This window comes from Dermacentor silvarum, unplaced genomic scaffold (genome assembly GCF_013339745.2).
Source record: "Dermacentor silvarum isolate Dsil-2018 unplaced genomic scaffold, BIME_Dsil_1.4 Seq6, whole genome shotgun sequence".
NCBI classification, from domain to species: Eukaryota; Metazoa; Arthropoda; class Arachnida; order Ixodida; family Ixodidae; genus Dermacentor; species Dermacentor silvarum.
Window position 1 is genome coordinate 1,685 of NW_023606496.1, and position 69,479 is coordinate 71,163.

At 47.9% G+C, this 69,479-nt stretch overlaps 1 protein-coding gene across 2 annotated transcripts; it reads left to right on the forward strand.

Moving 5' to 3' along the window:
• The first annotated feature begins 6,829 nt into the window (after positions 1-6,829).
• LOC119435295 (nidogen) lies at positions 6,830-54,884 on the forward strand. 2 transcript variants are annotated; one of them, XM_037702203.2, is made up of 13 exons: positions 6,833-7,453; positions 26,298-26,788; positions 29,427-29,650; positions 34,989-35,231; positions 36,419-36,619; positions 37,064-37,282; positions 41,048-41,305; positions 43,883-44,102; positions 44,967-45,280; positions 49,390-50,314; positions 51,347-51,631; positions 51,736-51,851; positions 52,673-54,884. In XM_037702203.2, the coding sequence occupies exons 1-13, from the start codon at positions 7,253-7,255 to the stop codon at positions 52,792-52,794; spliced, it is 3,819 nt and encodes a 1,272-aa protein (XP_037558131.1). In that variant the 5' UTR covers positions 6,833-7,252; the 3' UTR covers positions 52,795-54,884. The 2 variants fall into 2 exon arrangements, with proteins under 2 accessions (XP_037558132.1, XP_037558131.1); XM_037702204.2 differs by lacking the exon at positions 41,048-41,305 and having other exon boundaries at positions 6,830-7,453.
• Positions 54,885-69,479: the final 14,595 nt, after the last annotated feature.

Genomic DNA, 69,479 nt, shown 5'->3' on the forward strand with positions numbered 1-69,479 from the left:
AATGTGCTCACCAAGCTATACGCAACAGGCTCGCAGGGGATCGCGTGCAAAAAACTTGTGTACGTGCACTTGAAGCTCAATGTCCGGAAGGCTTCTGCCGTTGCACAGCGAAGCGTTGACGCGTCAAGCGGAAATGAATCGGACACAGATTGATACAAATGTCGGTCTTGACGCTTTGATGTGAAATCAATGCATTGACGTGAAATCGTGCCTGCATTTTGAACCCGGAAGTTCTGCTATTGTGATGCAATAATGTAACAATTATATTCTTTTTAGTTTTAAATAACTAAATTTGTGGGGTTTTTCATAGCTCTGTGCACAACCGTATTTTTTTCATTGTTTCGTAGTTTTCTGAAAAAAAGAACATGACAGAAGCCAATTTTTTCATACCTCTCAAAATTTCATGAAACTTTAGATCTCTGTTCACGACGCAGTACTTCGCTTCACCGATGGAGGTGCCATCCCCGTCAACAAGAGTCCAAGTTTTCCTTAGCTATTGCCTAAGAGACGCGAAGGTGAAAGCATTGTAAAGCCTACAGTAATTCACCTTAATCTACCTTAATCGACCTTAATCCACTCTAATCCACCATAATCAACTTTAATGCACCTTAACTGTACTAAAGACCACCCTAATCTACCTTAATGCACCATAATCCGCCTTAATCCTACATCCACCTTAATACACCTTAATCGCCCTTACTTTACATTAATCCACCCTAATCTACCTTAATCCTCCTTCATCCACTTAATGCACTTTAATCGACCTTAATCCACCTTAAGCCATCCTATTCCACCATAATCCACCTTAATCTACCTTAATGCACAATAATCCACCTTAATCCATCTTAATCCACCCTAGTGTACATTAAACCACCCTAATCTGCCTTAATCCTTCATCCACCTTAATACGCCTTAATCCACCTTAACCGACCCTAATTTACATTAATCCGTAATTGACCTTAATCTACCTTAATCCTCCTTCATCCACCTTAATCGACCTTAACCCACCTCAATCCACCCTAATGCTCCTTAGAACACCTTAATGCACTTTAATCGACCTTAATCCACCTTAAGCCATCATATTCCACCATAATCCACCTTAATGCACCATAATCTACCCTAATCTACCTTAATTTTTTATTTATTTATTTGTAAATGCTGCAACCCTCACTTCGGGCTTTAGCAGAGTGGATTTACATTTTGTTGGGTTTTTACAAATTGGCAAACACTAAAACAAATACAGGAAACGGAAATATACACTTTGGCAATGCAACACATTGCTCCACAGGAAACAAGCATAAGAGCATATCATATACTCAGTACTGCATTAAAGATAAGTCACTAGTCGAGGTGTGCGGCAAAAAGGTTTAAGGATGGTTGTGAAAGAACTGCATTAGTAAGGTTATTCCAATCGGTAATTGTCCTAGAAAAAAAATGTCGTTTCGCCCTAAGGGCGAAGCAATAATGCTAGCAACACAGCAATGTCAACGAGTAAGTGAGCGGCTTAGCAACAACACGCAGAACTTTGTCGACGCCATCGGGTTTTGCGCGTTAAATGGTTTTTACCTCTGAATAAATAGGCACTTGTGCCGCAGCTCTCGCCTCCCTTGCCTCTGCGCCTGATACATATCGCTGTAGCGAGACGGCGCAAACAAAGTGCGCCTTTTCACTCGCGACAACGATTTCTAAATGACTTATACGGCGACGGCGAACCTTTAGTGTCCACTATCGCAATAAAACTACTTAAAGAAAGGGGCAAATGGTTTAACCAAGGCGTTTGTCTCAAAAGTTTATTTCTTTGTGTTACTGTTGGGAGGTTGGCTTTTGCTAATATGTGATCGAAGTAAGGCCAAAACTGTTATAAATAAATCTAACTGCCAGCTTTTGTATTTTTTTTCTATTTCATTAACATGTTTTTTAGTGTACGGGTACCAAATTATAGATGCGTTATCTAAAGTAGGTTTTACAATTGCCTTAAACACCATCAGACGACCAGCAGGAGTGGAAAGCCTAAGAGATAGAAGATTTTGTAATTAGATGAGCTAATTACAGTATTAATGTGTTTCGTCCAGTTAAGGTCGTGTGAGATCCAAAGACCAATATACTTGTAGTGCTACACTTCCTGCAGAAAAACATCACAAGCTGGATATGCAAAATCAAGATGGTTACGTTTATGGAAAATTTTCATGAAAACAGTATTTTTGAAATTAACCGACATTTGCCATTTGTCACACCAACGAATGGCCCCTTGAAATGCCTCGTTCAAATTAGTTTGATTTACCTGGCTTTCCACTTCTGAGTAGAGGATGCAGTCATCAGCATATAACTTACTCTTTACTGGCATGTCACGTGATATATCATTTATAAATAAGAGAAACACGAGAGGCCCGAGCACAGAGCTCTGAGGGACACCAGAGTCAACAGACACTGTGCTAGAGAAGTGATCATTGAAGGAAACATACTGTTTCCGATTTGAGAGATAAGTAGAAATCCAATTTATAAGCTGAGTGTTTTTAAACATTAAACTTAATTTGAAAAGTAGTTAATTGGGAGGGACTTTATGAAAGGCTTTAGCAAAATCCATAAAAATTGCATAGACTTGTTTTCCGGAATTTATTGCTAGTTCGAAATCATGTACTGTAGTTACTAATTGGGTGCAAGTAGAAAACCCTTTCCTCAATGCATGTTGAGAGCATGGATTCATGTTCCATGTGCTATAATCCACCTTAATCCTCCTTAATCCATCTTGATCCACCCTAATCCACCTTAGTCTGTATAATCTACCCTAATCAGTCTTAATCCACCTTAATGACCTTAATCCTCCTTAATGTACCTTAATCGACCTTAATCCACCTTAACTCACCCTCATCCTCCTTAATCCACCTTAGGATACCTTAATCCACCTTCATCAGCCTTAATACAATCACTAATCAATCAGAATTAACTTTGCTAATCGTCACGCCTTAAAACTTATTTTACTCGTTGGCGCCGAACGTCACATGCGTTACATCCTGTAAAGGAAGTTCATCGCCGACCCCGGCATAAAACACTTTCGTGTTTTATGAGAGACACTTGCGTGTTTTATGGCGTGCCTCATAATCATATTGTGGTTTCGGAATGCAAAACCTCATGATTGCTGTATCATCATGATCTTTTATTTTGGCTTTCAACTTGCACGTTGCGAAAATGCACATTGGCAATGAAGAATAAAATGAAGCAGGGCCCCGCTCGTTGATAGTTTTCTGAGCATCTTCAAGTTTTGTTCGAAACACCTGTACGCAAAACGATATGATCGTTTGTCTAATGCGCTTAGTTCGCGCTTTTACATTAGTACATTTACGAGCTAGACGAAGAGTGCGTTCGAGGTAGCCAAGTTCGTTTCGCGATTTATTACACATTATGTCGATACACTTGCTCCAAGACATATTATGAATGAAGAGGAATTCAAGGTACTTGTATTGAAATTATTTTATCAGTAATTAATTATTGAAAGAGTACGTGAAATTGGAAGGAGTTAAATGTCTAGTAAATGACATAAGAAATGGGTTTGCCAAAATTAATTCTCATCAGTTATAGGCTTCTAAAGAGAGAGAGGGAGAAACAAGAAAAGTTTAACCAGACGGACGTCCGGTTTGCTACCCTGCGCTAGGGGAGAGACGATGATGAATTGAAAGAGGAAAAGAGAATAAGGCAAAGGAGAGAGTTAGTTTACTCACATATATCGTAGTAGACGCAGAGTGTCAGGTCCGTTGATTTTAGAAAAGCCGGAAGACTACGCGTAGCTTTCTGGGTTGATGAGGCCGAGCACCACTGTAAAGGGCCGACCGCCGAAGTGGTTGAGCGCAGGCACTCCGAAGATGCTCTGTGGTCAGTTTTAATTAGCGGTACAAGTAAACTGATTGCAAAATCTGAAAATTAAGTCTCACCTGGGACAGCACATTTTGACTAACTGGAGCTGAGGCAGGACAGATGAATTCTACAAGGATAAGGCGAAGATCGTCGAGGCTTCGGTGTTTGAGAATTGGGGGGGGGGGGGGGGGATATTCATTCAAAACCCACGTGTTGGAAGCTACGTGAAGCAGAGGTTCCTCAGTTAATGAAGAAGGGTGAGAAGCTAAATGCGATGCGTACAAGCGTCTATTGTCATCCTGTGGGCAACGTGTAATGCAATGCTTCTGCACCGAACAAGACACAACTTTAATGTCACTCGATTGTTTATGTTTATGCACTACACCGCTCACAAGCTATGCCGGAATACAAGCAGCAGTTCACGCGAATGCACAATGTGACACGACGATACAATGACGTCACGATGGACGAAGGCAATGTTTCATGTTTATCGAGGCAAGAAGGTGAGGAGAAATTTAAGCAGAGAAAAGTAAGGGGCGAAAGGCAACGGTAAGGTTTACTATTATTTGCCTGTTTTATTACTGGTTGTATGTGGCTTAATGAAAACTGGCGCGCGCGCACGCACTCTCGCATGTGCTATATGCGACATGACGTACACACGCCGATCGTCTCGTACAGCTATAGGCATTTGCACGATGAATAAGTATGCGTGTGATTGTGGCCTAATGGTTAGGCTGGTTTGGTCGAACAATATATCGGACAATATATATTAACAGCGGAGCTGCTTATGCCGAGCGTAATCTGTCTGTCGTAGACAGAAAAAACTCCGCGGAGCGATGACGTCACCTCGCGTTGCCTAGTAGCCGCGGGCGCAGGTGCGCGCTCGGTTCGCCCGACACAGACACAGCTCCGCCGAGCTCCCGCCAGCTGCGCGCTACTGCGCATTCGCCGTGACGTCATCCCGGCGCATCTGCGCTCGCCACTTCTAGTGTATTTCGAGGAAAACAATATACTGAGCAAGATTCAAACAAGCACGAAGTGAGGGACACGGGCAAGCGCTAACTTTCAACTACTCTAGAGTGTACTAGAACTATACACTCTACCACTTCCCCTACGACTTCGCCACCAGCTGCGCGCTACTGCGCGTGCGCCGCGAGTCAAACGTGACATCACGGCCAACTGTGCATGCGCTCCTTCGTTGCGTATATATGAGAGCCGGTGCGCAGCGGCGGCGCGCCATACGTAGACATGGGGAGGCCAAGGAAGGTTCGCACTGCCGAGGAACAAGCCGCTTACCAAGAATCGCGGCGCGCTGCTAAGCGATACTGCCAGCGTCGACGCCGATTGGACCCAGCACGGTTACCCGAAGAACCGCTGCAAAACGACGACGACGAGTTCTATTACTAGCTTGTACATATTAAAGTGTGGCTGTGGATTCGACACGACTGTGTAATTATTGTAGCGGTGTGACTTGGCGTTTGCCTTGCATCACTACGTAAAACGTGGCATTAATTCGTATAAATTAGCATCACTTCGTAAAACTTACCATCACTTGGCATTACTTAGTATAACTTAGCATCACGTCGTATAGCCAGGACCACCTAGGAACCGATCAGCTCCGCTGTGTCTTTAGCCTTGCGCCACTAGTGCAAGCTACCCCGATTTTTTTTAAATCTAATTTTCTGTGTGAGAGCTGTTCGGCAACACAGAGCAGCAGCCATGGTCTGCAAAGTCCGGGAAGATTCGCAAAGAGTGCTTCGTTTAAATTGAGGGCATTTGCCTCATCTCTGCTTGCCGAGGATGTCCGGTAAATGAACGAAGAAGCACCGCCTCCACCAGATGTCGCGGTGTAGTAACACTTTATTGGGCAAACTTGTGCCCTGAAAGCACAAGAGCAGGCCACTTAAAAGACAAGTGATAGCGGCGAGCACAGTCGGCGGCGGCTGTCAAATCTAATCTCGCGGCTCGAGTCGGTCCCGTATACTTTAGATGCCTCACTGTGCATTCCATTGCAATCGCAACTACTTACGTAGAATCGAGAATGCATGTACAACAGTACTGTTCGCGTCCCACCTATAATCGATTGAGCGCACCTTCTCACCATCGAATTCGCCGGCACCGTTCACAAAGTTTCGGATACACAGAAAACGCGTTGTGCGCAGGGGTAATGACCCTACAGTTCGCTAAAGCCGATACGGGCGTAAAGTAAAATAGTACACGCGTGCATGGAAGTCGAGGGACTGTTGTTAATGACTATTTGATAAATTATAAGCGGTAATTTAGTTATCTTTTTTCAGTAGACGTTACGATGGGAGGAAAAAGAACTATACGGATTAATAGCCCCCATTTAAGTCACGAATTATGATGGACCGTCGATAAATGTGCTAATGTGCTAAAGTTACGTAATTATATTCCCAGACTCTGCCGTTGAAAGGAAAGTCATTGTGGTGGAATGATCGTATCGTCGTACTTTTGTCGTATAGGTGACTCAGGATTTTAAGAACGCTCGTAAACCACTGTCAATCCGTTTTTATTGATGATGAGCTGATAAAAGAAGAGGCGCAATCATCTGTTGATTGATCGCATACGCCTAAGCACATGCGGGAGCACTGCTAAAGGAAGGGTTCACAGTCTCTTTTTGTCTGGCGGCTGAAGGGCGGGGCAATTCGAAGGAGCTTCTATTTTTTGCCACTTCCTGTCTCGCCTCTCTAAATTCGCGCCGACACAGGAGCGTGAAGACGCGCGAGAGTCAGCAGCTCCACTGCGCTCTGGGGTACGGTACAGCAGCGGTCGCCGGCGAACCGTTGTGAGCTTCAAAAAAGACCAACTTCAAAAGCAAGCCCTACGTCTGCGATGGCGCACCGCGCTACCAGCAAAAATAACTGCGCCTCCGACGAGCCGCCAGCACTTACGCGCACCTTCCGAGAACGAAAGTGGCGCCTTTACACCATCGACACCATCATCGTGCGGGGTCACGTGTTCGCGTCGCGTTTTGTGATTGGAAGCGATTAGCGCGTTCCGCGCTGGTAGATTAGCATCCTGCCTTGATTCTTCCATATTCCGCTTGTAACAGTATATGCCATCGGGAGTACCTCAAGAAAATGTGGGTGGGGTTAAGACGAGCAAGTGCTCACCACACGCGAGAAGTTCTTGGAAAGGGAACACAAACACGTCGGGGGAGAAACGGAAGCCGACTACGATGCCATCTGCTGGTCGTCTGCTGCTGCCGCCGGAGTCGTCTGTTCGCGGGCGTGCTGGCGTCGTCTGCTTGTTTCCGTTGGTCCGTATCTCCGACGGTGCTCCCTCCTCCCCCCTTCGAGACTTCTAATCGGCCGGCCCGCGGTTCCAAGCCGCCGAGATAGCGGGTGTCCCAGCGCCGTTTCTCAGTCCTCGTCTTGCCACCATGGCGTACGGAAGGTGGCCGACGTGCACGGTGCTGTTCCTCCTGTTCGTAGGTTCAGTCAACTCGCTCTCCGAGTCCGACCTGTTCCCGTACGGGGTCAACCAGGACCAAAGCCTTCCGCGAGAGAATGACATCAGCTCAGCCGAGGTCCAACTAAGCACTCCCATCACCTTTTACGGCACCGAATACTCCACGCTCTACGTGAGTATTCTGTGCTCGATAATTTTTTATTACCGGCAGCTTTCTCTCTCTCTATTTCTCTATGTTACATTAAACTTACATTGTCATCGCGCTTCTCCACTCTCACCATTAGGAAAGGCCCGCTTTCATCGGCAAGTTTGCAGACATCCCAATTACGCTAAAAACACACACGTGGCGTGGTGTATGCAACAGCGTCGTACATCTCAAAATGGCTTTCAGGGTCCAAAATGGTTTTAAGCATAAAACGCGGAGTAAACGAATGTTCGAAATACCCGCCATGGCGGCTGTATGGCGTTTCGCTACTAAGTCCGAGGACGGCGGGATCGAATCCCGGCCGCGGTGATCGCATTTCGATGGGGTGAAATGCAAGAACTCCCGTGTACCGTGCATTAATTGGGTGCGCGTTAAAGAACCCCAGGTGGTCAGAAAATTAATCCGGAGTCCCTCACTATGGCGTGCCTCATAATCAAATCGTGGTTTTGGCATGTAAAAAAAAAAAAACCCAGAATTAATTTCAATGTTCCCATTTGCGCCCATTTACATGATATAGCATCGTAACATATCACTTCTTGTCGTTTCAATGAGTTAAAATAAGGGAAAAAAAAAAGAAATATATACCGCACACACACGGCACTGACCAAACAGATAGTCAGCACCACCTTTAGAATTTATTTTATGCCGTGTCCTTGACTGATGTTTCTTGCCAAAAATAGTGTCCCAAGGAATCCAGCTCTTCCGCATCATTTCTGTTTTATGCGCTACCGTGCTTGTTTCTAAGAAAAAAGAAAGAAGAAAAGACAACTATACGTCATTATGATCCCACATGATCCCGCAAAGTATAAAAAGAATAATGTTATAAAGTGCTCCGCACGTGATTACTTTTCTTGCTGCTCCCGCTGCAGCCTTTTGCGGAACCAACTACTTGGAAACGAAGACTTAGAATTGTGCATAGGCAAAAGGTGGTCTCCGCGTTCTGTAAATACACTTTATTTTTCTGTTGATGATTTTACATATAAAAGTATACAAAAGGTGGGTCCCATAGCACATGACTGCCGGGGGATCTGCTATATATGCATAAACACATTTGATAAGCTTTTAAGTATAACAGCAAAAGCAAAATTAAAAATTCGTACAACACACAATTTTTAATACAGAAAAAAATTTGAGGCATGCGCCCAAGTTATCATTTGCAACCTGTTACGAATGTGTAATAATAATAATAATAATAATAATAATAATAATAATAATAATAATAATAATAATAATAATAATAATAATAATAATAATAATAATAATAATAAATCCGGCACCGCGATAGCTGTGGGGACATGACTTATGTAGAGACAATCTATGCAGATATACAAACAAAACGAAGACAAAATAAAATGGCGATACTCGGTGTACAGACTTTTGCAAGATTGAGGTTTATTGAAAGGCTTTTTACCAGTTGTTTTTGTTTTTAGAGTATACATATTTTTTAATGCCTGTGGTAGCTAGCACAATTGTAATCCTTGAACTGGATTGCTCGGCACGCGGTTCTTATTTGCTTCAAGGTTATGAATTAGATAAGCCTGATTAGTTGACCAAAAATAGTGGCGGCGTATTCAAGTTGAGGGCGGGAAAGTGTTGGATATGCAAGCTTGCGCCACTGCAAGCTGCGCGAAGTTAACCACATATAACCACCACACCATATACATCTGTGTCCTGTCAAAACACTGTGTTGTCACGGCGTCCTACCGCATAGAAAGTTGTTCTCAACGAACGAAATGCGAAGCTGCACGAATAGTTCTTCCATGGCCTTATAGAAAGTACTCGTACAATTGACCGCTAACTGCGCAAAACAACAATTTGGCTAGTTTGTGTTCAACCACTATTTTATTTGTGCTGAATTTTGTATTCGTGCCTAAGAAACAATGGAACCTTTTCTTGAGCGAATACGATTTTTCTTTATTGCAGCGCCCGTGCTTGGAGGGCTGAGCACCAGTCGAAAAGTTTGCGCATTTCTTCGCGCACAATTTGCACTATTTTGTCAGATGGTGCGTTGACATGGGCGTATCGGCCGAAAGACCGATGTGCTATTGATGCATTGACGTAATTTAATACGTCACTGATTACAATCGGCAGAGATAAGCTTTAATCATATTATCTGTTCTAAACATACTTAAATGATTGGGATTCCTCAGCTGCTGGTATTACCATATTTAGTGGCTAGTGGTTGTGAAGAAGACATTAAGCACTGGCTCTTTGCCACACACACTATTTCACGATGTTGTTTCGTTCCCCATTATTCAATAACTCCGGCAGTACGTTACACGCGTGTAAAACCATCGAATTCTTGGCCATCTGTACTATAGTACTGTTGTGCATGCCGTTTCGGTTTAGAAACCAGGTCGTCTCTCTTTCGAAAGTATCTAAGCTATAATCATATCACCATTGCCATGACGTCACCAAAACATATTTGTACGAACAATAAAATTTTACTCTCGCAGCTCCCGCATAGGCACAATACGCCAGAATTGTCTCTATAGTACTTTTTTGTGTGCGTGGGAAACTCTGGTTTAATGGAACCCGCCGTTGTAGCCCAATGCCTCTGGCGTTGCTCTGCTGACCTTGAGGTCGCGGGATCGAATCCCGGACGCTGTGGCCTCATTTCGATGGGAGCAAAATGCAAAATTGCTCGTGTATTTAGACTTAGGGGCACGTTAAAGAACCCCGAGTGGTCAAAATTAATCTGGAGTACCCCCACTAGACGCGTGCATCACAACTAGATCGTGGTTTTGGCAATATAAAACCCGATGACTTAATTTAATTTATGGTTTAAAATTAACCTGTTTGTGAAAAGGGAGACCCCATACTCCAAGAGCAGGTTCGTCTGCACTTCGTCGAGATAAGATACATCGCCGGCGAGCTAGCTAACGACTCCGCGGTATCGGCGATAAATTCCGGAAATCTTTGCCTCGAAGGGGCCAGTTATCCTCCGGCCATCTCTCTCGGCTATCTTCGGAAGTGCATGGTCTGGAGAGGAGGAGTCTCCCGCAAACTTTTAGCCCCAGAAAAATGGACGATGGTCGACGGAAAAAGCGAACCACGGTCCTTCAAGAGGGGGTCACACCTCAAACTAAGACGCTCGCAAAAATGAGGAACGCCAACGCTCCCGGCATGCGAATTTCGATTCCACGAAAAGACCGTTACTTTCTGGCGAATAAAAGTTCAGGTGTACTCGTTCAGCGCGTTGTCCGCAGCAGGAAATGTCCCCAAGCCCCACAGAGTTCTTTACAAAACCTAAGAGAACTATGGGCTTAGCGAACGTTCATCACGAGAAGGGTGGTTCGTACATGAATTAGTCTAACCTTCGTGCTATTAGCTTCAAACGTTCTCGTGAAACGTTCTCGTTTCTAAACTTGCAAGAATTCGTAGTTTTTTTTAACCTGACAAGGCAATCAGTCTCTTCGCACATGAGTAATCATCGCGAATTAATTGTTGCATTCATGACGCAATATTCTGTTAACTACCAACTTGCGAAGTCACAAAGGTTTTAAGCCAGAAATACGATGTTTAGGCAAAGAAATGAATGTGCTGCTCATGAGGTCTGTTTTGGACATCGTCCAATTTTGTCATATACCCGAATCCTGTAATGGCGGCATTTTGAGCCAATCAGAGAGCTCTTAGCAGCTCTGCATGGACCAATCTAATTGTGCAAGATGGCGAATTCGACAATATGGCGGAATATGACAATGTCCATAGTATAGCGCTCCATAATTCCTGTGCTGGCTGAACCGCTATAGTACTTGCAGCTCCCAGAGTTGCTTGCGATTTTTGCACGATACTCTATGCCTTGCCCATGGCCTGCAAGGTTTTGCCTAACCAGCTGCTCTTACTCTTGGTGAGCAGACGAGTGCGCGCCGATTTGCGTAGCGTTCCAACCTAGTGCGTGCTACCCCGCTTAAAACAGTTGTGCGAAAAAATGTTGACCCTGCAACGCGCCATATGCCATTCACTATATACTGTACCAAGCGAGTGACGTGGCGTTGTTTTCCTCTCATTGTTTTCCACGGTTTTAAAGCGAGTTGTAAACCATCTAATCGGCCTCTCTCTTGATGAACGGTGGCATTGGGGTGTTCATCGGCGTCCACTTTTGCATGCCTGTTGCGCTGTATTAGTTACAGCGCGCTCGTCGGCCTGTCACCGAGATAACGGCGGCCCGGTCGTGTCCGATCCGGGTCCGGTTAGTGAAGAAGGCCGAAAAGAATCAATGGACAGTGAGGGACTGTTAGACAATACGGACTCTGCTATACGGACCACTCGCTGTACTCGCACCACTGGCAGTTCATCATAATAATCATCATCAACAGCAACAACTACTACAACAACAACAGCCAATCGTTTATGTTCCCTGCAAGACCGAAGGCCTGTCCCAGCGATCTTTAATTACCATTGTCTTTCATCAATTGAATCCATTCTATGTCTTCAGATTTCCTTATCTTATCATGCTATCTAATCCTACGCCGTCTTCGAGAGACAAAACATGTCTTCGTAAAAAATCAAGACATGGGATACGGTACGTTATCCTCTAGCTCGACTGATGTGTATCCTTTCCCTTGGCACTAATCCTGTTATTCTAATAGACCGCAGCTTATCTGCACTGCGTACTAAACGGCCTGTCTATTTACATTTCTCTTTCTTAACCTCAGCCATAGAATATCGGCTACTCCCATTTGCATTTTATTTTTCACCGCCCTGTCTTCCTTAAGGTTCTACCAGCCATGATTCGTTTCAGCGCTCGTGAAATGGTCTTTAGCCTCTAGTTCTCAAGCTTTCTTGTTAACTTCCAAATTTCCGCCTTATATGTTAGCACTGGTAGAATGTAATACTTTTCTTTTTTAAGGATGTGACGCGGTAATCTACCTGTCATGACTTGGTAATGCCTGCCGTACGCACTCCAACGAATCTGAATTCTTTTGGAATTTTTTCTCGCGAACTTGGTCCCGTGTTCATGATCGACCTAGACAAAGCACAGATTCTAGAGGCTGACTGCCAATCAGGAATTCTCGTTCTCTTGCCAGGCTATCTGACAGCGTTGTGTTTGTCTCGCTTTCTTGTCTTGTTTCTTGCGCTGTTCTTGTTTTTAGAATCATGTACCAGCTATAGCCCAACGGCAAAGTCTCCTAAATTACCTGTCTTCTGCGTACCAATCTCTAAACCTACTCTTAGACTTCGCCGGCTAAGGTCCTCGAGGTCCTTGATCATTCGTTGCAAATGATCTCCAGCTTTGCTGAACAGTACAATGTCATCTGGAAACCGCAGGTAGCTGAGACGTTCCCCGTTTATACTCACACAATCATTTCCAATCTAACTGAGTGCGTATTCATTACCAGCTTGCAATGAATAACGTTAGAGGGATTATGTCTCCATGCCTGACGCCCTAACCGTTATTTTCCTGATTCCTATGCAAACAAATGAGGTAGCTGTAGAATTTTTTGGATATTTCTTTAGATATACGTGTATGTTACTTCTAAGTCTTGACACCGCAATGCCTCCTTGGCTGCTGGCATATCTACTGAATACGGCGCTTTTTCGTACCCTAAGGTCATACATTCGAACGCCTCTTCAACGGAATGACCTTTATAACGCGCGCTTAATTATGTCCTGGCCGTATCCATATCTTTCACATTGTATTACAAACGCCTCTGCTATGAAGACCACTACAGCGAATTTGCCTGTACAACGAAGGAGTTTAGGCGTCCCCAACGGCTGAAATTGTTGCTTTACAACGGACTTCACGTAGCGGTGACGCTATACGGCCCTCCGCCGACGCCATGGAGCAGTGCTCGCCAGCGACGCACTTGAAGAGACTGCTGATGTCAGTGACTGTTAAGTCATGCTGCACTGCTCCAGGAATCGCTCAACCTCGTACTCTGCCTGTTGTTACACAGCAGCGGGTGCGACGGCTGACGAGTAAAGTGATTGGTTCGTTACCATTCCTCCACATTTTCACGCTCTTAATTGTCTAAAATGAGTCGGACGTTCAATAGAAAGACATTCAGTGCTGCTTTCGCCGGAAATAACATGCAAGATACTGAAGCCTTCCATCAGCGGAGCCACTTAATTCGAGTTGCACCGCTATTCGAGTTGCAACCGCCGGAAAAAAAAAAAAAAACTCCGTAGAGGCTTTCGCGAAGATCCCCTGAACAAAGGGGAGCGTACTTACAGTGATAAAACTTTCCGTGACATTTCTCCAGTGCCCCGGGGAAAAAGAGCTGATGGTGAGAATGCAAAGCCGAGTTAAATCTCACCTCATCTACTCGCAAGGCCAAGTACTTAGCGAAAGCTGCATGAAGGCTCGCATTCGGGCAAAAATTAACTCGTAGAGGAAGGCGAAACGACCGAAGGCAACCGTGTATTCATAGTATTTATTCAGCGTGCAAGCAGGTCAAGAAAAAGTGTCCTGCCAATCAAACGACTCGCACCAAAGGGAACTGGCAGCGTTTGTTTTGCAAGAAGTTGTGCAGCAAGAGAGCACCATAGTATACGTGTAGATTAAATGCAGAACTTGCTGTAAGTGGGCCCATCAAGCCTGCTTGGAGGTCCGTGGGACCTACTCCTAGTGCTTTGCTTGCAAGTAATGAATTGTGTTATTTTTCGGCTTGTCTTATTTTGTCCCGGGGGTCGGGGTAAAACGAGACATTTCGGGGCAGCATGAGACATTTTATAATTTTGTAAAATAAACTTAATTTATTACCCAGGTATATTCGAGTGACATTTTTTCAGACCAAGAAGGTAAGGGCTCAAGGAATGTTCTCATTGAATTCATTACGGTTATCATTAAAAATTAGTATCAATTTGCAAATCTCTGTCTCATTTTGCCCCGCCTTACTACATACATACCTTACGTGACTCTGTTACAATTTTTACGAGAGTTTGCAAAAATGTTACATATTAGTGGCGGTAATGTCTAATATATCAATTTTATCCGTTTTAGATCTGCTATTAGATGCAGTTTACAGAATTGTGGTATTATTTTTTAATTCCCGAGTCACAGGGTCGTAAAGTTCATAGTTTCGTTTTCTGAAAAAGTGCGATTTCCAACAAACTTTAATTAAAAATTCGCGGCCTAAATAAAACAACTGCTTCCAAATGTCATTAGATTTCAACTTTTTTTTAAATGCAGAAAACCCCATCAGATTTGGCACAGTGCATAGTTTCCGTGAAATACGATTTCTCCGTTTCCATGTGTTTAGATATGAGCCCCCGTGCTAGAAAAAAATTGTGCAGGAGCCATCGATGATGATTGTCAGTATGTAAGCGAATAGCCCGAACGTACGAACGAGGGAGATGGAGAGAGCAATAAGGTGAGCGAGAAAGCGGGCGAACGTTTCCCTCGCCGAATCCGACCGCCGACCATTGACCGACCACCGACCAACCCTGAAATAGCCAAGGAAAGCTATTCGCTTCAAATAATAAGCCGCATCCTGTTTCGATTGTGAAGTAGAACTTTGCTTCCTCTGTGCCAAATGCGCGCAACTATACTACTGGTCAGTACTGAATTTGAGCGAGTTAGCGCAAGGGCCACCTGTGGCATGACCTCCAGTTAGCGCAAGGGTCACCTGCGGCATGGCCTCAAAGATTGCCTACCAGCGCGCGCAAATCTCGGAGGCTATACCTGCGGCATCTTGTTTTCTACAAAGGTTACTAGTGGGAACTCCGGCGCTGCGATCGTCCCCATGGAAACGGTGGTTATAGTACACGGATTTGTCTAACATTTGTACTTGCGGCTTCAAACGTTACCGAGGCGTTATTTATTAGGCTTCATCTATCTAAATTTCCAAGCACTCTTAATTTTCTGAAAACAGCTAGGCAATAAGTATTTGCCCACATGCGTAATTAGTGCGAGTTGTTGCATTTATACCGCAATATTTTGTTGAGAATGGTCAATTTTCCAAGTCACGAAGCCGTTTGCAGCCAAAAGGACAAAATTAAAGGCGAGCCTTGACACGCCTTGACAACGCCTCCTAAGGCTGTGTTCCAATTCTTTCCATCATCGTAGACAGTCTACTTTGACGTCTACGAAGACAGCCAAGACAGCTTCGAGACCAAGTAATGGAACGCGTTTCAAACGTCTGGAAGGCGCTTCTGCGACGTGACGCCACCTCGCGGCGACAAAAAGGCAGTTGAGAAAAGCACGCATTAGTTCTGGAATTTAAGTATTTTCGCCTGCGAACCTATGAAAAACATGGTGAGACTTACATTTAGGGTATAGAAAAGCGTGTCTGCGTTTTTGTGTGCGCAGACAACCTTCCCGTCGAGTTTCTAAGTGCCCTGCTAAGTCGCCATCTTGTTTAGACAGGAAAGTAGCCTGCATCGTTCTTGACTTCGATGCTGTCTTCGCGATGCTGTCTACTTTGACATCTTCGTGAGAATTGGAACGAGACTTAAGATGGCCGCCGTCCGCTTAGCTGTCTATTTAGCCGTCTAAGGCGAGTATTGGAACACACCCTATATAGACTTTATAGGAGGCGTTGGACTTTATAGGAGACTTTATAGTCTTTATAGGAGGTGTTGGCCTTGACTGCCCCTCAATCCCGTGCTGTGGCTACATCTTCCGCACTTGCAGCTTCCGTGGCATTATAGCGCCAGAGTTAATTTATGCATAGGAAGCTCGATGACCTGCGGCGTTACATCTGGCTTGTTTTGGAGGCTTTCTTTTGCATCGGGTGCATCGCTATGGTATACCCCGAGGAACCACGCTTCTCTGGGCGGTCCACTCATGCGGCACAAGCACTCAGCGGCGCGAGGACAGGGACCCCGAGGAGGCCTCATTCTTGAGCGACGCGACCGATAGCGGTGGACGAGTGCCGCATCGCATCGACCTGCATAGTGCGTTTCTCGGCCCCGATATCGGTTCCTAGCGAGCCCTGTTATCGCCGCGTGTTCTTGAGGCGATAGCTGCCGGGTGCGGCGCCGGCCGGCACCCGCGAACGTCGTCCTTGTTGTCCACCACGCCTTCGACGAAGAAGGGTCCGCTGCGAGAGAACTGCACTAAATTACGGAAGCCTTAAAGGCACGCTAAAGGGGCACGCTTCGTCCAGCAGTGGACATAAATAAAGATGATGATGATGATGATGATGATGATGATGAGAGAAATTACTTGACTTGTATTAAACAGTCAGGGTGGTGATTTGGGGAACGTAGGGCCGGTTTAACGTGAAACTATTCCAATCTGTTTTTATTCCATATCGTCCATTAGCCCTCTGTGACAGGTCAAAATTAATGGCACGGGCTCTGCGCATTTGGGCGTGGCGCCCGCCCATATGGGCTAAACCCGAACCTTTCTGACCTATAACGGAGGGCTAATGGATGATTTGGAGTAAAAACAGATTTGAATAGTTTCACGTTATGCCGGTCCTGATTAGTCATATATAGTGAATTTGTGTGTATTGTGCCTGTTCTTGTGTCCGTGTCTGTCAGCGCTAAAGGCAAGCGACAAAGGGTAAGGGGATCCGATGGGCTAAATTTTTGTTAGTTTCAATCATATGATAAAAACAGACAACGAAGCCAGTTAGAAAGCGCAGGGGAAATATAATTGTTATGTTTAATTGAAATGGTGGAAATAGTAAGTTTGAAGAGAAATAAAAGTAGATGAAAAGATAACGTGCGGCAGGTGGGGGCCGGTCTCGCTTCTTCCGCATTGCTAGTGCAGATGTCGCTGCAGGTCATCCTATCGGCAACTTATACTTGGGAATTTGTGTAAAACTCTAGCCTTTCGAGTGCGGCACTAACCAGGCCGAGGGAATCTGGAATGTATCTATTTGGAGGTCATGGGGGAAGTTGATGTTCACGCCTGGACGGAGAATACGCAGAGTGGGTGCAGTAAAAAATATTGTCCGTAACAACGTGTCATTATTCATTGCCGATGATGAAGTCTACTGGCATCCCTTTGAAACGTGGTGGCGGTCACCTAGCGTGCTTGAGTTAATGCGGTATTATATATACATTAAACATGCATAGTAGTATAGCATTTTGCCTATCTCTCCGTGATCTCTTCTCTCCATTAAAACCTCTAGCTGTCTCTATATTGTACTATTACCTATGCCTGCAACGACTCCGCTCCTATGAATCTCTTCCCTGTTTTTCCTTTTTTTTTCTTCCCATCACCCACCCTATGGGCCATGAAAATCCGGTGGACATCCGAATTATATCCGGACGTCCACGTCCAGAGGCGATTATCCCCGGGATTACCCAGGGACGTTGTGTTCTCGTTATTGAACGTTCGTTTTTTAAAAATCTCGAACGTCCTAAGGACATCTGCACTGGATTTTATGCGGACGTCATGCTTCAGACGATAGAGGAACATCCATGGGACATCATCTGTTTGGTTATTTCTCAACAGTTTCTCCACTGCGCATGGTGCAAGCGACATCTGCAATGGACATCGCATAAAGTCTCGATCGTGAATTCATAAAAATTTTCGTGGCAAAATTGCACGCTTCCAAAAGAAAAACAAAATAACAATGCCCATAGTTCAAGCGCCCCGAAATTTCAACCTCGTACGTCGCTGCAGAAGTTTCAATAGCTGTGTTCCTGTGGGTGTCCGATGGATGTACTGAAAGGCCCAAGTGCATGGTTTTGCCTGTCCCTGTAACGTCCAAATGTACGGTTCTGGCAGCCGTCGGATGTTCGATGGACTGCCAATTTTCTTGCGCATAAGCGTCCTATGGACGTCCGTAGTAAATCCGGTGGATATCTATGGATCTCCAACGGACATCTATATGTCCAAAACTGGCAGACAAGTGGATGTCCGCCGGACTTTCATTGCCCATTGGGCTGCAGTCACCCATTCGCTCTCTATTTCGAGCCGGGGCAGAGATAATCCAGTTTTCTTCGGAGCTAAAATACTGCACAAGTGTTTAACAAAGGTGCTCAGCCGTGCTCCCTACAATTAGGAACCATAAATTGGCTACTTTCCTCTGTATGCAACCTCTCTCGCTCTTTCTCTCTCTTGAACACGGTGTAAAAAAGGAAGGTGATCCGACGGCGGCGCGAGGCGCGGCCACTTAGTGTGACTCTACCCACGCCGCTGCCGCAAGGGGCAGCACCTGTTCTGGGGTCCACTTTGTCGCTCGCTTTGCTGGCGCTTTTATGGGCACGCGCGGCATAAGTGCTTTATTTCGATGAATATATGTCGTTCGCCTGCTTAAAACGACTCTACTTAGTTGGAGGAACGTCCCTTTATATTTCCGCTACATTCCGATTGACTCCGACGCGGCGAGCAGCGGTAAGCGCAGCGCGCCGTCTTCTCGAGCAAACGACGCGTCTCTCTCGTGTTCGAAATGACGGTATTTTGGCTGTAAGTGGCATGAAACCTTCTACCTGCTCAGGATTTGGCGTCTAAATAACGAAAAATTGCATATCCTTGGGTATGGGTGTTTAAATGCTGACGGAGGTCGTAAATTATCCACTGTTGTGTCGCTTCTCCAAGGCCTCCTGAACACGTGCTGCCCCTAGCGGCGGCGCTCACTTCCGGTCACACGAAGTGGCCGCTCTCTCGCCCCAGCGCGGGCGCGCCGTCGGAACACCTATCTTCTTACACCGTGCTCTTGAAGAAAGGGCCAGCGCTGCGCTAAGAAGCCTTGCGCTTTTCGTGATGAGCGCTACCAAGCTTCTTTGCCTCCGCAGCTGGACTTACGATTGCATCTGAGTGAGTAGGATATTGTCACGTTATGGTGACGGTGAGGAAGCAGACACTGCCAAAAGTGTGAGTTAAGAATGTAATTCCTTATTGGGCGAATGTCTTGATTAGAAAAACGAGGTCCGCTATTTGTACACGTATCACTGTACATTTTAGAGTTATCACTGGTGTTCCCCGCGTACATTCTGTATTGTACACCCTCAACCAATATGAAAAGAAACACCTCATCTGCGCTCCAACCGCGAATCCTGCAAACGTGCGAGTCAGAACCTCACTCACTGCTATTTGCTATGTTGTTCTCATATTGAAGAATCCTGCTCATGGAACTTTTCCTCATTTCAAGCACACGCGAGGAAAATTGCCTGCTTTGAGCACAAATACAATCTTTCTTTTCATATTGGCCAAGGGTGTACAATGCTATTTGGGTTGCGCGCGCAATCGGCGACAACATTCAAGAAATCTCGGATAGAGTAGGTGCCTCTTAATTGCACTGAGCGATGATTGGACAGCAGTAATAAGCCCGGCGAAGTACACTCATTGGCAAAACAGCGAAACAGTGTAAGCGTGACAATATGTTTGATATTTCGCCTCACACATGGGTCGCTGAAGTGACAACGAAGGAACGAATAATAAACCATTTATTTATGAGGATGGCTCATTAGTCTACAAGTGGTGCACCACGTGATAATAAATGCAAAGGTTGGTTTGTACTTTTTTTTTTTTGCTTCAATGTTTATGTAAACATTCAAACAATATTGCTTTTCTAGTTAACCTTCGTGAACGCACGAACTCGATTAATCGGATAAATAACCGACTGAGAGGTACCGATCGACTGGTTTAATGTTTTAAAGAATGCCCAGAACTACAGACTTAGATTGCTACACAACTGTAGGCACAATAGGATTGGATTAACTATAAAGTTTCCTAGGAAAATCTATATAGGGAACTCTTTCACGTGTGTGCATACGGGAGTTGTAAGTTCCTCATGGGTATCATGCTTGATGGACAGTAAGTGGACTCACCTTCGTCCTTCTCTCGCTTCAAACGGCTTTGTGAGTTTGGAAATTGGTCACTTTGAACAACGTCTTCCGCTACAAATGCAATGATTCGCAATGATTACTCAAGTACGCGGATAGCCTTACTGTATTAGGAAACTACGAGTGCATGGTAGTTTAGATATATATGAAGCCTAATAAATAATGTCACAACAGGAACGTTTGAAGCCACAAGGATGAAGATTCGACAAATCCATGTACTAACAATTATTATTATGGTGGCGGAGCAATCGCAACATCAGAGATCCCTCTAGTAGTTTTAGTAAGAAACATTAATTTAACCGAACTACCTGTGGTTAACCTCTCTGCCTTTCTATTAATCTTTTATTTCATCTTCACTCTTTCCCGTCCCCCAGAGTAGGGTAGCCAATCAGACGCACTTCTGGTTAACATCCCTGCCTTCTCTCTTTCTCTCCTCCTCCTTTCTCTCTCTCTCACTCTTTCTTTGGTTTTAATTTCCTGAATGACACGAAACTAGACGAGCGGCTCTAGTATAGGGCCACCGTCTAAAGTACATAAGCACTCATCACTTCTCCTCGTCATCATCCATCGCAATACTTTCACTCACCTTCCCTCTTTCCCAGTGCAGAGTAGCAGACTAGAGCGCACCAGCTCACGTCGACCTCCCTGTGTTTCCTGTCAATATAAACGCTCTCCATTGTATAAAGGCAGCGACCGCGGAGGAAGGAATTAAGAGAGAGCATTACGAAACAAGATTGAAGCCGAGCGTATCGGCCGAACATGTGATCGTAACGTTACGTCAGAGCGCGCGGTAGGTTTTAGTGCATCCGCTTTGCAGGCACAGATACGCATGGACGAAAGAAAAAAACTAGGAGGGAGCATTACGTCACGCAGCCAGCCTTGGCCAGCGCACGTTCCGTGAAGCCAGTCCCTATTTGCTCCTGCTTTGCTCAGGGTCGGCCCAACACGTGACCTCTTACGTCGAGATCAGGGAGCAAGAATCGAGATTGGCCGAGACGTTTGGTGCCCGTAGGTTTTTAATCAATGCGCGCTTCTTCGGGGGCATTTCAGGGCCCTGCCGCAGCGCTGCATGCAGAGCGGGAGCCCTAAAATTTACCGCGTGTTCTGACGTGTCTATCACGTGTTGGGCCAACAAGCTTGGCTTCAATCTCGTTGCGCGATGCTCCATCCTAACTTTTTCCTTTCTCCATCAGAGATACGGCAGGGCAGCCGCGAACAAGCGCGCACCTATTGAACACTACCGGGAACCAAACATTCCTGGCGAATACTTCTAATCCCAGACGTCACGTGTTGGGCCGACTTTTCGAGAGAGAAATAAAAGCGAAGAGAATGTTTTCACGGATAATTCGCTTGCCAAGGCTGCATGGCTACGTGACCCAATGCTCGCTCCTCGTCCTTCCTTCGTGGCGGCCACAAAATCCTTCGGGGCGCTGATGGGCAAGCGCGCAAAATTTGCGGCCGCGACGCGACCGTGACCGAGGCAGCACAGGATGTGGCGCGGCATTACCGGAACGCGGAACTTCCGTGCGCGCGGCGGCGGGCGACCAATTTGGCGGCCTGGCGCAAAGCCTGGCTCGCGTCCGCGCGGTCCTCTTTCGCGTGTCGTTGTCTGCGCGATGTGCTGGAAGCGATATGAACGCATATGCGGCTGGAGCAATCTCACTCATCAACAATTCAACGTGCGAGTGATCTCCGTTGATTGACATAGGAAGAGCTATATAGTGCTACATGTCAGAGAGTGAACGATATAGCTGAGGCGTCATACAGGTGCCGCAAGTCTTCGAGTACCACGTAGTACGGCTGGTATACTGCGAGAAAAAAACAGGCAGTGTTCAGAAAATAAAGCGCGATCAAATTGAAATATTACGGTAATCACAATTACAGTTATCGCATTCAGGAAAAAGGCGAGACGAGTCTGTTGGAAGTTGCTACAACTACAATATATATATATATATATATATATATATATATATATATATATATATAGACCGAAATTCGAGGAACACTGTTTGGATGGAGGCGAAGCAGCGCCAGGAAAGTCGGAAGTAATAATTTCCCGCAGGTTCATTGACGAAAGGAACAGCGCTTAGCAGTTGGGGAAAGCCACATCGATGAGGGGAAAAATTTTACAAAATTTACACTTGGACGTCGCCACACACGCAGCGGGTTAAAATTTTGTTGGAGAAGGTTTCCGCCGGTCGGCACCTGTTTGCCCGCTCTTCTGAAGTTAGCCTAAATGCAACCATGGTAATAAATTTTTACATTCTTTTTTTTTCCTCGCACTCTTCAGTGTTCCCACCACCTGCAGTACGCAAACGAGTTCTACTCGGCTCCTGCATATGTTTCAGCTCCTGTTGCAACCATTCGAAAATCGCTTGTAACAGCGTAGCTGAGGGAACACTGGGTTTCGTTTTGTTGGACTCGTTCCTGAGAGCTCACGCTGTCAAGCGTCCTGCAGGTGCGGTCGGTCACTTTACAGTTAAACGTCATTATCGTTACCTGCTCTAAACGCTTTAGGAATATATTTAATTAAAGTGATTTTGGAGCTATGTACCGACGCTTAGCATGTCCTTGTGTGTGCATGTCTTAAAGCGAAGCTTCCTTTGCGAACCCTGCGGACCTTGGCTGACCGTGACTGCGGCTGTTGCTGCTGTCTTGGCAAATAGCCACGTGCTCGTGCTCTCGGCTACAGACGCGAAGAGGAAACGGGACAACAATAGTCAACCTTATACTGCTGTCTTTCTCGTCGTATACTTCTCTAAGCGTATACACGCGTCTCCTCGGCATTTTTTCTCCCTCAAAAAACATCAAACATCGCCTTCGTGACGTCACTATGCGTCGAAGTCTGGCCGTGCATTGGCATGATCGAACACAGTGCGCAATCGCACATCGGCATACATGTGGGGGATGGCGTAGCGCATAAAACATAAACATAGGGCATGATGTGAAAGCTGCGAGCTGTGCGGTGCTTAAACATAAACATTGCATAAGGTCAAGATTACAGGTTGTGAATACAGGATGACAATAAAGGCACTTGTACGCATCGCTTTTAGTTTTATAGAATTTAGTTAACCGCTTCACAAAAGCTTCGTTTCACGTGAATTCCAGCAAGTGCGTTGGATTTGCGTAATTATTTTATTTATTTAGGATTATTCGATTGACTTGATTTATTAAGGCGAAAGCCTGTAAGGCAGCTCATGGGTCGAAAAATTTGTTTTCCGTCGTTATGGCACAAAAATTAATGGTGCCAGCATGCAACATGGTGCCACCAACAAAGGTCGTGGGTTCGAGTGACTTAATAACTCTACCTTAATTAACATTGAGGTAATTAAGGTACTCGAACCCATGACCTTTCGTGGGAGTTGAACAACCTTTGGTGGGAAAAAGGGAGCAGTAGGAATTAGCAACGCATTTGAATGATTCATGCAGCCGCGCCGTCCTATCTTGGAGGCAATCTTCGCTCAGTTCGAAGGCTAGCCGACCTGAAATCGCTGCTGGCTTCGTGTGCGCTGTGTTCTCGCGCGCCTAGTTCGCGTTGAAACGAGAGGCAGCACGAAGAGGAATTCGCTCGCCGCTGCTGTCGCGCTTTCTCACTCCAGCGTACGTTCTTACAGTAAGTGTCCGCGGTCATCGAGTGAGATGTGTTTGTTTAGTTAGGAAGCGAATCTTTACAGCAGTTTATGCAGCTGATAAAACGACTAACCTTACTGCGTATAGGTGTCTAATAATTTGATATCACAATCAGTGCTTCGCCAGTCGGACGAAACGGTGACTTCCTTTTTTGTCGTATATATTCACTGTTTTAGCACGGTTGGGGAAATGCGATTTATTGCCGTAACGTTTTTCATATCACATCAGGTTATATGTACATTGATCATCGAACAATTTATAATTTGTGGAGAATCCGGTGGCGTAATAGTTGCCGATATTTCCAATTTCATACAAATAAATCTCTCACTCCAGAATCCAGAGGGCTCCTGATTTTACAATCCGTTTGAGGCAGTTATATTTTGTATATCACGGTTGCTGTCACATAGAGCTTATCACTGCCAAGATATGCACCTAGCTAACGGCAATGCTGTTGTATGCCCCTTTTCGATTCTCGTTCCTTCTCACTATACAAGATAAAAATTTATAAACAATGAGGAACACGCCCACACCTCCAATGTAATAGAGGCATGAAGCCAACGAAAGTGAATTAAATGAAATCTTTGAATACAGCACAATTAAAGCACAAAGTTTCCAAACAACCATTAAAAAAAAATTGGGCGTGGAATATGCTTTGGGTCGTAAGGCTTTCGCAGCGAGGGCAGAAGGTCCTTGCATAGTATTTTATTAATTCAAAACCGTGGAGTTGATGTCGATGTCTTGCTTCTGCACCTGGCACGTAATGCATGTCTTGTATTTTGTTTAAATTTCTAGGATCGCTAATGAACAACGATGATTTGACTGTGTAAAATGAGTTTTAGTGATGACAAATAACACTTTGCGATATTCTCTCGTTTGTGAATAGACTTATTGACTTCTCGATGATGGATATGTAATGTATATTGATAATGAATAACGGTTATGTACAGCCTTTGTCAGGAGCACACGGGCTACTTTGAGCCTTCACCATATATATGTCTTTCGACTGTGTTACGAGGTTCCCGTGGCGTTCCTGACACTCCAGGCCTCTGGATCGTGGGTGCGAGAGTTCTTTTCATTCCTCAGGGCGTTGCAACTTATCGAATACCAAAGTAACTCCCTTAAAAACCTGGTCGCATGCAACGCAGCCCGTATGCTTTTGGCAAGGGCTGTACAAACCTTTGGCACATTTGGATGTACACAGTTGAATTTCGTTAATTCGACCCTAGCGGTACCACAAAATTTGGTCGAATTATCAGAAAAGTCGAATTGAGAAATGGCAGCAAAGTGAATAAATTCAAATATATGTTTTAGTGCTCGAAGTAGTCTGTAATGTCTTTTTCCATTCTGCCTCTTGAATCGCGAATCATTCTATTCTAACTTGCGGTGAAGAGTGCAGACACGTTTAACGCTGCCTCTGCGTTATACTATCTTGTTGCTGACAGTGTAGCTGTAGATGATTGACCCGCAAACCTCAATACTGTCGTCGGCACTGAGAAAATCTTCAAAAGGTGGTGATGACGATGATGATGATATGATGATGATGATGATGATGATGATGATCTATTCGCATCCCTTTTGAAACGGAGTGGTGACAAATAGTCCCCTAGCCTGCTTGAGTTAATCATGTATGCTATACATGCGTTTAATTCTTTTATGTACACCTCCTTAATCTTTTTTTTTCCCTCTTATTCCTCAAAACTTCTCTATCTACTTTGTACCGCTGCATATGTCTGTAACGGATGTGGTCGGATAAATCTCTTGCCTCTTTTTTCCCCACCGATACTCTAAACGTCTCTTGCTTATGTCGACTGCTGACCAGTTGGTGCTTCCTTCCACTTTAAGAGACAAAAGTAGCAGCGCCGTCTGCGGAATTTCTTGTGTTTCAATGTTTAAGTGACCACTACACCCATGTAGGGGCGCTGGCGTGGTTCAGTGGGGGTCGAATTATCCGAAGCATCACGCTTTCGCGTTCGAGCTCAACGAGATTTCATTTCATAGCAATGTAAATTGTTTCTTGCCGAAACTGTTCGGTACGTTCGAATTAAGCGATAAGTTGAATTAACCGAGCTCGAATCATTATTATTGTTATTATTTGATGTGAAAATATATATACACATGACAGGAGAGGGAAAGCGAGGAGCAGGCTGGCAACTGCCACCGGAAGGGGCACAACGCCTGCCTACTCTTCAGAAAGGAGGGGACGGAGACATAGAAAATGGAAGATATGAAGGAGGGGAGGAAAGAGAAAGATGCGAAATTTTAAAGGATAAAGTAGAACGCACAGTACAGGTCACACACAGTATAGAGCCGGTCACTGCAGGTAACGCTACTAAAGAATGCTAGATAGAAGAAGTAGCCTCTTAGTTACAAACGTCAACCTAAGTTAGTCAATTCTAGAAAAGTATGGAGAGCTCGACTTGACGGCAGCCGACCGTATGATACCGCGCACAGCACAGGTCGAATACACCGCGTCGGTGGTGTGCTGCTGCAGGTCAACGACAACGGGATCGTGTCCTTCCTGACCGAGGTGCCGAGCTTCTTCAGCGCCCCGTTCCCCCTGACGTACCCGATCATGGCGCCACTCTACTCGGACGTGGACACCCGAGCCGCGGGTCGCGTCTTCTACCGCGAGACCCAGGAGCCCTCGCTGCTGGCTCGCTTCGAGCAGCTGGTCGGCGCCAACTTCGCGGCCGGTGCCTCGTTCCGCGCGCGGAGCCTGTTCGTGGCCACGTGGGACGGCGTCGGTCCCTACGAGCGCAAGGCGGACCAACGCAACACCTTCCAGCTGGTCGTCGGCTCCGAGCCCGGCCGGGCGTACGCGTTGCTCCTGTACCCTCGTGGGGGCGTACAGTGGGTGCAGGCGGACCCCAAGAGCCCCGCGCTGCCCGACGCCAAGGCGCAGGCCGGATTCATGGCCGGCGACGGCCGACGCTTCACCGCGCTCCGGGGATCCGGCACAGACCACGTGGTCAACCTGGACAAGTAAGTTGTGCCGAATAGAAAAAAAAAAGCAGGCACCGTCTGAGGATGATTAAATGCTATTAGCATTCACAATTGGCGGTGGGCAATTCATTATTGGTAGAGATTTAACGATTATATTTACGTTAAGTATAGTTCTGGGAGTGTAAGTTGCCACTTCGGGCGCATACCCAGTGACAAAAGTTGGACCCTGTACTAGCTGACGTCGGCATGAACTGCTTTAAAAGCGCTAGTGTGCTTCTCGGAAAAAAAAAAAGATATGCGTGGCTCTGCTACCGCAAACACCAGAGACCAGCAGAGCTGGGGAAAGCCTGGTAAAGTAGTGGCAAACCACATACTTAGTTTCCTGGCGCTCAGGATTTCTTCGCGATGTTCTGAGTAGTATCGCGATCAATTCAACCAGCCACGTTCGCAAGCCTCCGGATCTCCATTTCTTCGCCTACGCGAACTATTGGCTTCCCTCAATCTAAACTCGGGATGTTCTCTTCTGCGACGCTTGGTTTCAGCTTCCCTAGCTCTCGCTTCAGTCTTTCGGAAGCAACTAGTGTCCAGTTTTCTGGTCGAAACCTGATGAGCCGCCGCCCGAGGCATCGGCTGGAGTCACGGTCATCAGGCGTGTTCGGAGCGAACGCGGGGAAACGCGATCGGCGTCGGCAGCAGCTCTACGCGTACCACTACCACACATGCCTCACTTCTCCTCTCCACCTCACATCCGATATGCTGCGCGATGCTATTTTTATGCTCTGCTTTCACTCTCTCTTAGATCTCTCTCCCCCAGCTCGGCGAAGCTATCGTACAGCTGGTATGGGGTTGCTAGGCAACGCAGTGACGTCATAGCTCGGCGAGGTTTTGTGGCTCACGGCACAACTTACGGCCGGCTTAAACAGCTCCGCTGTTAAATGAAACAGCACTCATTGAGAAACTATTGAATGTGCAAACTGATGCATTCCATCATTATTTTTTTAATCTTCTCTTGTTTTATCTTTTCTGCACCCGTTCGTCCATGTCGTCGTAGTACCCCACATAGTGCCATTTGTACACCAGTCTGACCTTCCGAAGTTGTGTCCGTGCGCAACTGAGTACGGGACTCGCTGAAGTCCGATCGCGCGGCGCGTTCGCCCGATCTACGTCCATCGCAAGCGGATATACAACGCACCAAATGTGCATATAGGAATACCCATAGATTACACGAAAGGAAACGCGTCTTCACAGAAGTAGTGCGTTTCTATACGGTGTTTGTGGCTAAAGCGCGTTACGGCGTGTAAGATGCACCCACGCTGGTGTAAGACGCTGGTGGCACTCTCCTCCATCACGACTACCAACGTCGATTTCGACCATGAGCAACCGTCTGCCCATAAAGCTGGCACTACGCTGCACACGCTAGCACAACGCGAAAGGAGCATGAATGACACACTATACAACGCTCTCAAAGCACGTAACATGAATCGTCACCGAGTCAAATCAGCGCGTGCACGTTCGCATGTGTAAATTGGCCTCCGCGATCAACTTCAGAAACGCTGCGGAGGCCGCTCCGCTGTGCTAGAGAGTACTGCGCCACGTTTCTAACGGTGGCGTTGGTAGTGCTATGCGTCCCTTCGAATGCTGGCATCGAGATCCGATGATTCCACTCCGAAGCTTCGCCCACTGTCGGTGCGCGTTAGTCATCATGCACCCCGTACTATGCTCTTTTTTTTTCCATCTTGTTTTATCTTTCGTAGGCCCTTACCCGGCACCGCCCCGTGCAGAAAGTAGCGCGGGTACTGTTAGATACTATAAGGCGCGTCTGGTAACCTCTCTGCAAATGCGTCTTGTGGCGCAATGGGTTAAACGCTCGGCGATCCTATCGTTTACTGCGGACATCGAGAGGTCAGATTTCCAAGTTTTGCATGTTTGTGGAACTTTTTCTTCTGGTATATCTTTCTTTGTATGTATGTCGTGCATTGTAAGAACGTCATATCCGTGACGGAAAGACGCGTCAGTTAACCAGAAGTGTCTGGTTGGACCCCGGGGGACGGGTATAACAACGATGTTAGAGAGCGGTACGATCGCCCACCATCGCGACGTTAAGTTCGCCCAAGCTAGTTGCTTGGGTGCTCCTCTGACCATGTCGTCGTGTCGGTCTCTCCAGAAGCTTGAACGAATTTCTCGCTACACAGGGCCTTATGAAGTCCTACGTCAGGATTAACGATGGTCAGATTAGATAGAGATCTCGCCGTTACAGATAGATAGATAGATCCGATCCTCAGATAGTCCGACGCCATAGATAGACATAGATGCTGACGTAGGTTGAATGCCATACTTCGGCATGGGTTGCGCTATCGAAGACAAGAACACGGTAAGACAAACAGATAAACAGGAGCCGTTGTTCCTGGTTGTTTATCTGTGTGCCTTACTATGTCCTTGTCTTCGAAAGCGCAACCCATACCAGTACGCAAATCCAACTGGCCCATGAAACAGCACTCTTAAGAATGCTTATCAACTTAAAATTAAGCCAGCTAGGTATTGACTAGCTGGCTATTACTGATTGTAGTATACATAGCTGCTTTTTTATGATAACTGTGTGGGTTTGGCGTATTAAACGCAAGTGGCCACGCTTATATGGCACATATAAAGCAACGTTTTCCTTTCTTTTTTGCCGCAGGATGAGCAACACGGCCGTGCCGGGCCAGTGGCTGTACCAAATCTCGGGCAGCGAAGTGGTTGGTCCCGACCTGGTCAACGCCGAAATGCTCAGCGAGGGAGCCACCTGCACGGCTGCCCGAGAGCCCTGCCCCCCATCCAGCGTCTGCCATGACTACGACACCGGCTTCTGCTGCCACTGCGACCGCGGGTTCTTCGGCAACGGAAAGAACTGCATCGCCAACAGTCAGTCACACAGCTGTGCTATGGGCGGCGTGCGCGCCACTTGTGGGGCCTAGTAGACCTAGAGTTGCTGTATATGCTCCCTACGGGAGCATATACAGCAACTCTAGGTCTACTACTTATAGTTAGGTCTACTTATAGTTACTGTATATGCTCGCTACGGGAGCATATACAGTAACTATAAGTAGGGCCACCACTGAAAGCCACCTAGCGGTGGATTTCAGAATCGCGTACGAAAAAAGACGCGTGGCTTTCTCGCCTGCGTGTGCACCAGTGTTGTCAAAGGGCACACAAACACACACACACACAGTGCCACAGAGCACAGCCACCTAGTTTTATCGTCATACCGAGACATTTTCGACTTCGACTCACGACCGCTCTGGCGCTGCATGACGACCAGCCGCTTTCGGAGCAAACAGTCCTGGAACGCCCACCTATTAGCCTTCACACCACAAGAAGGTGAAGACACTATTGAAAGTTCTGCGTTAGTGGCTTATCGAGGGACTCTAGTTCTCACGGACGTTCCCAACCTCCTCTATTTATTTTTCCTGCCTCTGCTTTTTCTCTCCGCTATTCTTTCCGTCTTTCATCATCATCATCAGCGTATATTTATGTCCACTGCAGGACGAAGGCCTCTCCCTGTGATCTCCAATTACCCCTGTCTTGCGCTAGCTGATTCCAACTTGCGCCTGCAACTTGCGCCTGCAAAGCAAAGGCCAGAGAAAACCCTCAATGACGCTGTCCTTCGTTGCAATAGAAATTGCACAGGTGCAGCTGCTACCGGTCGTGTATTGTAATTACACCGAGATTATAGTCGCAACAGTGAGTACATATAAAAAGCCGAAGTTCTGCAAAATATGCATAGAAATGGGAAGATAGAATGGTATATACAAATGCAAAGGTACAACTTGATAAAGGGCAAAAAAGTGTCGCTGGAAGAAAGTTCACTGCTTCTATACACAAAACCTCGGAAAAAATAGTTAAATATACGTATAAGTCTCCAATAAATCTACGTATTTAAGCAAACGTCACTGTATATAATGCGTCAAACAAGACAAATAAACATGTTGCGCAGTCACAGACCGTAAACTTTACGCATAGAAAGACAGACGATCCAGGCAAGAACAAAACTATGATCGCAGAAATCGTGATATGTACTTGGACAATGCGGTAGTCGCGACAGTACCATATGGGTGGAATAATAGAGGAATAATACAGAAATCACTACGAAAATGTGTAATTTAACTGTCAGCAGAGCGGTAACAAGTATTCTGCACCCAAAATTAAATAAGGTTATTGCTTCAGGTAAAAAAAGAAGTAAAAGCAGGTAGCTAAAATGGAAAGAAAAGGCCAAACGAAAGCCACAGATGATACGGCAAGTTGAACTACCCAATATCCGAATGTGTTTGTTTGGAAACGCCGCGTGGGCCGGGCTTTCAATGAGCAGGTTTGGTCAAAATTGGTTATTGATGTCCTCATAATTTTCGTATTCATATGATAATTTTGATCATGATGCTAACTCTTAGAATAAACGGCGAAAATTTCTGGGTTTTAAAAGCTAATGAACAGGCATACGTTTTCATAATTGCGAGTTTATGAACCTGAAGGAACAGAGCCTTTTACTTACTTCATTCGGTGGGGAAGTTTAGCGAAGCGGTCAATGACTTCGGATACGTTGAGGCCGACATCTCTGTGGGCAAATAGAAGCGCCAGCCTAACCATGCGTTCCTCAGACATTGTAGAGCGCAAGTAGTTTTTTTTGCGATAGCAATTATATCTCATTTGTGCCGTAGGTTCCGTATGAAAGAAGAATCGTCGCCGCGCGCCGAACGCTTTGTGCGAGTGAAAGGGCGCGAGGGGCGCGTCTTTCACGGGGAGTGAACGCACGGCGGAGAACAAACGCGCGTTCTTGCTCGCTTAAGGGCTGCAGAAGTAGGCGTGTAGAGCATGGTCACTGCTTGGTCTGAATCTGGCAGATGCTATGTCCAAGTTTATACAGCTGATAAGCTAATATCATTACTCCGTATAGACAAGTTTGCTATCGCACAGTGCGACGGTTAGTTGTCGCAGTTTCACCTGAGAGATAGGCTATACGGAGTATGATCTTTATCAGCTGCTTGGACATGCAGCAACATCGGCAACACGCAGACTGTTGAAGACGCCAAAAATGCGTGCGGCGTTGGTGACTGTTGCCGGAGCCTCTGACTAAACTTCCCTTCCCTCCCCCTCCCCCACGTCCTCTCGCTCGTCGAAAGAAGGCGCGTTTGCTCTACAGATTGTGAAGGAGAACAGAGACGCCTACTTTTGCAGCCTTAAGCGAGCACGGCGCAGAACGCGCGTTTGTTCTCCGCCGTGCGTTCACTCCCCGTGAAAGACGCGCCCCTCGCGCCCTTTCACTTACAGATGACGTCATACGTTACGGTAGTGTCCATAGCTATCGCACTCTGCACTGGCAGTGGTCACTGGACTAGAATCTGCAGCGGTTTGTACACATTTACATAGAACCTGCAGTCGCAATGAGAGAGGGCATATATTCCGCTGCAAAAACCTAAAGACACTCCTTCGATGTCGTTGGCATCCTTGTTTAGGTACCTTGCACAAACAGTAAGCTGTTCGATTCCAGCAATATCCGTCGTTTCCGTCAGCAAGTATGGAGAAGCAGCCTGCAGTGTTTACTTTTGCATCGATAGGCTTTCTTTGATAATTTCACCACAAATTTCTATAATTTGGTTTTGTACATCTGGGCTTAAATACGAGGCATTACTGGGGCAACCTTCCAAATGGTTCTTCAGATATGTATCTCCACAATCAGCTTGCATATGCCAGTATTTTGAGCGGGGGCTTTGCTTAAATCAATAGGACCACTGTCCCTATGGCTACGGAGAGCCAGACCTTGTCGCCGGCTAAAAAAGAACTGCCTCAATAATAGGTCGTTAACATTTTTTCGGTTTTCTCTTATTTTACTTTGCCTGCCCTGGTCCAGCTGATCGATCACATTGGGTGCGCTTCCTGAAAACATTTGGAGAAAATTATCAGCTGCCAATTGACAGTCACGGTGATATTTAGTATGTTCGTGTGTGTGAAAATTGCGAGCGCGTGCTTCCATTTCTGGAACGGCTTGGGCACGAGGGCTCCAGTGCACGCATGTTAGCCCAAGTTTATAAGAACATTAAAGGGACACTAAAGAGAAACTGGAAGTTCAGCTGGAATAAAAGAGGGACCTTCAGGAATGCATGCAGTTTTTGTTGGGTGCAAAAATATGAGTTATTAGCGGAGAAATTCGTACACAAAGACCAGATATTTCTTCCTCAATTTCTCTCGCTCCAGATTTGGCGCTGAAGCAGTGTCGTCACAGATTTCATTGCTCTCAGCGAATCAGAATGCGGGATGATACGTCACCGCTTGTGTAAACGGCCGAGGCGCTGACTGCATCATGGCTGCATGGCCGCTGCGTTTGCGTTCGCCGCGATGTATACCGTTTCCGCCGCTGAACCTTGCAACGAAGAGCTCGCCAGGGAAGCAGGACTGCATTTCAGTGATATTCAGTGAAACGGAGCGCGAAATGATCCTCCGTGCTCGAGCGGTAGGTGTTTCCGCGTGCGATGGCGGTGAGCCGCCGGCCGCGCCTGCGGAAAGCAGAGCTTCGTTTTCGTTGACGGAACGCGAGGCGTCCGGTCTGCCAGGTGACGATGTTCCAGACAGAACAAGCGCAGAAAGTTGCGCACGTACTCGATCGGTATGGTTATTTCGTGGATTTATTTAATGACTTTCAGCACTCACCGAGCCGCCAGTTCGCTGCTGCAGGGGCACCGGTATAGGGGATTTGATAAAGGCCGCATTGAGGGAACAGTTGCTAGAGAAAGGACTGGCCTCTGGGGCCCGCCAAGATACTTTCCGAGGGCAAGATTATATACATAATCCGAGGGCGAGAAATACAGAGAGCACACCATCGGTTTCTCTGGCTCTTTTGCCGTTTTACCATCGGCAGAGCACTGAGCCATTGCGAACGCCGGGGAGCCGGGGCTCATCGCGCGGCACCACATGAAAGGACACAGTCGGGTCAACACTGCCGCTGCCCCTGAGCAAGAGCCTTGCGCTGTTGATACAGCCCTCAACACTACAGACACGAGACATTTTCTGGCTGTTTCCCGCGAAGTGAACGTTTTTCGAGCCACGCAACACGCAACCAAACACTGTAGAGCGCAACAGGCGCGCGCGATGATGCACGGAGCAAAACGAAACTACGAAACTCTCGACCAGATGTAGCGCCATGCCATTTTTTCTTATTTATTTAATTTTGCGCTAAACTTGTAGTTCCTCGCTTGAAACGGTTTAAAAAGTTGGCAAATGCGGCTTATGTACGTTTAGGTGTATGTCATATTGCGTTTTATTAACAGCGATAAATCGCTCTCGACCAATCGCGACCGGCCTGCATTTGTAATCTCCGACGTCACGAACATGTAGTGCGGGAAATTCGAAGGGGCGTCTGCACCTATCCTTCAGTTTTTCGCTATTTTCTCGCTTATTAAACATCTTTTCGCCGTAAGAATGGTATGACTGTGATTAAGATAGGATAATCCACCATTAAAGCTCAACTTCCGGTTTCTCTTTAGTGTCCCTTTAAATACATAAAGTGCCAGAGCACGCCTTTGGAAATGTCAGTGCATCTTTCGCGTCAAAAGTTTACGAGACCTTTATACCTATAAAGTTTCACAATTGAAACCCACGCGCTCCGTAGATTCCGCGGCCGCTGCGAGATGCCGCAACGAGCCCGCTCGCTATCGAAAAGCCCTTGAAAGTTTGTGCTCGGATGGGGCTCCCTGCGTTATGTGACTCCAGGTGCAAGGGCGTTGCCACGAAATCGACCCCGAGTTCGCAATTTTCGTGCCGAAATGTATTTTCGAGCATGGAAAAGACTTTGCATACAAAATCTAGAATGATTCCCTGTGCCGGTGGTTGTTTTTTGCGGTGGTGCATGCCAGCTCGAAAACATTTCGGGGGAAAGGAACTGAAGCCCCATCATCCCCCCCCCCCCTGTCTACGCCCCTGGTGGTTTCATATTTTCATATAAGACGGCTTATATTGCCCTTGGAAGAGTGTCTTCCTAGGAATGCATTTGTTAAAAGTGACGCCGACTTTAAGGGGATCGGTGTAAGCTTGGTCTTTGTAAGCTGACTTTCCCACATTGCGTGTTTCAGTGAAGCCTACTCGTAAAGAAAAATGCGATACGAGTGGGGCCCGATAACGCTATCGCGTTCCAAGGTGAAGCTTAAGCGTCCTCTTTTTTCGTCGTCGTCGGAGGAGTGTTCGAGATGTGTGTGTGTGTATACGTTATACGCAGGCTCGCCGCACCGCGTGTCGGGCAAGCTGACGGGCTCGCTGAACGACGCGCCCATCGGCAACGAGGTGGACTTCCACTCGTACGTGGACACGCCCAACGGTCGCACGTACACGACGCTGAGCCGGGTGTCGCCACCGTCACTGGGCAGTGACCTACGAGCACTGCTCGCACTGGGCGACGTCGTCGGCTGGCTGTTCGCCCTGCCGCAGGGAGAACGGGCACGCAGCGGATTCGTCCTCACCGGTGGGTGCCTTCTCTTCACTATGGCACATTGAACCGGAACTAAACCGGAAAAAGAATCCAGAAACTCCACTGGTGTTGTCTAAGTATGTGTAAGCATACCTCCAAATTTCAGTTGGGCTACCCCCAAATGTCAATTTTGTCCACCCACAAAAATTCAAGTTGGCCTACCCCGAATTTCAATTTGGCCCAACCCTCCAAAAAATTTCGAGTTGGCCCATCCCCACATTTCGAGCTGGCCTACCCCTTTTTTCCAGTTGGCTCAACCCCAACTCTAAGTTTACGCGCCACCCCCTCCCCATTTCGAGTTGGCCCACCCCCAAATGTCAAGTCGGCCAATCCCCAGATTTCAAGCTGGCCCACCCCAAATTTCAAGTTGGTCCAACCCCAAATTTAAGTTTACGCGCCACCCCCATTTCAAGTTGGCCCACCACAAAATTTCAAGCTGACCCCCTCAAATTTCAAGCTGGCCCATCCCAAATTTCAAGTTGATTCAACCCCAAATTTACGCTTACGTGCCACCCCCCATTTCAAGTTGGCCCACCCACAAATGTCAAGTCAGCTCATTCCCAGATTTCAAGTTGCCCCCCACCAAATTTTAAGTTGGCCCACCCCCAGATTTCAAGCTAGTCCAGCCACAAATTTAAAGTTGGCCCACCCACAAATTTCAAGTAGGCCTACCCACAAATTTCAATTAATCCACCCACAAATTTAAGTTGGTCCACCCGTACTATAAGTTTCCACATGCATTTTCTAAGGAGCCTTATGTATCCCTATGGGCATTCACTTTTTATTTATTTTATTGGTTTAAATTCTTCCTTTTCGCTTATAAAGCTACCAATCATCTACATTTATACTATTATAACGATTAAATGTCTTAACTTTGCAAATTACGCATTTTTGTGCAGATGCAAAGCATTACACGTTTCGCGTGACGCAGCTGGGGTACTCGCCAAAGAATGCTTACGCATTAAATATATATCTGCAGTTCTCACGCATTGTGGGAATCGATTTAAGCGAGTATTTGATATTAATTTATTTTCTGTGCGGAAGCAGGCTGGACAAGACAGCATCAGCCGTGATCAGCTTAGTTCGCGGAGTTGAACCGGAACGAAAACCGAAAAGTTTCGGTTCGGCACTTTGCTTCTCACCATTGCTAGCTCCTCTCCTGAGACAATTCTTTCTTGAAGGCGGCGAGTGCAACCTGACCTCGGAGGTGCGCTTCAAGCAGACGGGCCACCACGTGACCATCCGCGGCCACTTCCAGGGCTTCGACGTGTTCAACATGATGAAGGTGCGCCTCGAGGTGCGCGGAAGCCTTCCCTCGGTGGCCCAAGGCATGGGCGTCACCGTTGAGGACTTCACGCAGGACTACAACCTCCTCAGTCCGGGTACGCAGTATAGTAGTAGCGGTTTCACAGATCAGTTCTGTGGAATCCTGCAAGGTGGAGGAAATATCATGGAAGGAAATATTGTCATCCACCCGAATGTAGCACGAAGCTGTTTGCAGCCCTTAGTGATCGTTCCTTCATGCTAGTTTATTGTCCTTCGTTCCTTCGAGCAACACTCGGGTGGATGACAACCTTTTCCCTTTCACAGTAGTAGCAGTAGTACATGGTATACTAGTAGCAGCAACAGCAGTAGTAGTTAGTAGTGTAGCAACCGCAGTAGTAGTTAGTAGTGTAGCAACAGCAGTAGTATAGTTAGTAGTGTAGCAGCAGTAGTAGTAGTAGTTAGTAGTAGCACTGGTAGTTAATAGTAGTAGTAGTATAGCAGTAGTATTGGTAGTAAAGTCGCGGCTGCCTCTCTGAGTTGCGCGTCGCCTCTCGTTTCAGGGCTGGTACAGTCGCACCTGTCGCACTCGTTCCAGCTGGAGGGCAGCTCCCTACCCAAAGAGTACACGGTGGACACGACCGTGTCGTTCGGCCAGTGTCCACACATGCCTCCAGGGGCGCCGCAGCAACGCGTTCACGTCTCGCGCAACTTTATTGACTTCAACGACAAGGACAGCATCGTTCGCTACGCGCAGACCACCAAGGTCACCGCTGTCGACGGTGAGTGGACGCCGCTCATACGTCACTCCAACTCTTTAGCCTGTTAACAACGCGTATGGCAGAACTATATAGCTTTATTTTAGAGCGCAGGTCTTAGGCGCCCGTTCTTGCGGCGAATGTCGGCGTCGGCGTAACCGAGCGAACACAGCGACTGATGAAAGAGAGAATGCGGAGCGCAGCGGGGGATGAAAGACGCGAGGAGGAAAGCGGAGGAGGATCTAGGTACGGCGAAAGCGTGAGAAGAAAAGCATAGTGCGGCGACGATCGCTACGAGATGGCGCCAGAGTGTAGCGCGCGTCGTCTGGGAGGTCTGTCTGCGGCTGCTGCTGTGAACCGCGCCCACGTGTCACCCACGCGCTGACTCTCGCGATCCCCAGATTATAGCGAGGCAGTCGCGGCACACATCGCTCCGTTTGCGGCGCGCCACACGAGACAGAATGTTGTTCGCGCTAGCCAATAAATCGCGAAATGAAAACACATATAGAGCTGCGCTCAAAATTTCGCATTGAGGAGTCTCGTAATTGTCGGTGATGTTTTTTTTTTCGTATTTTAAAACTTGTTTGGCGTCGTCCTCTCTGTTCACATTCGCCCCCCCCCCCCCAAAAAAAAAAAAAAGGGGTGCGTCACATATTGTCACGTTGTAGCGACGATGAACCAGATTGTAGCAAAAAACCGTGAGTCAAGAAACGAACTCTTTATTGGGTTAACTCGTCCCCAGAAAAACAAGTTACACCCAAAGAACACTGATAGCGGCGAGCACAGTTGGCGGTCGTCGAAAATTGATCCACGGGTCGGACGTGTCGGCTATTTATGTATACATAACTTAGCGTAGATTCCAGCGTAATCGCTGATGCTAGCGTGATTTCTAGAATGTACAACACCATTCGCGTCGCGCATGCAATCTGATTACACGAGATGCGGCGACAACATAGACAATATAGATAGAAACAACGACATTTGAAAAAGTTGCGATAAAAGCGTGTCTTGCGTCGCGGCGATAACATTGTGACAGCGGTTAGCCGGTGAAGAGCGGTCACCGGAAAAAAAAAAAAAAAAACATGCACAATGCACACGTGTACAATATACCGTAGGTAGGCGTCATGTAATTCCAAGTGACATTAAGTCTCATATACTTTTGTGGCGCAAGATGTGTCGTTATTAATACGTGGAAAGCGCATTAGATCTGTACCTATATTTGCCACCAAACGAGCGAGCTTACAAGGTGTCCCAACTATCATGCACCAAGATTTAAAATATCCAAATGCCACGTATAGCTGGACAGAACCAAGGTCATCTTGTTTGTCGTCGCTTGGAGATACTCTGATTATTTTTTGCATTCCGCCTAATTATATAATTAGTCTTAATAAATAATCAACTTCTCAATTATTATAATTAGATGAAAAAAGGCGAAAACTTGCACTAGGCTGCGCAAAGCTCAAGACACAACGAAGCTGGCCGTTTAATTGATAGCGTCTCTTGGTTGTAGCTAGGTTGAACTTGGCTATGTCGAGGTTTAAACTTGGTTGTAGCTAGGTTATACTCATGTACGTCATCTGTGCTAGTACAGGAAAGGCTGCGGTAGTACTGGAAAGGTGCGCCGCGCCATCACGCCACCACCGCGCTGTCGCCGGAGGCACAGCTGGTATGACGTCATCCTCCCCCGCACCGTCGCGCTACCGCTGCGCACCTTTCCAGTACTACCACAGCCTTTCCAGTGCTAGCACAGATAACGTAAACGAGTATAGACCTAGCTACAACTAAGTTTAAACCTCGACATAGCCAAGTTCAACCTAGCTACAACCAAGAGACGCAATCAGTCGGCCAGCTTCGCTTTGTCTTGAGCTTTGCGGCCGAGTGCAAGCTTTCGCCTTTTTTTTTTTTCTCTTCTGGCTCAGCGCGCCACAGAGAGAAGAAAGGCGGGGGTCGGGAAGGGAGGGAGCTGGCGAGGGGAGACCACGTGCGCATATGCCGCGCCACCCTCCTGGTTGCCATGGCTACGGCGCGGCAGTTTCTTGATACGAACCACACATTACGGCTGGCTTAAACAGCTTCGCTATTAAAAGCGTCTATGAGAAAATTGTAGAGTCACGTAAACAACACCCGATACAGCTTTCTGTTGCTCAATACGTGCTACATAAAAAACTGTCAGCCCTTCCACTGTGGTGGAAATGGACGACAAGCGAAGCTGTACTATGGTGGGAATTATGTATTTCCAATTATGACAATTAAGATGTGATGGTGTAATTGGTTATTTGAACTAGTAAAGAATGAGAAATATATACGATCCGGCGGTTTTCATTTATTTAGTGACCATGGCCTTATTGTCGCTATATACGGTACACCGCCATAGGATGTACGGCAAAGGTTGGCACGTTCTTCATAAACACGTCACCAACGCCTCGCGCGTTCGGTGCGAACGCGGGCAAAACGTCGCCGCCAACAGTTCTGCGCGTTGTTTGTGTGACTACACACAACCGCTGTCAAAACGCTGGCGGGATCAAGCGCGCCAGCAGCAGCGAGCGAAGGTTCATGCGGTCTATCGCTTCAAAGGAAACTGAGCTGCGAAAGCACAGCGCATACAAAAGTAGGAGCCGTGTTGCAGATCGCTTTAAAATACGGTGCAGACGGTCGCGACCGCCCGGCGCTGCGCAAAGTACAAGTTTCTCGCAGAGCAGAAGTCGCAACCCCTCCCTCCCGTGCTGCCTTCCCGCTGTCCTCCTTTCGCGTGGGAGATTGAGTCGCCAGTTCCCCTTGCGTCCGGTCGCAAGATACGCATTTGGTGCCGCAGCTAAATGTCGCCTCCCCTCCCTCCCGACCACCCACGGCCTTTCGCGCGACGGAAGAAGTTGCGTTTGCTCTCCGCCGTGCGTTCGCTTTCACTCGCACATGCAGCATACGGCCAACGGGAGTTTTTTTCTACATCCGGACGTGACCATCGAAGACTGAGCCCTTAACAGCTTCGCTGTAAAAATGTTTTTCCGAGCGTGAGGAAGACGCGCAAAATTGCCGCGCGACTGGCCGCTCGAAGCACTTTTTGTGTATTCGCAGGCATCTTTCATTCTCGAAAAAACACCTTTACGTAGCACGTATTGAGCAACAGAAAGCGGTATCGGGGAGTTTTTCATGTGGCTCTACAATTTTCTCATTGACACTTCTCATCTAATTATAATATTTGATAAGTTGATTAATAAATTAAGACTAATCATCTAATTAGGCGGAATGCAAAAAATAATCTGATTATCTCCAAGCGACGGCAAATATTACCTTGGTTCTGTACAGCTACGTGGCATGATAGTTGGGACACCCTGTATAAGATTGAAAACAAACTAAGACACAGCTAACGACCCCAGGGCACATACCCATTCGTCCCAGTGGTACATAATTTTAGTCCGCACTATGGCCGAAATCGGCTCACGAAAACTGTGAGATAGACTGCACTTTCACCGGGATCGGCCCGCCAAAACAGCGAGATGACCCCGACCGCGCGGGCGCCCGCAAATAAAGTGGCTTCACTTGGAGAAGAATGATCCGCATTGAAAAGGTGATGGGTCCCGTGATGCATACGAGACGTGGTCCCTCGGCTCCGGTATGGCAGAAGGCGAGGGGAAGGAATGTAGCTTGCGGACGAGGAAAAGGGAGAGATCGAGTGTCTATGTGGCGATTTACAACTTCCAGTGTATAACCGACATTTTTGTTTGACGGGATTCGAGAGTTATAAAGCGCCCTTCAAGCGGCTCATCGCAGCTGATGTGCGAACGGGTGCAGGTAGCGACCCGTGCCAGGGTGTCGAGTGCGGCGAGCACAGTCGCTGTGTGCCGGACGGCGCCGAGACGCGGTGCCAGTGCGACGTTGGCTACGAGACGCTCACGCTGCCCCAGCGGGCGTCGACCGCTTGCGTGGACGTGGACGAGTGCCAGAGTGGCCGCCACAACTGCCACGTGCTCGCCGAGTGCGCCAACACGGACGGAGGCTTCGCCTGCCGATGCCGCCCGGGTTACACGGGTGACGGCGTCAGCTGCCAGCGTTAGTGCTCGCCCGTATACCTTCTAGCATGCCGAGCGTGTGTACCGCGCAACCAGGGGAGGTTTTCCGTAAGAGTTCACCTAGTGGACATGTTCATTTGATCTGCTGCTGAAGCGCTGATTGGCTGCTAATGACGCCTGGCTCCTGCTAAAGCGCACCCCAGCCCAGCCAATCAGAACTTCAACAGTAGACGAAATGGACATGTCCGATAGGTAGACTCTTACAGAATACGTCCCCTGGTTTATTCTTTCAATAACGAGCGTAAAACGCATTGCAACAGAATAATACATTCGTGGCATCAAGTAACCGATGCCAACACAGAATACCAACATATCCTGGGGAGGTATCCTGTAAGAGTTCACCTAGGGGACATGTCCATTTCTTCGGCTGCTGAAGTGCTGATTGGCTGTGGCGCCTGGTTGCTGCGGACGTGCAGCGCAGCCAGTCAGAAGTTTAACAGCAGACGAAATGGACATGTCCACTAGGTGGACTCCTACAGAATACCCCCAGGATATGTTAAGATTAAATTCTGCGGTCTTACGTGCCAAAATTAAGGTCTGATTACGAGGCACGCCGTAGATGGGGGACTCGAGATTAATTCTGACCAGCTAGGGTTCTTTAACGCGTACCCAATGCACGGTACACTAGCAATTTTAAGGCGAAATCCTTATAGCATGCCCTGTGAAACGAAAAATACTGCGTCCGTACGGCGTTAACATTCGATGGTGCCAAAGTCCTCGTGACTAAGTGATGACGTCACGTTCCCGACGCTGGACCTTTTGCGGCTCACACTGCGAAATCTCACGGTGAAGTAAAGTGAATGAAGGTGAATTAATTAAGGTGGATTAAAGAGGATTAAGGTTGATGCAAATTAGAGCATGGTGGGTTAAGGTTGGTACAAATTATAACAAGGTGGATCAAGGTGGAGTTTTAATGTAAGGTGATATCTTAGACAAGTCCTCATGCTTTCGCCTTCAAATCAAGTAAGGATGCTAAAGTGACTGTCAACTTTCTTTTTGTATTTCGCCCCCATCGAAATGCGGCTGCCGCGGCATATGGCAAATTAGATGTACTGAATTACTTGTAATCAATTACATATTTATGGCGATATCGATTGTACGTACACTGGAGGCACGTTCGCGCCGTCGGCGCCGCCGTGCCGTTCCGAATAAAGCCCAAGCTCCAAGTGCGAGGAGAACATGAGAGACCAATCTGGAGCGTCTCGCGCACCGTATGTTGGTGGTCACGTGATGTACTGCGGGTGCGAAGGCAAGCACGCGAGGGCCGAGCTGAAAAGAATGGTTGCTTGACGCGCTCCGTTTCCCGCGCGCCCAGTGTTCGAGGTCACGTGATCGAGACCGCTCTGCCTCAAGGCTGGACTAGAGGAAGAGAGGGCGCGTCCCTTAATAGCGTGCTGGTTCCTGATTTATGGAGGGCGCTGAGCCGTGCTCCCTGCATGGAAGCAGGCTTAGTGCCCTTTCCCATCAAATCTCGCTTTATCTCCTTATTTATGCCTGCCCGCGTGGCCGAGAGCATACGCGGGTCGCGCGCCGTATGCTGAAGGTCATCTGCTGCACGGGCGCCAGATTTAAAAACGAGCAGGCAAGGGCGAGCCGAGAATGGCTGGTGGCTTCACGCGCGCTGTCTTCCCGCGCGCTTAATGTAGTGTTGGTAGTCGCGCAAGCTGTTTTGTAGACGAGGCACAGGTACAGTGTTAGTACACTGTAGCACAGGTGAAGGGGTAAAGCGAGCGGCAGCACGAAACGTTCCCTTCGCGACGGGCGCTCCCCTCTGCCGGCGCTGTTCATCATCCATGGCATGCTCTGTGACACCGGGTGCTCGCGGTCATCGAGTGAGATGTGTTCATGATTGCCTGCGTGGGCCTGACACCATGCTTGTTGAGTTAGTAAGCGAATGTTTACTACAGTTTATACGGAATACGAAGCGTATATACGAGGTCATCATATTTAAGTTTTCCGGAATTGTTAAAAATCTCCTGTTGCAGATAACATAATCCTAATCCTTGAGCTGGATTATTCGTAGAGGCGCACATTACTTGCACGAAAAGTCGAAACACATATACAACTAATGAAAAAAACATTACTAATTATCTTCTCAATTAATTACCTTACGGCACATATTGCAATTTACGAATTGTATCGGTCAGTTTGCAAGGCGTATCCACTTGGAATGAATTTACAGAATGACACCAGTTTGGAGATATGCGCCATCAAACTCGCCCTACAAATGCACTGTTGTTCCACTTAATTTTTTTTTTTTTAGCAGAACACTCTTTTATGCATTGAAGCACAAAAGTAACTGGAACAGAGGTTTGCTTACCACAGGCGTGACAATTTATTTGAATGTGATACGCCTCTAACTGTTCCGGCGCAGTTTTATCTTTACTTTTGCCCAGCGTCTTTCTGTAGCGCCTTCGGACATCGAAGATATATGAAATAATAAACACATTAATGAATGTAGTTGTAACTGCAATCGGTTGCTTTTTTTTTTTTTTTTTTTTGTCCTGTAATATGTACAAGTCATTTCACACCGAGCTGTGTCGGCGCCGCACCGCAGGGCTGGAGGCGCCGACGTGTGCCTCCCTGCGCTGCGATCCGGCGGCCGAGTGCGTACAGCCGAGTCCTCGCCACCCTCCGCAGTGCCGCTGCCCGGTCGGCTACACTGGAGACGGCAGCACGTGCGTGCCGGCCGCCACCGACTGCCGACAGAGGCCGCTCATGTGCGACGAGAACGCGCAGTGCCAGTACGACGCCCCGACCAGGACGTATGGATGCAAGTGCGTATATACCACAATTAAGGGTGGCTGACCGCGGGCGTGTTGGTAAAGTTGCATCTTTGATTAGCGCAGCGCGACGATGTATACATGGAAGCGAGGGAAGTGACAGGAAAGAGCGCTGACTTGCAGCAATTTTTATTGAGCACATAACCACGGCTTAAATACGTTGTGTAGAGCGCTAGCTATGTAAGTGCCCCTTCATTGTCGCTATGCGATAAAGAAGTGCAATATTTAGTCACATGATTTGCATAACGTATGTTGGAAACTGAGTCCCGTGCACGTGCTACCCTTCTGTTCTTTCTGTTCTGCCTTAGCCTGGTATTTAATTGCCGTGGTTATGTGCACAATAACAATTGCTGTAAGTCAGCGCTCTTTCTTGTCACTTCTCTCGCTTCCAAGTCGATCGTCGCACTGCTAAGCAAAGATGCATATACCACTCTCGCCTCGACACTGTGTCTCGGCCTCCCCCCGAACTTTGGGGAGTACGTATTATGTACACTGTAGCGCAAACGGAACACAAAAGGCGATAGAAGGACACGACACGGACATAGAGACACGCCGCGGACGTTATTTCGTCTTGTGTTTGGCTAAAGTTTACGTGGGACACCCTGTATGTCTGGTGTGCGTGGGGGCGTCGCCAATTCACGCCCGTCTTGTGAACAGTACAGCCGAACCCGGATATATGGAACCCACATATACCGAATTATTGTGTATATGGAACAGCTGTAAAATCCCCTTGAAAATTTATCTATAAAGTTTTTTATTGTTTATATCGAATTACCTATATATCGAAAATTTTTGTGATCCGCTTCAGAGTCTATATATCCGGGTACGACTGTATATAGTTTCGGGTTCTGCTCGCAGGTGCCGCACGGGTTGGCGAGGCGACGGCAGCTTCTGCGCCCAGGAGTCATGTCTCGAGGCCAACGACTGCCACTCGGACGCGCGATGCGTGTACGATCATCAGGTGGACTCGTACTACTGCGCCTGTAACCCGGGTTTCTCGGGCGACGGCTACGTGTGCTACCCGCACGGCGGAGCCCAGAGGCCCGGCTGCAACGTCGTGGCCGACTGCCACCCGCGCGCCCACTGTGTCTACAACACCTCCGCGGGACAGCACCAGTGCCGGTGCATGCCGGGATACCGCGGCGACGGCTACCAGTGCGTGCACAGCCGAGGTGAGTGCAGGCGTACAGGGGCTTGCCGGTTTTAAAGCGAAAGCTTTCGATCTCTGTTTCAAGGTCGCGTTGTGAGGTAAAGAAAGTCACGTGACCCAACGAAGGCCAGAAGCGAACCAAAGCATGTCCAGACGGGTGTAAGAGATGATAATGATTAGCAAAGTTAATTGATTAGTGATTGGATTAAGGTGGATTAGTGTTCGTTAAGGTAGATTAAGCTCGATTAAGGTGGATGATGGAGGATTAGGTGAATTAAGGTGCATTAGGGTGGATTCAGACGTATTAAAGAGGATTAGAGTGGATTACGGTGTATGAGGATGGATGAGGGTGGATTAAGGTAGATTAAAGTGGATTAGGGTCGATTAAGGAGGATTAGGGTGAGTTACAGTAGGCTTTACAATGCTTTCACCTTCGCGTCTCTTAGCCGATAGCTAAGGACGCCTGGGAATTTTTGATCCTCTTGGAACGGTATGGAGTGTAGTACAGCAAGACCAATGCATCAGTCAACCTTTTTTATCATTGTCCGCTTAAGAGCTGGATTATTTGCGCATTCCTTTTGAGGTGGCTGCATCTGCTAAACACTGCTCATATTTTCACTTCTATTAAGAGTGATTTTCGTGCTTCCTTGTTGTAAGCAGAATTGAATTCTGGGATTTTACGTGCGAGAACCACCATTTGATTATGAGGTACGCTGTAGTGTGGGACTCCGGATTAATTTTGACCAATAGGGGATCCTTAACGTGCGCCCCCCCCCCCCAATTCACGGGACACGGGCGTTTTTGTTGTATAAGATGAGAGAACTAAAATCGCTATGCACGTGGTCTTGTTTGGATTAGTTGAAGTTAGTTGAAATTAGTTGAAAGTTAGCGCTTGTGTTTAGCGCTTGTGCTTGTGGTTCGTTTCTTCTTGTGTCCCCATTTTTGCTGCACTACACTTGATGCCATTGAAAGAGTGAAGCATTGTATCTTTCCTCGTAAGCATGACCTCAGAGATCGGGAGGCTTGTGCAGTCTTGCGCCCGCCCTCATTCTCGGAGGCTACGCCCTAAACTTATAGAGTTTCCAATAAAAATTACCAGAAGAAACTCTCTTGCTAGTGTCTACAGGAGCCGCGAGTATGACGCTTCAGCCAGCATGGGAACGATATATATAGGTATAGTACAGCAGACGTCCTTTAAATTGACTCCGGTTAATTCGAATTTTCGGTTAATTCGATCCCGGCCGAAGGTTCCCACTGGCGACCATGTATTTCTATGGGCCCAAACGTTCGTGATTTCGATCCTAAAATTGGCCGTCGCTGGATAATTCAAATTTGACCAGTCAGCGTACACACGCCTGGCCCCTAGCTATTGTCACCTCAATTGCGACCCCTTTAGTGTCAGTGTCTGTCTCGGCGGAGCTTAGCAGACAGTGAAATCCGTCGATTTTCGGCCTGTCCTAGGAATATTTTCAAGCAATAATGGTAGCTCACAATGTCAGATTACGGTATTTAGCCGATTCTAACGCGCGCCTTTTTTCCCCCAAGAAAATTGGGCCGAAAATTGCCTGTACAGTGCAATCGGATATGAAACCAGAATGAAGTTCGTGGCGTTTGTATGCTTTGCCGCAAAGCATCGCCGTATTGCAACGAAACTTACTTTAGGAAACTGGCCGCCACTGTGCAACACGTAATACTTGCCCATGCTTCTAACTAAAAAATCGAGGGAGCTTTAATGTCATTTCAACGTGAGTTTTCTACTTTTTACACATAGAAAGAGGTCGCGCGTTTGTTTCGGGGGCGTGTTAGAATCTGACAACTATTTCCAAATGAATCGGCAGTGTGTTCTGGTACTTTCTCAGCATATGGATTAATTCGACCAGCCGAATAATTCTATCAATTTCATCGGTCCCGTCAGGGTCTAATTAACGGAAGTCGGCTGTACATGGATTTGCCTAAATTTCGCCCTCCTGACTTCTAACAGCTTTGTGATCGACTTCTTAAATTTATCATTTTCAACAAAAACATGTTTTCTTATAATGCAACATTTTACAATGGTTACTCGTGTGAACAGAGACTAACTGTCTTGATGTGCTAAACGAATGATTGCTTTGAAGTTTAGAAGCATATTCCTATCGAAAACCCCATAAGAAATTATCCCGTACGAACGTATGGGAGTCCCATATAAGAACCTGTATATTCCCATGTATCATATGAAGTATCTCCCATACGACCCCCATATTGTATGAGTGTCTCATTAATATCATATCCTACGAGAGTAACCCGTATGTCATCATTTAAAACATATAGGGCACGTCCCATATGATTATATGAACGTACGGAGATTCCATATAAGAACCCGTATCTATTCATACAGTATATGCCCCCATATGGCACTTTTTTGCTATAAAAAATTGGCAGGCAACGCTAGTACTGCTGTGCATGTTTTCGGTGTTTGTCAAGCCGTACCATCGCACTGCTTCAATTTGCTTCAACATGAGCCGCTTAGCCCATGTCAAGTTGTTGCTATTTCTGTGCTACTTCAACTACAATAACAACAACTGAAAAAAAAATACAATTAAAACTTTCAGCGGAACAAGAATTTCTTATTACGTGCTGTTTTATATCAGTATGCTAACACGAAATCCACGATAGTAGAACGTTTGTATCAATTCCAACCTGCATAAGAGAGGGGAGTATGAGAGGGAAAATGTAGGCAGGTTGGCCTGTATCGGTGTGAGCGAGTACAGGGATTGAAAGATAAAACAAGGAACATCAATTTCGTAATTAAGTATGAAGTCCCTTAAATAATCGAAAGAAGCTAATATTCGACAAAGTTCGAATACAGTCGGCTCCCGTTCATTCCATTCTTAAACCGCAAGATTTCATCGAACTATACGAAAAAGGTCGAAATGCCTAACAACCGTAAAATGACCAAATTCAAATATTTTTTATTGCCCGAGGCAGTCTGTAATGTCTTTCTGCTTCTTACTGTTGAAGCGCGACTTACCTGGCATGCAGCAACGAATGCCGACACGTTTAAGCTCTGCCTCAGAGTTGGACTGAAAAGAAAAGTAAGGTTGCTAAAATAAAAGTAAAGCTAGTCTTCCCATTCTTGTAAATCTCCATGGTCTTTTTGTTTACTGTTTTTTGTTTCTGTCTCTGCCAATTTACTGTCTTTGTTTCTCTCACTTCCTTTTTTGATGATTCCTGGATTTCTATTTACACTTCCAATTACCCTATACTTGGTTGTCAGCTTTTTTTCACCTCTTCCTCCACTCTGTATCTGCGCTTTTGAGGTACACATACTTGTGCACTTTAGCCGCCCATTTATTTTCATCCATGTTCGTGAGTCTTTCTCAAAAATATAGTTTTGCTCTGCGCTTCCCTGACTTCAAAGACAAAGACGTCATCCTGCACTGCCTCATTTGTGGTTTTACCCTGGGCTCCCATACCCAACCGGCCTATACTGAACTTTGGTCAACTTCCAACCCCGACAACATATCCAATTTTAGGCACAGAATGGCCTTTGGGAACGTTACACCATTACGCCTAGGAAAGCAATATAGCGCCGTCTGGTGAATTCCTTTTTTTTTTTCAAGACATAGCAGCCGCTGCGCGTATGAGGGGTCCTCTGCGGGATCGAATTAATCGAAGCAGCAAGCTTTCACGTTTGAGCCATACGAGTTTTACGCGTAAGCGTAGATGGCCCGTCTGGGAAATCGACGAGATTATGTTTGAAGCTGCGAGGGAAGCGAGCGCCGCAGGAGGAAGGCGCCTGGAGGTGGAGAAGAGAATCACCACGTTCGCGCCCTTTCCGTTTGTGCTTCGACGCCGCGGTGTTCGCTGTGCATGTTCGCGGCGTCCACGTGCTTGCGTGTAACCCACGTTCACGAAGGGAAACGGCACTAACTTTTTCTTCCAGAGCAGTGTACGTTTTTTTTCGCCAACCCTTTCCAGAGCGTTCGAATTAAGCGAGAAAGTCGTATGAACGGGAGTGTCGTGCGACTGTAGTGAATTGTCGAATCGAATGCGAATCGAATAACAGGGACTGTTCGACCGGTATTCGAAATTGCGAATACTCGCGCACCCCTATGTAACAAACGTTGACCGAACCCTCGCTTATCGACCCAGAGTCCGGCTGCGAGACGACCAGCGACTGCGCCCCCGTGGGCGGCGCCTGCGTGGCGACAGCGGACGGTCGCCGCGAGTGCCGCTGCCTGGAGGGCTTCGAAGGCGACGGTCGACGCTGCCAGCCGCTGGACGAGTGCTCGACGGCCGACCAGTGCGACGCCAACGCCCAGTGCGCGTACGATGGCCAACGCTACCGATGCGTCTGCGCCCACGGCTACCGAGGCGACGGCCGGACGTGCAGGCCGCCGGTCGACCACCCCGGGGCGGCGCCGTGCGACTGCGGCCCGTACGCGCGATGCGTGTTCGACCCTTCGACGCAGTCGCAACGCTGCGTCTGCGAGCCCGGAACGGAAGGCGACGGCTACGTGTGCCGTCCGACGGCGGCGCGGCCGCTGTCCTGCCAGGACGACCCCGCGCTGTGCTCCAGGAACGCCGACTGCGTGCCCGCCGAGTCGCAGGGCCACGTGTGCCAATGCCAACCGGGATTCACCGGCGACGGGCGCACGTGCGCGCCGGCGCCCCGGGCCACGGGAGAGGAGTACCTGCTGTTCGGCCAGGGCATGTCCATCCTACAGATGCCGCTCGAGCCGAGCAAGAGTAGCCCGGGAAGGCTACTCCTGATGGAGCCGCATCAGACGGTGGTGGGCATCGCGGCCGACTGCGTCGAGCAGCGCATCTACTGGACGGACGCCGCGTCGGGCGCCGTGAGGCGCGCCTTCTACAACGGGTCGTCGGCCGAGGTCTTCCGGGCGGGACTGCGGTCGCCCGAAGGCGTCGCCCTCGATTGGGCCTCGCGCAACCTCTTCTGGACGGACTCGGTCGACGACACGGTCGAGGTTGCCTCCCTGGACGGCGCCTACCACCACGTGATCGTCAACACGGGGCTCGTCAACCCCAGGGGCATCGCTGTGCACCCGGCGCTCGGGTAAGCATTCGTACTTCGTTGCTCGTCCTTTGTTTCTTGCTCACTTAAAACACCCTTGGAACAATAGTGCGAGCGATCGCAAAACCGCATTCATCTAGGGCGCCATCACTTGCCTATGAAGTCGCCTGAAATTGTGGCAATGCGGTAAAGGCCTCGTGTCGCAGAAAATGCGGCGTCGGCGTCGTTGTCCGTTAGAGAAAAATCATATTATCCCGAACCCCGCCGGCCCTCCGCGTGGCGCATAGGCGTTACTGAAGTAACTGAATTTCTCAAAGTAAAATGCGTCAGAAAATTCGTGAAGTACGGCTTACACACAACATACAGACACGATAGCGTCAGACTGTAATTTGAATATACAAGAAAACATACTTCTGTTACGCGGATGATGATGAATAAACATTTATTAGGCCCAAAATATATTAGTGGTGCCCACAGGTACCAGACGGGGTGGTTCCCTAGTTACGGGACCCATATGTTCCCAGCAGCTCCTGGCCCCTGTCCGTCAGTGCGAGCTGAATCGGTAGGGCGGGGCTGGATAACAAGGTCTCCCATCGCTCAAGGGGTTGGGAATTGGGGGTGTTGGCGGGAAGGGGATGATGGGGGGTCTTGAGTTCTGTATCTGTTACGCGGAAACTCAAACACAAACCCCTTTTCCAGCTGCCGTTTGAGGTCTGTTATAGTGAGAGCGGCGCACACCGCTCGGTTCCTTGCAACACCATCCAGATGGCGCTCGCCTCCGCGCATCGGCGGCAGCGGCGGATCACGCCGTGCGGGGGGAAAGAAAAAAAAAGAACCAGAAAGCTCGCCTTCGTGCATAGCGTTCGCCGCCAGCGTTTGCAGGCAAACATTACGGTTACATAAGCTGCATGAACGCTACATGATGCAAGCAGAAAACCTTTAGACTTAGCATACAAGATGGTTCCACAAGAGGGAAGAAAGCCTACAGAAACTTCAAACCCATTTTTGTAAGGAATGGTTATAAGCAGGCTGGCTTGTCGTCACGGTCCGCGGCATCTCTCTCTGCACACACAGGCGTCTGTACTGGAGCGACTGGGACCGTCGCTCGCCACGCATCGAGTCATGCCACATGGACGGCTCCGGCCGGCTGGTGCTGGTCGAGGGCGGCGGCCTGGAGACGCCCAACATGCTGGCGCTCGACCTGGAGCACAACGACCTGTGCTGGGCGGACGCCGGACGTCGCACCATCGAGTGCGTCAACCTGAACGGCCTCGGCCGACGGGTCGTGTACACGCCGGCCCAGTACCCGTTCGGCCTGGCCGTAGCTGCCGGGAAGGTGTACTGGACAGACTGGACAATGTGAGCAGCACGGTCCGCGCGCTCTGCCCTTATTGTCCGACTGACCATTGACCGCGGTTTCACCTCGTTTTTTTTTTTTTTTTTTTTTTTTTTTTTTTTTGCAGCCCGTTCATCCACGTGGTCGACCGGAACGGAGGCACGGCGGAGCCCCTGAAGCTGCCGCTCGGCGGCAACGGCAAGCTGTACGGCATCACCGCGGTCTCGGAAAAGTGTCCGCAGCGTAAGTGCAGCGCATGACAAGCCGCGACGGGCGGGTGGAATGCGCTATACAATCGGTGATTGCTAAATATGGTTATATTAGGAATCAACGTTAATGTGCAGACACAGCATGGACAAATGCAATGACCAGGACGAACTATAGTGTGCTAGAATATGGGTACTAACGGGAATAAGTGTACTAGAATACCATATTTTAGTACATTGTAGAACAACAGAGTAAGACCAAAACTAGTCACTTAAAGGTCTACGCTATGAGAAACACATTGCACCTAAGCATTCGGGTATCTCTCGCTCAAGCGTAGCATGAGCATACACGCCCCCCCCCCCCCTTACCCAATTTTTGACACATGGCCTAGGGTTTTTCCTGCGCACTCGAGTCGGGATCCTATAGAAAAAGTGCTTCCAAACAAGGAGTAAGCCAGCAGATATCTGTGGAGTCCGCCGCACGAGGGTGCAGCTTTTATGTTGAGTACTGTTTTTGCATACGTTCAACTCATAGGTGTTGCGCGCGTCTGCCTCGTCAATGCCTCGTTAGTGCCTCGTAGTGTGCCCGTATAGTGCCTCGCAAGTTCCTCGAGATATTCGACACAAAGGGCATAGCTGCACTGGCAACGATAATAAACCGTATGACGCGCAGATGAACGTAATATATAATGGACGTTCCTGCTTTTATGATTGCAATTAATAAGCGCCCTGATTCGCAACTTTGGCGTAGTTTTACAGCAAGGTGAGATGCGCTTTGTTGCAAATAATAAAGATCGCTATAGATTGGCCCGTCTATGTGTACATTGTTGACGCTTTGCTCCTCCTCCCCAACCGCAGTGGCCAATGCCTGCAGCCACCTGAACGGCGGGTGCCGCCACCTATGCCTTCCCAGTGGACAGTGGGGACGCACGTGTCATTGCGGAGGCAACAGCACGGCATGCAACGAAGTCAGCGCCTGAAGCTTGGTGTGCGCTGACCGAGCCCGGCTTTCTTACGATGAAAAAACAAGCATTTTTCGTTCCCGGCCATTACATTTTTGCTCGAAAATCAGGGCTGATATAGTGACTACTTAAAAAAGAGAAGGAAGAAATGTGCTCGGAGTACACTGCATAACTCTTGGTTTACCAGATGTGGCCGCAGTAGAGCTAAGTAGTGACTCGATCAATTCTTTTCTTTCGCTGGGGGGAGGGGGTGGGGGGCTTATCAGCATTGTGCACACAGGTACGTGTATAATTACGCGCAGAACGTTGTATGCTTCGGAAGGCGCCCAACGCACGCGAAAGGCCCGATAGGCCGAATAGTGTGCGAGGAAGTATTCTCAATTCGTTTGAAGCAGAAACCTCCAGGCGGCCTGCAGTATGTGTTGGTAATCTTAGTCACAGTATGACGACAACTTCGCCTTTTAGAGTCCTAGCTGTATTTTTTTTTCTTGGGGACTTAAATTACAACGTTACTCCGGTGACTTTGGCCGAGTTCAATACCTTCCCCCATAAAATCCCAAGGTTCGGGATATACATGCGCGTCTCCATTTGTCGTTACTTCTGCAGACATACCGAAGAGCTTATGAGTGAGCCATCTGAGTGCATCAAGCTGCTTTTCTAGGCAAAAGCGCTATCTTGAAATTTGTTACCGTTTTAGAAAACCGGAGGAGGTTTTGCCTTTTCACATTCCGACCGTTGACTAGCCACCGGAGGTGATAATTTAAAGCTACAATTCAAAGTATGATAAGAAAGACGTCTTGAAACAACCGAAAGTTGAAAAAGACAAAATTTCGAGCGTCATTATCATCATCATCATCACTTAGCGAGTTTTGACTAAAAATGGAGTGTTCCACCACCTGGCAGCGTTGTCGAAACATTAAAAAGGAGAGAGAGAGAGAGAAAACGTTACGTGGGCTGCCCTCGGTGGGTCGTGTTGCTCGCCCACACGCTTTCCGCTGCAACTCCGCGTAAGTACCACATAGTCGAAATAAATGGACGTTACCAAATTGTTAATCTGTTGGGTGCGCACTTGGACAAAGAAACAGCGCTTTTGAACAGAAGAAGAAGAGGAAACGACTAGACACACACGCCGCTGACTAGCAACCATAATGTTTATTCGTGTTGGAAAGGCCACATATATGCGGCCATCGCCAAGTGCAAGAGAGCAGGACACGGTTAAAATCACATTAGAGATATAACAACTCTCTTTATGTTGTTTAAGATATGTAAATGTGTCCTGTTCTCTTGTATTGGTGATGGCCGCATATATGTGGTCTTTCATTACGAATGAACGCTATGGTTGCTAGACGGCGCTCGTGTCGGTCGCGTCCTCAATCTTGTCTTGCTATAAAACGCCGTTTGTTCAGACAAATGTACATTGTCGCTGCCAGCTAAGTGCGAATTACTGTGACGACTGAACGCAGCCCTTTATATATATATATATATATATATATATATATATATATATATATATATATATATATATAAAGAGATTGTCCGTATTTCTATCGGGTTGCTTCGGTGCCGTCAAAGCCTTAGTTAAAGCATGGAGCAGCTATACCGTCCAAGGCCGAACATCACCTGCGCAACGTAGCAGAACACACAAACCAATTAGGTGGGTTGACGAGATCGAGCCCTGACCTTTGGCCCCTTATTCAAGGGAGGTCAACCTGGGTCACGTGTGCCACCGGAAGCCTGTCCACCTGCCGAAACGTAGGTCCTCTATGGTGTCATCATGATAAAAACGAAGGGGGCATCATTTACGGCGTCTGCGCGAAGGGAACCCTCGTCTGTCAGCATGTCCCCGTATAACAAGTGTCATCGCTCGCACGATGCAGTGACTTATTTGGATGCTTCGCATTGTTGTGAAAAACAAAAATATTGAAATTATTGGTTGTGACAAACAATTATTTTTTCTCTTGTGAATATAGGCAAGCTCTACCTGCGCTTTAGATGTATAAGAGGCTGTCTGGCGTATTCATCAATGACACGCACGCTGTGAAATCTCTTGTGGAGTTTGTTACGTTGTATTTGACCGAAGAATAATAAAAAGTTATGAAAAAAAAGAACTGAACTCGATCCAGCTGCTTGTCTCACAGACCACGGAGGTGTCGCTGACATCGTTTCATAGAAAAGATTATACTAGAAGGAAATCTGGTGCTGCGGTCGGTCAGTCTAATCTTCGTGCGCGTGGCTTCAAACGTTCTGGTGATGTTATTTGTCACGCTTTATCTTCCTATAGATTTCCGAGCAATCATCGCTTTCTAAGCGGAGCAAGGCAATTGTAGCGTCTGCGCGCGTGCGTAATCATTGCCGATTGTTGCATTTATATCGCAATATTTTGTTGGAAACTTCGGTTGCAAGGTCACAAAGCCGTTTGAAGCCAGAAGGGCGAAGTTTAGGCAAACCCATGTATGTACCATTCCCGCAGTGTCTCTCCATCACTTGGCTCCACCGCCGTTCTTGGAGACACTGAAACGCCTACGTTCTTTCTCGCTGGTAATTTCTGTTGTGAACCCTGTGGTTCCTGAGGGCTCTTTCTTTTCGTTTAGCGCCCTCTAGCACTCGCGTATAACAGTCGTTGAGCGAAATTGAGCACCGCGGTTTCTTTTTCCAATTTTCTTTTCTTTTGTTTTTCTTTTTTTTTTCGTGGAGGGCAGTAAGTGGCGGGGGGGGGGGGGGGACTATATGCACCACTACGTGCATATACGAAGATAATCTTGCCATGTATTGTACGGCAGCGGAAGAAATGGAAACCATCTATGGCGGAAACCAACAAAAGGCGGTTGAAAGATAGCAGATAAGACAGCGGGGTGCTTCAATGCATGAAGCGACGTTTTGTTAATAAACTAACTGGAACGTCAATGGATTTCCCCGGAAAGTTCGGGAATTAATATCTCGAAACTGGTGTCATCCTGAGAATTATTTCCAAGTGGATCCGCCTTGCCAACTCCATGGCTACAATTTGTAAATTGCAATATGGGTCATCAGGTAATTAGTTAAAAAGTTAATTAGTGCATGTTTGTTAATCATTCTGTTATGCGTTGCAATTTCTTGTGCAAGTAATGTCCGCCTCTTCGAGTAGACCAGCTAGCTCATGAACTCGAATTGTCCTATCTGTCACAGGCAACCTTTCAGAATTTTTGAGTGCTCGCTGAAACACCCTGTATGTATATATATATATATATATATATATATATATATATATTGTGAGCATTATTCATACGCTTCATATTCTCATCTGTACATTCTCATCATCACCGTTTTGGGGCCTGGTAGCGGGGCTCTCCCTCGGGAGAATAAAGGAGAGTCTGACTGCCTAAACCTTGTCTCACAAGTGGTGGAGTCTGCTGTCCGGTTCCTTCGCCCTCTCGCTGCCGGTCTCTCTCCAGCTTCACTTACGCTACATCCTGGAGCTCCGCTCGGGTCGCCGCCTCTACCAACTACACTCGACCATGTCTCAAGACCAGCAGGCCACTACCGCGACATCCACCTTGCCTGCTCCGGCGGGAACCCCTGCTTGGACGGTCACCACCCCTCAGAAGGATCCACCGGTGTTTGCTGGACTTCCCGGTGAAGACGTTGAAGACTGGTTGGAGCTATACGAGCGCGTGAGTGACTTTAACCACTGGAACGAATCTGAAAAACTTAGGCACGTCGCCTTCTACCTCACCGGCGTCGCAAGAACTTGGTTTTCTAACCACGAGCTCGATTTCGTCAACTGGAGCACGTTTAAGCACCACCTACGCCAGATTTTCGCGAACTCTTCTGTCCGCTCAGATATTGCCCAGAAGAAGCTTGCTGAGCGTATCCAGCGCTCGGGCGAGTCGTACACTTCGTACATAGAGGACGTGCTCACCCTCTGCCGCCGCGTGAACACCTCGATGCCAGAGCGTGACCGTGTACGCCACCTGCTCAAGGGTATTGGGACTCTGGCATTTAATGCTCTTGTCGTGCTGAACCCCACTACCATCGCTGACGTCATCAGTACGTGTCAGCGCCTAGATGAGCTTAATATGCTTCGCTTACACCCTGACACTTCTGATTTCAAGGCGTTCAACGACAGCGAACTACGTGCCCTCATTCGCTCCATCATCCGTGAGGAACTGCACGCCCACGCATCGTCTACCCCTCCTGAGGTCCATATGTCTACTCCTGGTGCCGGCCTCCGCCATATCGTGAGGGAAGAGATAGCTGCCGTGACTGTCCACAAGTCTCGAGCCCGCAACCCATCCCTACGCCCACTTACGCCCAGGTTGCCTCTATAGTGCCACCCTCCCGGCAGCCACCACAGCAGGCACCTACGCCAACTTATGCTCAGGTTGCCTCCCTGGTGCCACCCTTGCAGCAGCCACCACAGCAGCCGCCTGCAATGCACGGGTCCCTGAATCCCATCACTGCGCGACCACCACCTCATGAATCTTACAACGCATGGAGCCCACCTCGACCTGTTTGCTACTATTGCGGCATCCGTGGCCACATTTCAAGGTTTTGCCGACGCCGTCAGCAAGATGAAAGGCGTGGCTATGACGGGTTTGAGAGGGATGAGTTTTCTGGCCCGATCCCACAACGGCGGCGTTCTTACTACGATTATTATCCGCGACGTTCCCCATCTCCCCAGGAATTCAACGCTGCCGGTTCATTGCGTTTCTCGCGCCGTCGCTCTCCATCACCGATGCGGCGCTCCTCTTCCCCTCTTCGACCGGCTACTTCGTCCTCCGATCACCGCCCGGAAAACTAAATTGTGCAGCTTCAGGAGGGAAAGCTGCATCCATTGGACAACGTGAAACTCCTCCGATGCGCCCGTCAAATGTACTTGTGGTGTTTGTTGAAGGTATACGGACTGAAGCCTTGGTTGACACGGGTGCATCGCTTTCGGTTATTAGTACTGACTTGTGTTCTCGATTGCGAAAAGTGAAGACACCATATAATGGCCCTCCCCTTCGTTGTGCTAATGCAGTTCTTGTTCAGCCTTCCGGTGTTTGCACTGCACGTGTTTTCATTGATGGTATCCTTCACCACATTCAGTTTGCCGTGCTATCTTCGTGTACCTACGCCATGATTTTGGGATGGGACTTCCTGTCCTCAGCGTCAGCTTTCATCTCTTGTCGCCAGCGCACTATTCATATGACAGACACTGAATCTTCGTTCGCTGTCGATGCTCACACACTACGTTTGGTCACGTCTACCGATTGTTTAATTCCCGCGGGCAATGAGCATATCTTAACGCTGACTTCCGACACTATTGTTAATGGTGATGTGTTTCTTGCACCCAGCAGTCACTGCATCTCTGGTGGGCTTAGCATTACTCCTAGCCTGGTGCGTTTTCAGGACGGTAGAACGTTCGTCGCTGTTCATAACCCTACTTCTTCGCCAGTTGTGCTCTCCCAGGGCACCACTGTGTCTTGCTTTACTGACACCGAACCTCTTTCGCTAGTACCTCTTCACACCGAATCACCACCTTTGTCTACCACTACTGATGATCATGCTGCTGCCACTGCTCTAAAGGACGCGATAAATCCCGATTTGACTGCTCCCCAGAAAGAAGACCTTTTGGCCCTACTGCAAAAACACAGCGCCTTATTTGACGTAACTCCAAACTTCTGGGACGCACTTCTGTCGCAGTGCATCGCATTGAAACCGAAGGCAGTTCTATTGTACGCCGCCGCCCGTATCGCGTGTCTTCCGTAGAGCGGAAAATCATTGCGGACAACGTTGACGACATGCTTAAACGAGACATCATTCGGCCATCGTCCAGTTCTTGGTCGTCTCCTGTTGTGTTGGTCCGCAAGAAAGACGGCTCTGTACGATTTTGCGTCGATTATCGAGCACTTAATAAGATCACGCGCAAAGACGTATATCCGATGCCAAGAATCGACGATGCCATTGACTCCCTCCAGGGCGCTGAATATTTCTCAGTCTAGACCTGCGATCTGGGTACTGGCAAATACCCATGGACGAAGCGGACAAGAGCAAGACAGCCTTTGCAACGCCTGATGGGCTTTACGAATTCAACGTCATGCCCTTCGGTTTATGTAATGCTCCTGCAACATTTGAACGCATGATCGATACAGTTTTACGCGGCCATAAGTGGAAGACCTGTCTGTGTTATTTAGATGACATAGTTATTTTTTCTACAACTTTTCGTCAGCATCTTGAGCGTTTGGACGAAGTTTTCACATGCATTTCCAACGCTGGACTCCAACTCAACACAAAAAATGCCATTTTGCCCGACAGAACATCAAAGTGTTGGGGCACCTTATCAGTAAAGATGGCGTTCGACCAGATCCCGACAAGGTTGCTGCCGTGCTTCGCTTCCCTCGCCCCGAAAATCAAAAACAATTAAGAAGCTTCTTGGGCTGGCATCCTACTTCCGCCGCTTCATCAGTCATTTTGCTGCTATGGCATCGCCGCTGCACAAGTTGCTGACGTCGGGCACTGCTCTCACTTGGACAGACGACTGCGAGCTTTCTTTCGAAGCCCTCAAGCAAGCCTTGACATCCGACCCCGTCCTGAGTCACTTCGATGAGAACGCACCAACTTGTTTGCACACCGACGCTAGTGGCCATGGGATCGGTGCTGTCCTTCTACAGCGTGATACCACTACACGAGAGCGAGTCGTTGCTTATGCCAGTCGCGCATTAACGGCTGCCGAAAAGAACTACTCGATAACAGAACAGGAATGCCTTGCAGTAGTTTGGGCCATACAAAAGTTTCGACCATATCTTTATGGACGCCACTTCACAGTCATAACCGACCACCATGCCTTATGCTGGTTGTCGTCAATGAAAAATTTGTCTGGACGCCTTGGTCGCTGGGTGCTCCGATTACAAGAGTACGATTTCGACGTTGTCTACAAGTCTGGAAAAAAGCATCAAGATGCCGACGCTTTGTCTCGCTGCCCCCTGCCACTATTATCTTCGAGCACGTCTCTCCATTGCTCACCACTTGATAATGCGACTAAGTCTCCACTTACGTTATTACCTCTAGCGGTTACTGACACGCCATCTTCTAATCGCGGAACTCAGTTCGCCTCGTGTCAACGTTCTGATCCCTACTGCAGCAGCATCATCCAACGCCTCTGCGGTACTATTTCTGCACCAAATGCCCGATTACGTCGACAACTGCGACTATTTAAGCTCGACAACGACGTGTTGCACCGCTACATTTACAACACCGACGGCCACCGCTGGGTACCTGTTCTTCCACGTTCGATGCGCACGCAAATCCTTGAAGCCTTTCACGACGACCCATCCGCTGGCCACCTGGGTTTCCACAAAACATACCACCGCGTTAGGAGCCGTTTCTTTTGGCCGGGCATGTCTACCTTTGTGGCCAAGTACGTCGCTTCTTGCGTCCAGTGTCAACGGCGGAAACGACCAACTTCACCTTCTGCTGGCCTTTTGCAGCCCATCCCATGTCCCGAGACACCTTTTGCCATCGTTGGAATTGACCTGGTCGGACCTCTACCCATGACGCCAGCAGGTTATCGATGGATCGTGACAGCTGTCGACCACCTCACACGGTACGCAGAGACCGCACCTCTACGCTCTAGTTCCGCCTCAGACGTTGCCGGCTTCTTTCTGGATGCCATTGTGCTGCGTCATGGTGCACCTCGTGTACTGTTGAGTGATCGCGGCAAGAGTTTCATGTCAACAATGATCGAAGAAGTACTCAGAGCATGTGGCACAGTTCATAAGACGACATCCGCGTACCACCCCCAGACAAATGGCTTAACAGAGCGATTTCATCGCACGTTAACAGATATGATAGCAATGTATATCGGGCCAAGCCACGACAACTGGGACAAACTTTTACCTTTTGTGACGTTTGCTCACAACACTGCCGTCCAGCGGACTACAGGGTACTCTCCCTTCTACCTCGTTTACGGCCGTTCGCCGACATTCACCATCGACGCCGCTTTCTTATCTGCCCCAACTAACACCTCGGCCAGTATACCAGAACAGTTCGTCTCGCGACTTGACGAATGTCGTGACCGTGCTCGCTTCAACACAGAAGTCAGTCAACTCGACCGCAAGCAACGTTACGACATCTCTCATCGCGACGTCTCCTATCATCCTGGAGATGAAGTGCTCCTTTGGACGCCCACTCGTACACCCGGTTTGTGTGAGAAGTTTGAATCGCGCTTTCTTGGCCCCTACATTATTAATGAACAAACATCCCCAGTGAACTATCGCGTTACTCCCATCGAGGTTTCTTCCGACCATCGTTATCGTGGTTCAGAGATCGTTCACGTTTCGCGTCTCAAACGATTCGTTCGGCGCCTCCCCTCCTGGCTGAGTCGCGGCCTGGCTGGCCGCTTGCGCGCGCGGGGAAATTAGTGTGAGCATTATTCATACGCTTCATATTCTCATCTGTACATTCTCATCATCACCGTTTTGGGGCCTGGTAGCGGGGCTCTCCCTCGGGAGAATAAAGGAGAGTCTGACTGCCTAAACCTTGTCTCACAATATATATATATATTGTGAGACGTCGGCCGATGCGATGCCTTTATTTCCGAGCAGCCGCCAGAGTCAGAGACGAAGCACCGCACGAGACAAAAGATGATGATGAGTCGTATGTACAAATGACGACGACGATATGCACAAATAGCGCTCACACAAGATGATGAGTCGTATGTACAAATGACGACGACGATATGCACAAATAGCGCTCACACAAGATGATGAGTCGTATGTACAGATGACGACGACGATGTGCACAAAATGGGCTCACAATATAATTTTTGTGGGCATTTCTCAGTCACTTCTTCGTTGGCTGCACATGTTCATCATCATATCGGCTTCTTCGTCTTCATCGCTTGTGGGGACTCATCTTGAGACTGATGTGTGCCTTGAGTGTGATCGGTCGCCGCCGCGTCTTCGCGGCGTATTAACGCTACGTCGCAATATATATATATTATATATATATATATATATATATATATATATATATAAACTAACCGTACGTTCAGCGTTTTGAAATTTGTTTTACTCTCCCCACACGCGCTCTCTCCTCCTCGCCTCGTACTTCTCACGTGGACACTAGTACTACGTCAGTATTGAACGTCACGTCGCCAAACATGAGCCGAGTGCATGGCCGAGTGTTTCGAATAGCTAGCTGGCTTTGGAACCAGAGATGTATGCGTGCGGTCGTGGCCTAATGGTACAATAAAGAGAAAAAGGTCGTAGCCTAATGGTTTGAACCCGGGCTGCTGTGCTCTATGGTAGACATTAGATTTCACTATAAATACCACAAAAGTTTTTTTAAGGCGAGGTGAGACAGGAACCTACCTGCATATATACCTACCACAGTGCTATGAATGAGGCAAGTAATGCTTCTCATAAAAAATCATGTAAACATGCCGAAGCATGCGCATGCATTTAACTGGCTATGTCGATTAGGATCAATTCTTATTATGGCACAAAAGCAATTCGAGCGAATGACTTTGCTATTCTTATTCTTTCCTTTCATTATTCCTACACGTACCTTCCGAAGAGGATGCACGTTAACCCTAGACACTAATTTCAAAATGAAATATATTCTAGAGTTTTACGTGCCAAAATCGTGATATGATTATGAGGCACGCTGGGGTGGGAGATTCAGAATTAATTTTGAACACCTGGTTTTTTTTTAACGTGCACCAAATGCACGGTACACGGATGTTTTTGCATTTCACGCCCATCGAAATGCGGCCGCAGCTAGTGGCCGGGATTTGATCACGTGACCTCGGGCTTAGCAGCCCAACGCCGAGGCCATTACGCCACGATACGGCGGGTTACCCTAGATCACCTTAGACGCTAGTGTACACAGTGTAGCATGCCCCATCTAGGGGCTAGGTTCTGAACGATGTGGTCAATGTCCATGAAGATCCCCAGAATTTCCAGGAGCGTCATCCACGGTGTATGTTTTAGGTGAGCATTTAGCATGTTACATATCCTCTGTATGTATACCGGATATTTGTGACTGTTCTATATATCGTATGAATCAATCCATTGCGAGTACGGCAGCCCAAAAGACAAGGACGAGGAAGTAAACATGATTTCCTCATCGTTGTCGTGTTTGGCGTTGCCGTACTCGTAATCAATCCTTATCAAGTAGCCCAGTTGTCTGTTATATCTTTTGTCATATATACGGATATCAGCTATAGAAAGTAATGCCCCACGAACACGTCTCATGGATGTACGGGAGATATATCGGTGTTTCAATGGAAAGTTCCGGAATGGTTATCCGTTTTTAATGAACATACTATGCCATTTTTTAAATATTGTTATGAGCTCTCCTTTTTGAGAAATTAGGTCTTGTTGCTATATAGTGTTTTACGACATTCCATTTTCTTAAAGCAATGATGTCATATACCTCCAGGTCAAACAGCAGAAGTACGTACTGTTGCGACTGGGGGTCCGAGGATTTGTGGTATCCATTCCGCAAAAGGAGTAAGGGAACGTAGGAGTAGGCCCGACACCCAAGACGTTTAAATACACACGTTTATATTACATATTTACAAGAGTATTTCAAGAAGTGCTAAAGATATATGGTTTTCGTTCAAGTTCCAGCTGTCGAAGAGGATCACCGAGCGTGCGTCGTCGTCTTTTAACACCTTCGTTCCCTTTGTCCCGTCGCCTTCCCCCAATCCGGCGTCAGGAGACGGATTTCGCCATGTCCTGCCAATCCGGAGGTTCGTGGCACTTTTTCTCTGATGAGAGCCTCATGCCAAGCACAGGCACCTCGCTGGGCACGAACGGGGTGGAGGGGGCACACTGACGTACCCCGTCTCCGGCGCGACAGTGCGGGTTGATGACGAGTCACCTGAAGAAAGGTCCCCTCCCGGCAGAGCCCAACTGCCGGCCATAATTAGTCATAGTCAGGATGGCTCGGACGAGGTCGACGGCTCGTTCACGGTTGATTCATTATCTCGTAAGCGACCGTTCTCAAGGTGAAACGGCCGATCACAACAGCTCGTCCACCGCCAGGAAGAGCTAGGGTTCGTAAAGGGGGTAGCTCGTCGGTGCCCCTTGAAGAGGCCTTGGCAGCTCAGCAGGCTCAGCTCCGGATCGAAGTCTCGCGCTCGCTAAGAGGAGCGCGTCCAGGAACAATGGCCATCTCGGACGGCGGGTTCGCTGCAGGTCGTAAGCTAGGAACTGGCATTAGCGATCAAATCCGCACAGCGCTCGAGCAAGCACACAAACCCTCTCCGAGAGATGCCAGGTAATCATACCCTCGTCCGCGAATACACGCAAAATGCCTCGAGCGGCCAGTCGCGCGGTATTCGCGGGTTTCTTTCACGCTCGGAAAAACACATTTATGTAGCACGTATTTACCAACAGAAAGCTGTATCGGGAGTTTATCATGTTGCTTTACAATCTTCTCATAGGCACTTTGATAATTAGGAAAGCTCTTCTCGAGTTAGATAATTAATTACAATTGCCTAATTAGATCTCGTTAACGAAAAGATCACTGGCGGCTACTCCACTGTACTGGAAACAACACGCACTGGGTTTGCTTCGCGCATAGCCGTTCCTCTTTTTTTAAATCGTGCTGCGCGATAGCTGGAACACCCTGTGTTTGTGTATCTCTCTCTCTCTCTCTCTCTCTCTCTCTCTATATATATATATATATATATATATATATATATAGAGAGAGAGAGAGAGAGAGATAGTGTGGGGTTTATCGTTGTGTGTTCGCTTCTTATGATATATATATATATATATATATATATATATATATATATATATATATATATATCATAAGAAGCGAACACTCAACGATAACACACAACTATATATATCCATTCGATACCAAGGACAAAAACATAGGGGAAATTACTTGTACGTACTAAATGAATGAAAAATTAATGGAAATGAAAATGGATGACAAAATACGCAATTTACTGTTTTGTTTGCTCATCTGTTCTGTTTATATGAAGTACGATGTATTGCATGTGTGGTACGTTATATTGCATTGTATACGTTCATACAACAGTTGTACGCGTGCCTACGGTTCCTTGTCAGCAAAAAGTTATCGCAGTTTCACCTGAAAGGCGAAGCATCAATTGCGATAGCAAATTTGTAGAGAGCTATACGGAGTATACGTCAATATTAGCTTTATCAGCTGTATAAACTTGGACATGCAGCAGCACCGGCAACACGCAGAACTGTTGTCGACGCCGTCGGCGTTTTGCCCGCGTTCGCTCAAAATGCGTGCGGCGTTGGTGACTGTTGCCGGAGCTTCTGATATAAATAGGTACTTGGTGCCGCAGCTAAACGTCGCCTCCATTCCCTCCCCCTCCCCCCCTCCCCCACGGCCTCTCGCGCGTCGGAAGAAGGCGCGTTTGCTCTACATATATGGTGATTGTAAAGGAGGAAAGAGACGCCTACTTCTGCAGCCCTTAAGGGAGCACGGCGCAGAACGCGCGTTTGTTCTCCGCCGTGCGTTCATTCCCCGTGAAAGCGCGCGCCCCTCGCGCCCTTTCACTCGCACATACAGCGTTCGGCGCGCGGCGACGATTTCATCTCCATTGACGTCATACGGAACCTCACGGCGACGCCGACGGCAGAAATCTGCTTTTGAGTGTCCATATAATTGCTATCGCAATAATAACTTGCCGCAGGTGTGGAACAATCCCACGTCTCCGTATTACGCGTGCGATGCTCTTACTATACCCCCAACTGCGCTACCGTGGTGCCATTTTCCCATCCACCTTCAGGGATATCTATGTATATATATATATATATATATATATATATATATATATATGTAAAGATGAAGACATGCACTTGGGCTCGGGCGCTAGGACACCGCGCGCTAGGGGGCGAACGAGAAAAAAGAGGAAGTTGGCAGAAAATAGAACAGCCGGCCCAGGAACGGGTGCTACATTAATTATTAAGGAACGGGCATACACTAATTATGATATATAAAATGTATGTCCGACCGATCATGGAATTTGGAAGTGTCTTGTTTTCTGGTAGCCCAGCTTATAAAATTCAACCTCTGATAATATTAGAAAGGGAAGCTCTGCGATTGTGCCTTGGACTCCCTAAGTTTGTTGCCAACACCGTGCTGTATATGGAAGCACGAATGCCAAGCTTAAAAAGCAGATTGAGGATGCTTACAGTCCAAACGTATTTAAGAATTTACGAATCTCCTCAAAGAAGACCTATGTATATTTTTATTAACGAACCAAGTTTATTCTTTAATACTCATTGGTCGCGATTACACACCCCTCAGATCGTATTCGTACAGGCACTGCTATCACCATTGAATGTACAAATTCAACGCATTCAACCAACAAGTCAATCAAAAATAAGCCTCCAGATAGAATTTGACGATATTTTTCCCTCAAATGCTAAACTAATGCCATACCAATATTTAAATGATCAGTTACAAGATTACCTCTCTCACCTGGAAACAAACAATGTCATAGCCACTGATGCTTCACAGTCCGAAGAGAAGGCTGGCGTAGGCATTTTCTCTCCTTCTCTTAATTGGTCCTTCTCTATTCGCCTTCCAGATTACACACCTATTTTCATAGCAGAATTATTGGCCATTGTCCTAGCGCTACGTAAACTTCCTGCAAATCAATCAACAGCTGTCGTAGTTACAGATTCTCTACCGGTATGTGTGTCGCTTTCCACGGAAACGAATGCAGCTCTCCTTAGCTTGTTTCACAATTTAGTCCCTAAAAGTTTACAAAAAATTAACTTGCTGTGGGTTCCTGGACACCGCGGTTTATATCTAAACGAAATGGCAGATTTATTAGCAAGAACGTCTCTAAGTGGGCCTTTGATCCCTGTTTTACCGGATACTTCTTACGTCACTGCATCGAGATACAGAAAATTTTGTTTGCAAAATGATTTAAGCAACTTACCGCTGAAACCATCTACAGACTTTCAGCATCTAGGTTTTTGCTGGAATAAACAGTGGTGCTCTTCTCGGCAGTTGGAAGTTACTTACACCAGACTACGCTGTCGCATCCCGCAATTGAATTTTTATTTACATAGAGCTGGTCTCACGATGTCCCCTCTATGTCACAACTGTAAGGAAATTGAATCAATAGAACATTACTTTTTATCATGCAGACGATATTCACGCCACAGAAAGTTATTACTGGAAGCTCCACTTTACAAAATTGGATTAGGTTTAAACATACCAGTATTGTTATCATTGGGGGCTTCAGCACTAGGCTATAGTCACAGAGACGTGTGTTGCGCAGTATTTAATTTCTTAACTGAAACAAAACGATTACCCTGCTAATTATTGTATTTGTATTCTACACATCAGCTGCATTCATATCACCTAAATTGATTTCTCCAAATTGTTTTGTTAATATTACCTCCCTCTGATTGTAACAATTCTTCACTTTCACCCTTTTCAGTCAGTCTGACTGCTCGCTCGCGTGCTAATATGGTTAGTGCGACATCTGTCTTTTTTGTCTTTTACTTGGCATTTCTTGTTTTCTTGTTTTAAAATATGAATTTTCTTTAGCATTCCCACTGCCGCCCGATTCTTGGCCTATCCCCCTTAGTGGGTGCGAGCCATTCATTCAGGTCTCCGTTCATTACAATGGCGCAGCCGGCGAACGCCAAGTCTTAAGGGGCTTCAGCCTTAAGCACCGTCCTGCGGAGGCCTTGCGTCCTCCGGCATCTCGCCGTCCAGGGTCCTTCCGGCGAGGGAACGCCGTCAACGCTTCCCTTCGCATAGATGCCGCGCCTGGGACTACGTCAAGGTCCGATCCGCCAAGGCATGCCGTCCACGCTGCCTTAGACATGGATCCTCGCCATCGTACGTTCCTTCTGAGGCCAGGGGACGCCGTCCACGCTTCCCATGCCCTTCATCCAGGCCCCACAACATCATCGACCTCTCAGCCAGCAAGGGATGCTGTTCACCCTCCCCTGGCCATGCTTCCGGCTGCAGTGAGTACCGCGGCCGCCACCAGCCCTGGCTCAAAGGATGCCGTCCACGCTCCCTTGGCCAGTGGTCCAGCTGGCCTGAGTACTGCGGCCGCTGCCGCCGCCTCAGTGTGCGCGGTTTCCGCCCCTGGTTCCTCGCCCGGTTTGGCACCGGGAACCATGGCTGATATAACTCGAGCCATCTCAACACTGTCACGACGGTTTGAAGACGCCGCCAAGATTCTGACATCCGCTACCGCGTATGGTATGCGGCTTCCTGTGTGCGACTTAGCACTTCCTGAGTTTCGTGGGTTCCAAGACGATCCTGCGCAATGGCTGAAGATTGCCGACTCCTTGGGCGACAGCCACGGTTGGTCCGACGGTGCCAAACGTTCGTATGCCGAGGGAAGGCTTCGTGAAGCCGCCGAAGCGTGGAACAGGTACAATGGTCATACGTACCGGTCATGGCGTGAGTGGTCAGAAGCACTGATAACAGTTTTCGGGAGCCTTGCTTCGTCATACGATGAACGATTTATGCGGATGCGCGCTCGACGCCAAGGCCCATCTGAAGATGTCGTCGTCTACATTTATGACAAATTAAGGCTCCTCGGCGCATGCAGCCTGACCTGGCCTTCTGCTACGGCTCGGGATGGACTGCTAAATCATATACATGGGGCCATTTTGGCGGCCCAACCCCTCGAAACAACAGCAGAAGTTTTTTCTCGTAAAGCAGCCGAGCTACAAGAAAGCGGACGACGCCGGCAGGCTCTAGCTACGCTGAATACAGGCTCCTCGCGGGACCTGCATCCTCTATCTAGAAAAGGCTCTACAACATTCTGCGGCAGGTGCCAATGCAACGACCCCGCAGACTCCCCACAAGAGAACCACAACCGGGCTTACTACGAGACGTGCGAGCTACCACTACTTCAAGTGCACGTCGATAAAATCGATGACTTATGTCCTACTGTGGACACAGATACTGAACGGTCAGCCATGAATAGTGTGTCGTCGGCGCCATCCACCAACGAAATGGCCCGCCAGCCCGTCTACGAGACGACGTTAGGCCCACGTGTCAAGCAGCGAGAACCCGACCAGGGCCCGGACCGACCTTCCCAGAGTCCCGCAATCACCCTCCTCGGGCCGCAGCAGCAGCCGCGCGCAGGTCCGCTCCGCCCGAAGCCACCACCGCACCAGGGGAGCAGCCGCAGCGCCCCGGTATCCTCCAGTACCCAGCAGCAACCAGTCTCAACACCCCATGGTTCCAGCAGCAGTGGCGGTGGCAATCCCTCAGCCCCGACTCCTGCCACCAGAGATCACGACCTGGTGTTCAGGCAAGCGTCAGCGGCCATTGACCAGACCCACCCACCACCATGGTCGCCCACCTCCGCGAACGCTCCCGCCGGGGCCGTCGCCGTCAAGCGCCACGCAGGCGTCAAGGCGCTCTTTCCAGGGTCAGCGCGGCGCCCAAGGCACAGCGGCCACCGCAACGAAGCGCCGCCCCAGAATGGCTCCGACCATGCCCTCCAGCCACTCAGAACACCACCACCCGCGGACAGCCTCCCAAGCTACCCCTGTGACAGTCCCCGAAAGCCTGAGGAGAATAGGGGAAGACCGGCAGCACCACCCACAAAAATCAACGGAGCACCCTCCAAGGGAATCTCCCCAACCCCACCCGAAACCTACAACGCTGAGTGGCAGGACAATCGACGGCAAGACCTGCGACCAGAGCGCAATAGTCAGTGCCGACCCCCCGAGGAGTTTGTTGCGCGCTGGACG

Excerpts from the sequence above, each read along its gene's own strand:
- LOC119435295 (XM_037702203.2), top strand. The coding sequence starts at position 7,253 with ATGGCGTACGGAAGGTGGCCGACGTGCACGGTGCTGTTCCTCCTGTTC. Across the intron at positions 26,789-29,426 it reads CACGTGGTCAACCTGGACAA|GATGAGCAACACGGCCGTGC; the intron begins GTAAGTTGTGCC and ends TTTTTGCCGCAG. Across the intron at positions 44,103-44,966 it reads ACCAGGACGTATGGATGCAA|GTGCCGCACGGGTTGGCGAG; the intron begins GTGCGTATATAC and ends TTCTGCTCGCAG.